At 44.0% G+C, this 72,089-nt stretch overlaps 1 protein-coding gene across 1 annotated transcript; it reads left to right on the top strand.

The window, feature by feature from the left end:
* The first annotated feature begins 15,475 nt into the window (after positions 1 to 15,475).
* On the top strand, positions 15,476 to 61,169 carry LOC144798739 (uncharacterized). The gene is made up of 3 exons (XM_078669762.1): positions 15,476 to 15,612; positions 40,363 to 40,523; positions 52,854 to 61,169. Exons 2-3 carry the CDS (start codon positions 40,386 to 40,388, stop codon positions 60,495 to 60,497), a joined length of 7,782 nt encoding a protein of 2,593 aa, XP_078525888.1. The 5' UTR covers positions 15,476 to 15,612; positions 40,363 to 40,385; the 3' UTR covers positions 60,498 to 61,169.
* Positions 61,170 to 72,089: the final 10,920 nt, after the last annotated feature.

Below are 72,089 nucleotides of genomic sequence, written 5' to 3'. Positions count from 1 at the left end.
GACTTCTTTTATAGACGCTCTCATAGCATTTCAAATAGGACTCAGCCTTCTGCCTGTGGTGGGCCCACTGGGTGGGCTTCATGCACCTTTAAGCCGTTATGCCCCTCTGGCGATCCTAATGATCTGGATTGACTCTCAGAGAGTGACAACAGAAGCACACCTCAGCTGTAGATATCGAGGTTTCGCCCCTTTTAATCTCAGAGCACTAATTTAGCATGGGTTACAGACCCTTCTGAAGGCTCTATAATCCCCTTTTTAAGCCACAACCAAGGTACTGGGAAAGACTTAAGCTTTGTCTCATGGAACGTGGCAGGCCTATCAGCAAAGATATGAAATGAAAGGTGGATTTCGTTTATTAAGTCCTTTAATATTGTTTTCAGGAAACGTGGGCAGTTGAGAACAATGTCTTTCTCCAGGGATTTAAAACCTTTTCCTGCCCAGCCGTAGGTTCTAGACCAGGAAGAATGAGCGGGGGATCAATTATTTTTGTAGCCCTCAAGCACTGGGGGTCCGCGAAGACAATAAAGTGGGACTCCAAAGTGTTTCAAGTCATTAAACTGGTAGTTGGGAGATCTCTTCGCTTGGCATTTAATTTATTCATTTTTAAAATGCAGAAAGGGGGCAGCAAGGGCCCTCAAACCTCTCAGTCACAAGTAGCGCTATTGATTCATTAAGACGAGAGGGCCTTACCCTAGAGAATCTTATCCTGGCAGGGGACTCTAATGGCCATTTGTGCCCAAACTCATTACACTCTTTGCATAGCTATCAAACCTGCATGATCAACGAGGTCACGCATATGGAGCACTCCTTAGAATGTGCTGAACTGAACAGTTTTTACATACTTATAATCTTGTATTCACCATAGATAAGATGCCTAACTCTTTTAAGCCTCATATTCCCCCAACCTATAAAGGAATGGGGAACCCCAAGGATTGTTAACATTATTTTTGTTTCGGCCTCTTTGGGATGGCCTTCATTTATTTTGTATATTCTACATATCCTTTTCTGCGACCACAACCCCTTGTCCTAGTGCTTGAAGGGGGTGGGGAACCAGGCGTAGCATCCTCGCATGCCACCAGGCACATTATCTTTAACCGACATGGGGAAGCGTCTATGCTGGTCACAGATAGACGCAAAAAACACAGTTGATGGACAGAATGTAGAACAATGTCATACATTCACCCCAGTACAAGGATCTGGGCCTAAATCCATCGTTTTTTTGCACTCCACACCACCCTGGGTTAGACACTGGCTATATGCAAATCAGCTCTGACCCTGCGCCTCATGGGAACAGTCCAGTCCGAACTACCAAGCCATGTCTTTCCCAGACCGGAATCAAGCATCCAAGGACCGGTTTCTGGCTATCAGCCTTCATCAGCCTGGATAGCATGACTCCAGTGGTGTGGAGAGCCTGGGACTCACGTCTGAGCATACCCATCCCACTCGGGGTGAAAATTACAAAAAACACAGTTGATGGACAGAATGTAGAACAATGTCATACATTCACCCCAGTACAAGGATCTGGGCCTAAACCCATCGTTTTTTTGCACTCCACACCACCCTGGGTTAGGCACTGGCTATATGCAAATCAGCTCTGACCCTGCGCCTCATGGGAACAGTCCAGTCCGAACTACCAAGCCATGTCTTTCCAAGACCGGAATCAAGCATCCAAGGACCGGTTTCTGGCTATCAGTGGTGTGGAGTCCCAGGCACTCCACACCACTGGAGTCAAGCTAGCCGGGCTGATGAGAGGTGTTACCTCGAAACCGGGCCGGTCCTCGGATGCTTGATTCCGTTCTGGGAAGGACATGGCTTCTGTAGTTCGGACTGGACTGTTCCCATGGGGCACAGGGTCAGCGCTGATTTGCATATCGCCATTGTCTAACCCAGGGTGGTGTGGAGTGGAAAAACGATGGATTTGGGCCCAGATCTTTGGACTGGGGTGAATGTGTGACATTGATCCACATTCTGTCCATCACTGTTGTGTTTGCAATGGTCACAGATAGACGTCATGGTTTTTAATCACACCCTATTTAAAGGTCGACAGCAGGAGATTCTACCCTCCTGAAGAAAGCCCTTAAGCAGTCCCCTTGGGACAGAGCATGGGTGGCAAATTGCTGTAATAATTACAAGGGGGCACCGAAAGAACAGAGGCATCTGCTACAAAGACAGGCGTGGGACGAGCTAGCCTAAGCGAGTGAGCAGCGGGATAGTACACTTTTCTGGCAGGCCATAAATAGGGCTTGTTTTGCAGAACCATTAAGGCCATCATATTACAGCGGAACAATGAATTGATCACTTTGAAAGAGTGTACAACTTCGGACATAGTGAAGGGCACCCCAATGAGATAGAACCCTGCCCGGGTGATACACCAGTTACTTTCTCCCTGGAGAAAGTAGTCCTTATCATGGAGGGATTGTCCCGGAATAAGACGCCAGGACCTGATGGGAACAAATTCAACTATGCTCACAGATTAGGTTCTTAGTCCCCCGGGGTGATTTTAAAGTTATACCAGCCTATATGTATCTCCAAGGTCCTGTACGATAACGAGGCTTGGGGGTATGCAGCAGCCAATGAGCTACAGCTCGTTCAAATCAAGTTTTTTATTTGAATTTTGAAAGTCCCACAGAGCACCCCCTCGTTTGCCAAACACGAAGAACTAGGTGTCAATTACATAGCCGATTTGGTCGCAGTGAAGCCCTTGTGTTGGGTGAAGATATGGTCTAGGGATGAGGCCGAGTTTAACTGCTCGATTATTTTAGACTGTCACTAGAGCATGCACTTAAAATCCCCTGGCCACAGTATGTAAAGGAGTGCTTTCTTAAACATGCACAGTGAGGTCTCAGGATCTGAGAACAGTTAAGGAGCTATTCTTTAAACATGCTGCTGCTCACTGCAAAAATATTGAGCTCATGAAACCAGCTGTGCGAGGCATGTCTTGCTAAAATCAGTGCAGGGCATGGAGAAATACCTATCTACTCTTACAAGCGCTTTAGATTTAGATTCAATCAGCTCCACTTTCTCCTGGCGTACCTGTCTGGTTTCCTACCTGTAAACATGAGAGGGGCCTGTGCCTGCAAAGCTATGTCTCCGCAGGATACCTTACACATTGTCCTCTTATGTACATATTTTAGCTACCTCAGTAAATTGTTTCTTAGGTCCCTTTAAAAAGCTATGAAATTTAAGCAAGCGCATGTTGCAATTATAGGAAACATCCTTTACAACGCAACTTTTACCACGCAGTGCCTTTACAACGCTTTGCGCTGGGGGGGGCGCTCTAGGATAGGGAATAGGTTTAATGTACTATCCAACACCTTACCTACTATCCACGGGGACTGGAGTTGGAATAGTAAATTAAACTATTCACTATCCAGTGCCCCAAAGCACTATGCGTTGTAATGGTATGCGTTGTAAAACTTGCGAGGTAAAAGCATGCGTGGTAAATGTCGTACATCCTGCAATTATATATTGTCAGCTTTTGCCCTTATTGTTGTCACGAATTGCCGGAGGGCTGCTTTTAGATCAAGAAGCTCAAGATGCAACTGACGGCAACCTGGACCTTTTTTTTTAAACTACTTAATTGCCATTTTAGGTTTCATCATGACATGAGCGCAAGAGCTGGTACACTTTCATTTTACATATTTTAAAACATCTGGGTCAACGAAGCCCCAGTCTACATGCTGACGATATTATGCCATAACAAACAATAAACCCCTTCAGAGCCGGACTGGCTATAGCGGGCACTGGGCAATCCCCCGGTGCGCCGCACAGGTGGGAGACGGTTTTGGGGCCCTGGGGGCCGTTTTTGTTACAGGGCCGTTTTTGCAGCATAGCTGCAAAGTCGGCCCTGTACCAAAATCGGCCGAAAACCGGCCCCGGCAAAGAGCTCGGCGGCACCTCGACCCCCCCCCCCGAGTGGGGAGGGGGGCCGCCCGAGCACTTTGCCAGGGCCAGATGTGGTTCCCAGTCCGGCCCTGAACCCCTTCCACCCCTCTCCGTGTTGTGTGTTAAAATGCATAGTAAAGTCACATTGTACTAGTTCACATTAACTTTTGGATGACACGTAGTATTACCCATCTATACTCTCCTTGTGGTCCTAGTGGGGTCTAGGTGACTCAGGATCAGCCCCCCATCACCGGAGGCATTCAAAATGTTCATGGTCTGTTCCTCCTTTACCTCTGCTATCATATGAGACTATGGGCCAGATGTACGACCTGACAAATAGCGCCTCGCAAATTGTATCATATTTGCGACTCGCAATTTGCGAGGCGCTATTTGTCATGTACAACAGTATGTTTAACACTGTTTATGATTCCCAATGGGGTCGCAAATTGCGAGGCTCATGAATATTAATGAGCCTGTCACAATTTGCGACCCCATTGGGAATGGCTGGCCCTCCCAGGGATGGTGGCCTGCTGGGCTCCGCAGACCTCCATGTCTGGGATTACCTTTCAATAAAGTATATATTTTTTTTAATGCAGTCCGTTTTTCTTGAAGGAAAACGGGATGCATTTAAAAAGTAGAAATGAAACGTGTTCGTTTCATTTTTTAAGGGCAGGTAGTGGTCCCAGGGACCACTGCCTGCCCTTAAAAAATATTATTAGAGACAGTCACAAAGTGGAAGGGGACCCCTGGGGACCCCTTCCAACTTGCGACTGCATTACCACCCTCTTGAAGAAGGTGGTAATTTGTGAGTGTTTTGTGACTGCAATTGCGGTCACAAAACATTCAGACATGGGGTTTGCGGTCGCTATTAGGAAGGGAATGCCCCTTCCTAATAGCGACTCACAATTCCTAAATAGCGAGTCGTAAATAAATTGTGAATCGCTATTTAGGAATTGTACATAGCCCTTTCACATTTTGCATGCGCGAACGGATCGCAAACCCGTTTGCGCATGCAAAATGGGGTTGTACACCTGGCCCTATGCCTGTAGATCATCTTCAAGTTTTTCGTCCCTTCTTACAAATCTCATTCGAACCCTTCCTGCTGTGGCCCATTCGCGCTTATCTCTCATCCAACTTTCACTCCGCGGGGGTCTAGGACAGAGCCATGCTATAGCAATCTGTCTTTTTGCGAACACCAGACCCACCTTAGCAAACCGTCTGCTGAGTTTCTTGCCCATAGGTGATTGTATTAGACCTAATAATACTTGTCGGATCTCCCTGGGTATTATCCACCCTGTGGCTCTATGAAGGCAAGTGAGCACACCACTCCAGTAGGAACGAAGCGCTCGAAAGGCCCAAATCATATGTAGAAAATCTGCTGCGCTCTCCTCACATCTTGGGCATTCGGCATTGCGAGCAGGGTATATGATATGCAGAGTGCGGGGGCTGAGATATGTCTGGTGTACCACGTTGAATTGCAGGAGTTTGAAACGCGAGTTAGAACTCACTGTTTGCACCCCCTTGTGCACTTTTTCCCATTTTTTGTCTGTCAAAGGTTCCTCTCGTATCCTTGCCCATTTTTTTGGATCTAAAGCTCGCTTCTCGGCAGATCCTCTCTTATAGCCCTGTAAAGGGGCAAAATCAGCCATCTGTCCCGTGGCATATATAGTATCACTTCCAACGTATTAGTGCTAGGGGGTTCATTGGGAAATGTTGTCCAGATTTCCCTTGTCACATTCGAGATTTTCTCATATTGTAAGAATTGACCGGTCCCTAAGTTAAAGCCAGCCTCTGTCTCTGTGCATGAAATAAATCTACCCTCTACATATAGATCGCCTAGTGTAAGACAACTCCCTTCCTTCCACCGGCTCACAGACATAGAGTCATCTATGCAGGTGAAGGGATGCAATGCCCATACAGGCATATCCTGTGTGAAAGGTGCCCTTTTTACCACTCGTCGTACCACGGTATCCCATACCATGGCCACATGACACACAATATATGGGGCTGAGGGAGCACGCCCCTCCCAAGCATTAATAGCTCTGGAAGCGGGCAGTTTTGGTGTGTGACCAGCAATAGATGTCGTTCCCAATCATCATTGCTATCCAACCAAAAAATTGCATGTCATAGATGGGAAGCCATATAGTATAACTCCAGGCAAGTTACCTCCAACACCCCAGTCCATGTTATTTGCAGTGCCGTTAGTTTCACTCTTCTATGTCTAGCGTCCCATAGGAGGTCCGTCACAACTGCATCTAATGTTTTAAAGTGATGTCGTGGTATCATATATATCGAGTGTTGCGGTGTATTAAGGTATCAGGGTAGGATGATCATTTTCACTAGTGCAATTCAGCCCATTAAGGAGAGAGGTAATTCCTTCCAAAATCATACAGAGCCTCTAATACCCTTAATCACTCTCCCAATGTTGAGAGCTAGATATTCAAGGGCAGTATTTGCCAGTCTTATCGCCAGGTATCGTGTTCCCTCTCCTACCCACGGCAGCTCTACCTGTGGTAGTTCCGTGTGTTCCAAGTGTGCCAGGTGTCCAATAGATATCAGTTTAGCTTTCCAAGTGTTTATATGGAGACCAGAGATCTCTCCAAACAGGTGCATCTCTTTATGGAGGACCGGAACCGAGTGTGCTGGCCGTCGTAAATAGATCAATGTGTCATCGGCATGGAGGGAAACAACGTGATTAGTCTCTCCCAGCCGGATTCCCCATGGTTCCATTGCTTTCCGGAGGGTGACTGCCAAAGGCTCCATATCCATTGCTAACAACAATGGAGATAACGGACATCCCTGATGGGTGCCTTGACACAGGACAAGCCTTTTGGCTACCATCCTGCCGATTTTTATTCTTGCCATTGAGGCTGTATAGAGCAGCTGAACCCACTGAAGGAACTTCGCACCCACTCCAACCTTCTCCAGAAGCTGCCACATATTGTGCCAGTCTACGTAATTAAAGGCCTGTTCAATATCTAACAGTGCAAGTGTGCAGTCATCCTCTGTCAGGCATGGGGCATACCATACATACACCAATTTTCTCAGATTAAGAGTAGCCTTCATCCTGGGATAAACCCTGCCTGGTCTGTATGAATGAGGTTGGACATGCTGTGAAGGAGCCATGCTGCCAGTATTCCGCAAATAATTTTGACGTCTAAATTGAGTAATGAGATCGGTCTATATGATTTAGAAAGTAAGGAATCTCTATCGGTTTCAGTATCATGGCAACTAGCGCCTCATGCATAGATGGGGTAAGACGCCCACCTGGATTGCCTCATTATAAACCTCTAATAGTTGTTCAACCAGCAGATGGGCAAATTTCTGATAAAATTCTGCTAGTCGTCCGTCGTTACCCAGACTCTTAGATGACTTAAGTGTCTGAATCGCCAGTACCAGCTCCTCCTTTGTTATCGGAGCCTCCAGGGCTTTGGCTGCTTCCAGGTCCAATCGGGGGAGTCTAATTAAATCTAAAAAGTGTTGAATCTCTTCCTGGCTGGGTGACAATCTACTGCTATACACCTCCTCAAGATGTCCCACCAAGACCTCAGCAATCGCATTTTGGGATTACACCATCCTCCGGTTACTGTCTGACAGCTGTAGAATTGGTACCATGGGGGACTTCCGGCATACTATGCACGCCAATAGAGCTCCCGTTTTATCAACTTCTATGTGTAGTGTTTGACGATAGGCTGTATACACATTTCTCTAGTCTACATAGATCTGTTAAGAAAGCCTCCTTTGTTGTGCACCATTCTGTCATCCTATGGGAAGTCATAGGAACCTCCCTCTCCAACTTACTTAATTTCACTTCTTGAGAAGCTACATCTTTTTCTAGTTGCTGGTGCACACCATACAACGTTTTAAGACATATCCCCCGAAGTACTACTTTAGTGGCTTCCCATTCAAGCGCTCGGGTTGGAGCTGTGCCCCAGTGTTCCTCAAAGGATCTTTAGAGAGCTTCTGTTACCTCAGCTTCGTATGGGGGGGTTTGTTAATGACACCGTGTTCAGCCGCCCCATGGGAATCCGGGAACGAGCTCTGGATCCCCCAAAGCTAGGTAGTACCGGTGAGTGATCAGAAAGGTAGCTAGGTAGATATCTTATCCCCTTTACCTCTGTCCAAGTTCAGCCGATAAATACCAGTAGTCTAAGCGGCTAAATGTTCCAGAGGCTGGAGTGTGACAAGAGAATTTACGAATATTCAGGTTATACTTATGCCAGATATCGCACAGGTGTAAACCCTCAAGCACATCCCACAGCACCTTTGTCATTTGGGGCTTGGTATTCTGTTGTGGGAGTTCACTGTCTAATAGGTCATCCAGTACACAATTGATATCCCCAGCCATTAGTAACGGGGCCCCCAAATATGGAGCTGCTGCTTCCATTAGATTGGGAAAAAACAGGGGGTAGTCATCACTGGGAGCATATACGTTGATAATGCAGAGTTCCCTGCCATCCACTTCACCACGTAAAATGATGTATCTCCCTTCCGGGTCAATGGCGTGATGAAGATGTTGGAATGGGACTCCAGGGGCTACCCAGATGAGAACCCCCCTCGTGAAACAGGAATATGAGGTGGTGTATATCTCACCTCTCCAACATTTCCGCAGACATGGAATTGAATCCCTCCATTTGTGCGTCTCCTGTAAGCAAGCCATAGCAATATTGAACCTTTTCAGATAGGCGACCATTCTCCTATGCTTTTCAAAAGCTGCCATAGCACGGACATTCCATGTAATCATTTTAGTCATGGTGGCTGCCATAACGCTCTGTCTCCACGCACACCGCCAATCTTTGGCGTCATTATCTCCTAGAACACATGCACTAGTAAAACTTTTAGTTTCATTTCAAGCAATGCTTCACAACACACGTGTGGAGGTACCCACCCTACCCTCCCCCAAACCTGGGACAACACTCCCTCCCTCTGGGCAATGCTGACCCCACCTCCCACCTCAAAAGAGACAGGAAGAAGGGATACCAACTTCGCCCTATTCCCCAATAAATCCCATACCACAGAAGAACAAAGAAACAACCTTTCATATCTCGACAAATAGCGATTCTAGTGACCGGTTAGACAGCAGAGTGCGAGACCGTGCCCCAAGCTCCCTGGCCGGGTACCCGTCACCAGAGGCGCTGATCTCCCGTCAACAGATATCTGGAACGTAGAGATGCCCCCCTTCTTATTTCTCATCACACCTCCTATATGCATGGGAGAAGAGTCCCAAATCAGTCCATATCAATACCATTTTGACAATTCTAGATTCTAAGCCAAGCACTGAACCTGTATAGTCATTCGGTGCCCACTTTGCTTAAACATTAATGTCTTCTTTCGAAGCATTACTCGTAATGTGTGTCAGGGACGACTCTCTTGAGTCCCGGACGGCAGCAGAGATTTGTAGTGTTCCATCTGGGCAAACTTTGACCCAGCCAGTGCTGCGATTCCTACTGTCAGTAGGCCATGGGTCCTGTTTTTTCTGTGCTCTTGGCAGTATAGTCGGGCCCATCGACCCAGGCGAATCCGTCAGTGGCACCCACTTCACTCCGGGTTGTCCTCGAGAATACAGCCAGTCGCTTGCCCTTGCTGCAGAAAAGAAAAACTGTGTTTTCCCATTACTCTCTATCCGCAATTTGGCCGGGAAGATGAGGCTGTACTTTAAGTTTAAGTCTTGCAGACGCCATTTTATTGCCACAAACGTTTTTTTTGCTGGTCCTGTACTCGTTGTCTATAGTCTGGAAAAATGGAAATCTGATGTTCCTCAAATAGTAATTGGACTTTTGCACGTGTGTTTTGCAGGATGGCATCTCGATCATGGAAATTGAATAATCTGACTATAATTGCACTCAGGGGTACACCCGGTCACAGTGGGGGAACAAGAGCCCTGTGCGCCCTGTTGATGGTGAAAAACTTGGAAAGTTTCTTGGGGGCCAGGGCCATAGTCAGCCAATTTTCAAGGAACAATTCGGTGGATGGCCCTTTTGACTTGTCAGGAAAACCTAGGAAGCCTAAATTGTTCTTTCGTGACCTCCCCTCAGAATCTTCCACCCGCTCATCCAAGTGCACCACGCGCTTCTGAATAGTCGTGACCGTATTTCACAAGGCGCGTAACTCTGTTTGTAGAGTATTCTTCCTTTGCTCAGTGGTTGTCACTCTGTCTGAGACCTTACGTAAGTCACAGCGGAGCAGGTTGAGGTCAATAGCTATGGAGTCAACTTTAGGTATCATTTCATTCTTGGTAGTGTGGATCGCTACCAATACAATAGATGGTATTTAATCTATCTGTTATGGTGGCCCTTCTTCATGCTCACTGCACTCTCTTCTGCCAGGTTCTGGATCGTAGGCAGGGGCTTTGCATAGTTAAGTATTTTGTTGGCTTTGGCTGGAAGATTTCCTTTGTGCCTGTCTGTGTGAACTCCAGCAAAAACAAGGAGAGCAGCCCATACCACTTAGCACCCCTGACCAGACCCTCCACTGAAAATGCCTGATTCCAAGGTTGCTGTTGTCAAAGGCTGGCCCTAAACAGCAATCATCTCCGCCGTGCTATAGGTCTGAGTGGTGGCTCCTCACAGAATAGGAATGGGTGCCGTCTACAAAGCTGCTTCACTTCTAGAATTGAGTCTGGCGTTGTCTTGTCTATTTTACTTGTGTTACACACTCCGGGTGCCCAGCTATTCAGACTACTTAGAACCCAGGCCTTGAGCTTTCTTGCATGAGTTTCTCCTTCTAAGCTTTGACAGGAGCAATCCCCTCCTCCCCGCAGATATGAATGACCAGTTTATGGGTTCCTTCCCTTTTATCTTCGGCGCTATTACTGATTAGGCCTTCAGTTCTGGCCTCCCCAACAGCGCTCAAGCCAATACTTTACTGTTTGTCCTGCTGCCGCCACTAGCCACGTTGCAGCGCCATGACCGCTCTATGTACCAGGCCGATACGCGCTGCTCCAGCCTGGTCATTCACCACCTTTGCCTCTGCTGGCTCAATCCTGGTCGCGGCAGGTCCTGCTCCACTGAAGAACAGACACAGGCGGAGTTTGTCTCCCCTGAAGTGGGGGTGCAGATTATGCCATATTGCGATAGTTGAGGGGAGCATCAGTAAACAAACGTCTATTTGGCCATTTTGTCAGGCCACGCCCTCCATTTTGACCTTGCGACTTTGCACAATATTTTTTATGAATTATAACTGTAATGATGTTCTTTTTCTGGTATGTTTTTATATTTTATGGTTGTGACTACTTCCGAGTAAAGATTTATTTATAAAGATTTATTTCTAAGTATGGTACCCAATCTTAGTGTTCTCTGATGAAGACAGCTCTCTATGTTTGTGCAGTTTGTTGTTCCCTTCCAGCTTTTTGTGTCTTGGAACTCTTGAGGTTTACATTTCTTAGTGCGCAATTAGATTTCATATGTATATCATTACTGTAACTGTTTCCTACACTTTTGCTGATATTTTTTGTCTGTTTCATGTTCATTATTTATAGAACTCAATAAAATATTTTGAACTAAAAAAAAGAACACTTTGGGTTTGCAGCCTCTCCTGTGGCCAGCGGTGGCTCCTTTGTTATGCCGTAGGAGCATCGCCCCTCCTGCTGCGAGTGCAGCAGACACACACATTAATGAAATGGTAATAAATACATTTCATAAATACCATTTTATTAATGTGTCCCAGGCTTACGCTGTTACAGCACGAGGGCATGGGGTGGGGCTGTTGAGTGCAATAGCACTATTAATGCAACCCCCGGCCAGTGCGCATGTCAGATTGATCGGTTGCCTATAGCCTACCAATCTGACCTGCGTACTTTAGAGCTTGCAATTCCAAGGCTGATAAATACCAGAGGGATTGCGGCTGCAGGCCCTCAGCCTCAAAATGAGCGTTGGGTAAGCCTGTTCCAACCAATCATGGAGCTGCGGTGTAGCTCCAGGATTGGTTGGTTTTGGATTGCGAAGCAGAGCCGAGGAGGAAAGCGCCAGGATGGAAACCATATTCAGACCCTGCGGCTGGCATATATGGTGAGTGCTTTGGGCATCACGTCTCACCACATTGTAATGTTGCCGTCCGCGGGTGCCTGTGGCTCATGCCCTGTTGCCGACATATTTGAGACTATACACACAAAATGTCCCTTATGTTTAATGAACAGCCTTTGATTGTTGCAGACTGTTTCTGTTGCTGCCACTTGAAAGCTAAGAGGTTATATTGGTGAGAGCCCATATCTCCCTCCTTCTACAACCTGCAGATCTTACCTATTATCTTTTTACTGAATTCAGGTTATATTTGTGATATTTGCGTCTTTGAAAAGATTCACTTTTCTATTTAGGGCCTCATTTGACACACACAAGGGCTGTCACTTGAATTCAAGGTTAATTAGAAGGTGCATCCTAACCAATGTGATGTGGTAATCAAGTTATGACGTCACACAAACAGCAAAGTACTGTCACATAGGCAGCCACATATACCAATCATAAAGGTCTGAATTTAATGTGCTAACATATGCAGTGTAGGCACATTAAAGTGCCTGGTTCATCCTTACTCCCCCCACCGTCCATCACCCATTTTCCCGCCGCTGCGTCCCTGCAGGTCCACCCCCCTGCCCTCCCATTAGTCACCCCTCTCCCGCCTCCCAGCTACCCCTCCCTCCCACCTCCCCTCATACGGAGGCCGCGCAACAGCCGTGCATGTCACGACCACCAAACTCCTCAGGAGCAAGGCGAGGCTCAAAAGGGGTCCACCTCCTGACTTTCCCACACACTAACTAAACAAATGCACAGAGTATAGAGGCGATCAAGCGAGGGATAGGGTAGGTGCAGCGTTGGAAAAGGGAAACCTGAAGCAAAATAAGCATACCATTATACAGTACATATAATCTAACTACTCTCATTATTTTCTTACTAGAGCCATATCTATATCTTGATATGTTCCACCCTGAAGTGATCCTTCCTTAACAACCTCGTAAGATACCTCTCTTACTGCAAGGAAAGTATTCCACCTAGAAATCAAATTCCTTCCATTAATACAATGCAACATAACCATACTATATATATATATATGGCACCACTGATACACATACATACTCACTTCCACACGCCCTTGTATCCCAAGCAAAAAAAGAACCAGGAATAATATGTTTGAGAGCAAAGTAACAATTCCGTAGTTCTGCCAGAGAAACACAGCAAAGTATATGGAAACACCTATCCTGGTATCTATCCTGGTATTTCCTCAAAGTTTAAAAAAATAGCAAATGAACTCCAAAGTATTCCTCTTGGTAATTGACAAAGTTAGAACACTCCAAAGGTTCGAAAGAGCCAGAGAACAAATAGAATAAAGAAAAGTCTTCTTTTACCAGCGGTAGAATTAGGCTTCCACCTACTTTTGAATCAAGCCGAGTTCTCGGTTTTCAGACTGCAGCCGCAGGAAACCAAGCGGAGAATACGGGCTCCGACAGGAGGTGCTCCCTCCACATCCACGAACGGGTTAACCTTCTAACACAAGGCGTACTCGCTCAGCCGAGCGGAACGCAGACAAACCCCGCCCCCCCCCGCGCAGCCGCGAACGGGTAAATCCAAGGGAAACAAGCACGTCTTCACTCCGCCGAGCGGGACGCAGGCAACCGGCTCTGTTTGAGCCGAAAGAACGGGATCAAGTCTCTCCCTCTGAGAATGGAGAGCGTGGAATCAATGGTATAGCAGGGAAGAAGCAGAGCAGCTGTTCTACTCACAGGAAAACGAACAATTCCAAGACCACGTACAATGTGAAAGAGACTCAGCCGGCCTCGCTCTCGCCACAGTCCCTCGCATCCGAAGAGCGACCTCCGGCAGCAGATCTTTCTCCCACCTTGCTGCCAAGACCTGGAACACCCTCCCCACCCACCTACAGCAGACCCAAGTTCTGCTGACCTTCAGAAGACTCCTCAAGACCTGGCTCTTTGAGCAGTAGCAGCATTCCCCACCCCCAGTGCCTTGAGACTCTCACGGGTAAGTAGTGCGCTTTACAAATGATATGATTGATTAAAGTCAGCTGTAGTGGAAAGGGAGGGCTATGGTTGTAAAGCAGTCCCCTTTGCTGTTCATTGCTAGTTATCAAGGAGAGGATGTAACCTTACGGCTAGAGCGGTTGACCTTGAAGCTGGGGAACTGGGTTCGAGTCTCTGCAACAACGCTCATCATCCTGTGATTCTGGGCAAATCACTCAATCTCCCTGTGCCTAACAAAAATTAATGTGTCCTTCTGTAACGAAACTGGTGCTCATGTAAAGCGCTGAGACCCGATGTCTTGGGTCTAGTTTGCGCTATATAAAACGGACCAGGCTAGGAGGCAGAGCTTTTAGCGTGGCCAGCGCGCGGCTGTGGAATGGACTCCCCCAGAGCCTTAGACAGATCAGCACCCTGCTAGAGTTTCGCAGGAACCTGAAAACCTGGCTTTTTCCCAAGGCCTTGCCTGAGTCTCTTAGGCTCGGGCAGGTGTGACCTATTCAATCGTGGTTCAGTTTACAGTCTGAAGCACCAGGATACCCGTGGGGTGACAGTAAGCGCTATACAAGTTTTAAAATCAATCAATCCATCAATCAACTAAGCCTCACTGATTGCATACAATGACACCAAACCACCATGAGTACACACATGCAGAAGTCCTAGGAGGAAGTTCTAAAAGGTCATACAACAGGCAGACGTGCCATGTACAATCCCAGCTCCGTGCTCTTAAATGCAGAACTGGGGTACGGACTTACAGCCAACCAGAGATGGTTGATCGTCGCTATGGGAGCGCATATATACACCCACAAACATATTGCACCCACCACATCGCCTACTTTAGTGGCCGGCATTTTTTTAATAAATGTGGTAATGAGAAATTCTGTCCTCACTGGATCCATAGCTGTTGGCCTTACAGTCCCCCAAACCTGCCAATGACACCCGCAGCTGATTGGAGGGTGGATCGGTGGAGAAGTGTGGCTCAATGGTTAGAGCGGCAGACCCTGATGCAGAGGTCTAGCCCGGAACCAGGGTTCAATTCCCGCCTCGGCAGGTCTTGAGCTCAAAAATTCCACGGACCTGCTAATTATCGCCTCGGTGCCTATTCCAATCATGGAGTCCCACTCTGCAACTCTGGACAATAGCTTGCTTAATCTCCACAACGGCCCCCCCAACGCTAAGGATGCCTGGCCTCCACCTTGGGGGTGCCCAGGAGTGGACACCTCACAGGGAAAGCCAGGATGGGTTCCACAGCGGTATTTGTACAAGCGCCTTGAGACCCTTGCGGGTGAGTAGTGCACTATACAAGTATCAATTTACATTTACATTTACCATCCATCCCATGGTGGTCTTAGCGAATTTTGCATTAAATTAAAAAATTGGCAATACCAAGTGTCGCAGGTTTGCACAACCAGCTCATGCACACCTTGTTCCTTCTCACTCTGCAAAATCTCTGTGCATCTGGGTCACCAGCTGTATGGAGTATTTTTTTTTTTTTTTTGCTCTTGGAAACCTTTTTGTTGCTCTCACCTGGAGGGTGTGGCCAGCAGGTTTAAGAGCTTTGCAAATAGGAGCCAAGACAGCTAGGGAGGTACCCTGCGCAGCGAGGATAAGAAAACCAAGCAGGGTGGTGTCCAGGCGGCTCTGGGTTGCAATCTGCCCGGATCCGCGGAGGGAGGCGCCCACCTTGAAGCCAGAGCATAGGGCGCTATAAAGGCTCAGGCACCCTCCGCCCTTCATTCCGGTCTCCCCGCCGCTGGCTGAACAAGGTGAGTGCAGAGCAAAGGCGTATGCAAGGGTGGCAGCGTGGCGTGTGCAGGGGTTTGGGCGCACCCCATTAATAAGGTGGCAGAGTGTGAGAGCACGTTAAGGATTGGCATTACTATTTGTGCACAGCTGAAGCAGCAGTCACCATATGTCACATTCATGCATCGTCCTTAAGGCACTTCTATTTTTTTCAGTTTTTATATAGCGCGAACTGGACGCCAAGGTATTTGGGCGCTTTACATGAGCACCCGTTTCGTTACACAAGGAAACATTCATTTTTGTTAGGCACGGGGAGATTAAGTGATTTGCCCAGAATCACAGGATGCTGAGCCGATGCCGAGACTCGAACCTGGTTCCCCAGCTTCAAAGTCAGCAGCTCTGGCCGTTAAGGGCTACCTGAGAACGACTGCTCTTAACGGTTGATTGATTAGACTGCGTGCGTTTGCACCTCGCAAATTGCAATCCCAGATGAAAGCCTTAGAGCACAATTATATAAATTGTACTGTGGTTATACAATTTTGCACCAACGTATCTGATAAACATTATTCTCAGGCTTCAATTGTGGACGAAGATTGCAGGATTACTTACATTTTACCACTATAATTGAAATTTTGCAAAAAATATTTATGGATGACATACATTGTACGGTGCCACTGTAATAATGCACCACGTTTTCCGGCTTGCGTAGATTGTGCCTGTGCATTGCAATTGTGCTCTAAATGATACAGATTACAGAGATTGCACCTGCGCCGGTGCAATTTTACACTGACATTTCCGGAATAAATAGGTTGAACCAGAGCCATTGCACATTTCGTTCCGAATGGGTCGGACTGGTGCCAATTAAAAGGTTTACTGGCATTTGCAAAGCATAGAAACAAAACTGACAGTTCCGCAGAATGACTAGTGGAAAAATGTGCGTGAATCCTGCACAAGTACAATCTGTACAATCTGCATAACCCTTAAATATTAGTGTAAAATAATTAAATTCTTGATCTGTGCTTTTCCACATTTGTTCCCCAAAAAGTAGATGTGATGGATCATCGACAGGTGGATTTATTGCATGTGTGTACAAATTTAGAATCTGGAGTTTTGTTAAATTGGAATTAATTTGGCACAAGTCCGTATGTGTGTTCAAATTCGACACAGAAATAATAATTTTCTGCCCTGGACCCTAAGAACTCCCTGGTAGCATATTAAGACTCGTCAACTGCACTCAGGATTACTGCTACCTGGCCAATGCTACCAGTCTCTACATTGTGGTGACGCCCCCCTTATCTGGGGTGTCGCCTGATCCCCTACTGTTCTATATTATAACATTATGATTATTGCTAGCTTGTTACGTTATTGTTTTTTCAGATCTAGCTGTATTAACATTATGGTGTCACCACCCTCATCTGGGGTGTTGTCTTAACCTGTACTGTGCTAGTTGTTTTTGTAATTATTATGATTTGCTCACGTGTCATGATATTGTCTTTTTGACCTCCCTTTCTTAACGCTGAAGGGTCAACACCCTCTTCTAGGGTGTTGCCTTATCATCTTCCTGTTTATGAAACTTTGGGTTCTCTACGTCTCTGTTCCCAATCATTTTAAAGTGCTCTGATACCCGCCAGGGTCTTGTTCGTGCTATATGAAACTTTTCAAATTAATAAATAGAGTTTGTGGGCACCTCTGAGCGAAACGTATCCCAGTGGCCTTCGTGGCACACTCAGGTGGTGATCTCAGGTCAATTCTACGTCTCATAGCATCATGCCCACACTTATGAGTATCGGTGGTGCAAACGGTCACTCTACGGTCTTGGGTTGGCCACAGAGACCGGGTTAAGAGCACCCAAGATTTAACTCTTTTGTCGACTCTACAGACAAATCTCAATGAGAGAATGGGTGTGGGAACCTGGTCATCAAGAAAGAAACAATGGTGCAGCCAAGAAGGATACTCCTCCCTCCTTGTGCAGTGTTGAAACATTTAGACCAGGGTGTTGGGACAAGGGTGTAGCTGTGTGAGGAATCTGTGCCCTGCCCCACCGGTCTTGGGAAATGTTGGTTGGTGTTGTGTCGTACTGTGGTGTTGTTATTTGTATAGCAAGCAATGCAACTCTACGGTGGCTCCAAAGTTCCTGATATGCTGACAGGAGCTATCGAAAAGAAGGACCAGGAGAAAGGAGGGGGATAATAGGGAGTCACCCGTGTGAGTGGAGAGTGTCTTACACAATACCTTAGAGTCACACAGGTTAGAAAACTAATGCGCAGTGGGTAGCAAGCCTGAGGCATTTGGCTGGCGAGGTTGACAGCCAGGGAGGTTGAGAGCAGGAGAGGCACTGGAAATCTGGGCAAGGAAGTCCAATATCAAGGTATACTGTACCAGCAGGCAAGAGAGAAACCCTATGAGGCAAATGATGCCCCCTAGCTACAGTATATGCATGATATTACCTATTACTCAAAATTCATCAAAGCCATACCCTTTCAAATGTGGCCACAGATAAAGATGGAGTTGTGGGAAGAGGTATGGAGGCTACTGATTTCTAAACTAACTTATGCTTTCGGAAAGACAGGCGGCTCAGGGCTAAGGTGCTGAAATCTTGACCCTAGAACTGGCCTGGCCAATCATTGCTCATATAGGGCCTTCAGTGCTCAACACTCCGCCCTCGGTTCAAAAGAAGAGGGACGGTGCACCAGGATGAAGTCAAAACATTCCGTGTGTATTGCAAAATATTCTCTTTATTAGATTTTTAATTAAAAGCATGGACATCAGCCAACGCGTTTCGTTCCAGATGGAACTTGGACAGGGCAAAAATGTCTTTGTCTCGGTCCGACAATCAAGTGGTTTCACAATTGAAATATATTTCATAAAGGACAGGGTTCTAAACAAGATTTGTAAGCACGTTCAGCATTCCACAGTTTTCCAAGTTGATCAGTTCGTCTGGACAGACCCCAAAATTGTCCTTGCGTAATAACTTTGGCTTTATACTTCAAGATATAAAAAGGAGAAAAGAAGAATCCAAGGGCCAAAGTAACAGCTAATGTTCCTTATCCGTATTGAAAATCGCGGTCTCAGTACCAGTTCCTCGTTCGGGCTCCCAACCCCGCCCTTGGTTGCTCACTCGGGTGTCTCTTTGAGTCCTGCCCATGTGCTCTTAATTTTAGGACTGGAGCAGAAATTCAGGGTTCTCCCTACTAGGAGTATCTTGTGTGCTAAGCATGGCTGCGGCGGCTGGAAGGCAGGAAATGGCCAATTGATGATTTCCTGTTCCTCCCATATGAACGCTTCAGCCCATCAAAGCTGACCTAGAAGGCAGGCAAGGTAGGGCTTCAGCTATGTTTTCTTGGAGGGGGGCTGGTTGATAGCTGGAGCTGGCAGGTGGGTGGGTGGTAGTGATAGAGATCATGACCATCATCAAGACAGTTTCCTGCTCCAATTTACTTCACATGCATGAAACATGCAAAGTGGGAAATGTTGGCGACCCCCATCATTGAGGCAGCCTGGAAGAGCTAGTGATCAGAACCTTGCCCATTTCACTCTAGAACTTCAGGAGAATTTCTGAAGCAATGGCAGAGGGCAGATCCACAGATGTGCAGGTTCTGCCCTGTGACTATCTCGCTGCTTCCTACTAGAGTAGCAATGGCTAAGCTTTAAACCACAATGCTATGGAAAATGCGCAGTATCGTAGTAAGTAAGGGGTCGACAATGTGGGTCATGGGGTACCTGAAATGTCCAAGCCTGATGGTTTTGTGCTTTTGATTTCCTGACTATTATATGCAAAATCTTCTTTTTTTCAATTGGTAACCGGTTGAGTTGGCGTGCACAAACTGGCAATGCTGCCGAGCTCTAAAACACATATGTTGCACATGTCCAACATGGCCGCCTTTCCACAGCACATATGCACTCACAGCCCTGTACAGATAGCGTCCCACACCCACATTTTCTTTCTCTCAGAGGTCAAAACTCCTGGTTCCTGAGAGTCTTCACCTCACTTTCCCATGCTTTGCCATCTTTGGCCACCAAGCACCTGTGCCAATCTCCCAGTGGTGTCTCTTAACCTGTCGGCATTGGAGGGGTTGAAGTGCAGATGCCGAGAACACAACAAGATGTCCGAGAGGGGCAGCGGGTGGTTTCCAGTGTACATTAATGGACAGCTTTGTATAGTGGCTTGGGCTACTCCCTGTGTTTTCTGTCAGATGAGTGCTCCATAGGAATGGTGTAAAACTATAGAATGGCAGGGGTTGAGGGAGAGGCCTCACTTGGTATGGGGAGTTGTCATCGTGAGACGAAAAGGAGGCCAGAGGAATATGACAGAACTAAAGGCAGATCAGTATAGGGAAGGCTCACAACACTAACTGGCCAGTCTATAGACACACCCATGCACCTACACATAACTAACATTCATCTAAAAACACTTCTTCAGGGCATGCTGGACCTAGTGAAAGGTCATAGTCAGACACAAGGAGGTTTCTACTTATGCTAGAAAAAATATATATACTACAGGACACCAAGGCAGTTCTGAGAGGTCAGAAGGCAGTGGCGGCTCGCAGAGGGAGTGATGCGGGGCTATGAGGCGGGGGAGGGGCAGGGTGGGGGAGTAGTGGAGTCGGACATACGACGGGAAGGAGTAAAGTAAGTAAATAAACAAATAAAACTATTTATCTTGCGCTCGCTGCATCGCCGAGTTGGCGATGCAGCAAGCTGAAGTTAAATAGTTTTTTTTAACCTACTTTACTCCTTGCCGTTGTAAGTCTGACTCCACTACCCCCCACCCTGCCCCGCCCCAGCACCCCACAGCACTCCCTCTGCGAGACGCCACTGTCAGAAGGACTGACACATGTTCAACAAACGTGTGGTTAGAAAGAAATGAAGACATATCAAGCCAAGATTGGTCTTCCGAAAGGGTTAGAAGGCTGGGTCAGCATCAAGCACAATAGGAATAGCAGTGATTTTAGAACATGGCATGTCTACTGTATGTTGGTAGGTCTGGGGCGGGAAACATCGTTTACAACGCATGAGATACATTGCTTGCCATTACAACGCAAGTTGTTACTACAACAACGCGTTGTTACATCGCATGCCATTACAACACAAGTTTTTACAACGACTCGCTGTAGGGGGCAGAAAGTGTTGGATTTGTTAGATTTTCAATCCAGCATCTTCCCTACTGTTGCACACACTGGAGTTGGAATAGTAAATTATACAATTCCAAACTCCTACACCCCCCCACAGCAAGTTGTTGTAACGCCTTGCGTTGTAATGTTATGCGATGTAAGAACGCATCGTTGTAACGACTTGCTCTGTAATGGAATGCCTAAAAAACGCATGCATTGTGATGAGTGCTATTCATCTAGAGCAGAGTCAGACACAGTGGGGCCTATTCACAAACTGCACTTTGTGGTAAGTTTAGTAGTACTGCTGTGGTAGTGCTCACATACTATAAAATGCTATTCACAAACTAACATGAGGGGATCTCTGTCGTCGCCTCTCCTATCTTTTTTATGTGCAGGTCTCTGCACATCTAGCTTTATGTTTTAGTAGCAAATGTAGGCGGAACTGGGGGAAGACTGAAAAATAGAGAATACTCACTACCAGATGGGGGGGGGGGGTACTAGTAAGGTGTAAGGAGTGGATAAGAAATGTGTAATGAGTTGCTTATGGAGGAGCAGGTCAATACAAACATCCAAACACAAGGAGATGATGGACGGAGCGTTGAAACTTTTCAGACATTCACCCCCAGTCACAGATCTGGGTTGAATCCATCGTTCTTTAGCTCACTTCGCCACCTCCGTCCAGAGCCAGCATATGTAGGTCAGTCTTGGCCCTGTGCCTCATGGGAAGAGTGCAGCCCGAACTGCCAAGCCAGGTCTTCCCTTAGAAACATGCACCCACAAAAGAGTAAGCCAATTGATATTCACAAACTGCACTTTGTAAAATGACTTCAGCCAAAAAAGGAACCATAAAAATAGTTGTAAATGTACTCCTGCCCAGCCTTGGAGTTAGGCCAGCACCATACATGGCTACTCACGGGTACTGCAAACTATTTCTATAGAAAACAAGGGAGGCAGGCACTAAAAGAATACCCTGTTGAAAATAATGTTAATTAAAATGATTGATTTCAAGTTTTATTTTACATGTAGATAGATAGACAGACAGGCAGACGGAGGGACGGGCGAGTGGATGGATAGATAGATAGATAGATAGATAGATAGATAGATAGATAGATAGATAGATAGATATGTTGACATTAAAATTATTTTATGTAAAATTAAATACATTAATATGCAATTAAAATATTAAATGCAAATTTTAAACTACAAGTAAAAAGGTTAAAATACTATACAATTAAACAAATATGTTTTAAAAATAATTAAATATAAAATGATAGAGTAGGATTATTGTATTCATTTAATAAATTATTACAAATTGAATTAATAAGTTTTATTCATTTAATTGTTATAAACAATCAATTGAATAATTTAATGTGTTGTAGCCATTTTATTTTTTCTAAAATAATAGTTAGTTTATGTTATTTTAAATGTTTATGTTGCATTAATAGAATTTAATATTCTTTTAATAAAAAGTTTGAAATCTAATGTATTCTAAATTTCACCTGGTGCTTGATTGGCAGCCATTTTAGAGACTTCAGATGCTGGCAAACTGGTCAGATTTATGCACAGCTGCCAATAGATGGACAGCCGCATTCTAGACTAGTATGGCGCTGTTAAGGGCTTATGGGTCCAGATGAATGGCAGATGAATTTATTGAAAGTTGAAATATAACATCAATCCCTTCCCGAGCTGCCAGGGAGAAATCCTTTGATGATCTTAACTTCAAATGAGGGGATGATACTAATTTCTTCTTCCTCTTGACAGAAGGATGAATGCTCAATTTGACATCCTAATTCCTTTTAATCAAATGTGTTTCAAATTTGAGAAGGTCGCCATAAGGCAGAGATCCAGGTGTTCTTAGCAATCCCTCTTAGTTCAATCTTATCGGCGATCAATTGACATGTCTGCCCGTTCTCAGCCTGGAATGCAATCAACACTGTCTGAGTTTCACAGTGGAAACGCCAAGTCCGCTTCCAAATCTGAGGTAGACCTGACCATGATGGGTGAATATGTAGGAAAAATGACCATGGGAGCAGGGGAGACATGTCAAAGGCTGGACATAAACACTGAAGAAGATGGGTGACACCAAGGAGCCATGTGGTACCCAACAAGTTATAGAGTAGGCATGTAAGAAACATCTATATCACAAGAAAGCTACAGGAATCTTGTGTGATTTCACAACTAAGACCTCCTTTGGCCAATGGTGGCCCATGAAGGGTGGATCACAGGTTATTTTTAAGCAGATCCAAATTGGATGTATTTCCCAACAACCCAAGTGGGAACTTTTGCCAGTCATGTTATTCAGGATGTGTGGCGTGAATATGAACATATTTTGGGCATTGCTGCTTCAATCAGTAGAGAGTTTACCAGTTATTATAGAGAAACCCAGCAGCTGTGGCAGGCTCAAGGTTTGTGAATGAGAGTGAACTTGTCCAGTGTCATCAAGGAGGTGAAATGAGTGACGTAGAAAGGTAGCTGTGATCAGTGGGTGTCGCTGCAGGTTCAGGATTCTTGGTAATTAGTGATTACTGTGCCTTTGATGTGAACACACCTTATATTTTGGAAACACGAAATAGTGCTTTGGCAGTGAATTGGTATTCAGTCAGGGCTTAATTTGAGCCGGTGGTGTCCGGTGCTCGGGACTTAATTGTCAGCGCCTGGACTAATGGCAGTCTGCCACATGGTGGCACTGTTTGTCTAATTTAGGAATGAGCACATTTGCAGTTGTTTATTTACTCAACCTAAATTCAAAATGACTATACCCTGCTGCCCAAGCCATTGTTATCGCTTTGGGTGCATGGGATAGTATAAATTGTCACTCTTGTAGGAGTGTGACGGTTAATAGTTGTGTTGGTACAGACATTATCATTGCTGAATATGGAGAGATCGCTGCAGCAAATACTGCAAGGATGCCACAGAATCAGTGGAGGCTGGCTTGTACCGAAGGTGGTAGCCCATGGGTGTGGGCACAAAAAATTAATTCACTACTCCGTGGCGCTATGTCCTCCGCCCCGGATGTCTTCCAGGCAGCTCCTGGTGCAGGAATCTGCACCACCCAATCCTGGCACTGCTTTCACAGCATGAAAGTAGCTCAGGACTGGGTAGAGCAGACCTTACGAGCGCTCTCCTAAGTGAACTGGAGGCTTTAGGTTTCTGCAACCCAGCTGTCTAATACAGCTAGGTTAGAGAACTTTATAATGTTCATGTCTGGCCGGCCAAACAGACATGCGCATTTTAAAGCACACAGCTCCGTGCTGCTGCCTCTCGGCAGCACTGGCCCCGCCCCGTCCTGACACACACTTATGGGCCGATTAGGATGGCGGACGGACTTGCGTCCGTCCGCCACCCCTGAGTAGGAGGGACCGTCCGCATGGGCAGCGGCGGTCCCTCCATGGCAATTAGGATGTGACCGCCAGGGTGGCGGTCACATCCTCTATTTTTAACATTGCGGCGGGTGCAGCTTCAAGCTGCACCCGCCGCAATGTTAAAAATGCATGTGTTGCATTTACATGCACAAAGCGACAGGCACCGCACGGTGCCTGCTGCTTTGTGTACGCAAATGCAGGGGGGTACCATAGGTACCCCCCATGTGCACCCCCCACCCCCCATTCACCCAGGGGGCCGCAACGGGCCCCCAAGGTGAATGTCCGTATGCTTTTTCCATGGCGGAAAAGCCGCCGTGGAAAAGCACATTTACACCAACATCATAATATGGCGGACGGTGTCTCATAGACACCGCCTGCCATGTTATAGCTTTTCCGCCGCGGTCGGAAGCCGACCGCGGCGGAAAAGCGGCGGACGGAATTCCAGACCCACCAGCCACCCTAATTTGGCGGTGGGTCTTTGGAGTCTCCGCCGCGGTTTTTCCGCATCCTCCAGGCCGGCGGACACTTCCGCCGGCCCGGAGGATGCGGAAAAACCGCCATCCTAATCGGCCCCTTAGTTCGGGACGGGGTGATGAAAAATAAAATGGTAATAAATAAACTTTATTACCATTTTATTTTCCAGCTCTGGGGCTTATGGAGCCACCCCTGCACAGAATATATTCCTATGGAGCACAAAATAACAGTATTTAACGTCATTTATAAGAGCTCTCATTGTTTGAAACATAGTTAAACTGGGAGTTTGAGATACAGCGATTGTAAGGACAGTAATTTGACCACAGTACTTTATATCTCCATAAACATTAAATAAGGGAACTCTGCAGCTCAGATGTATGACAGGAAGTGACGCAAAGTCTTGCAAAGGTATCGAGTGCAAAAGAAGTTTTGTGCTGGAATGGTGCCGTCTTCTGAAAGCTAAAAAACCCTTTGTGCTGCTTTGCTCCGCAGGAGCGTTACTGAGACAGGTCAGCTGAATACCCAACGTTTTTGAGGCAATGCCCAATCTATTAAATTAACCAGCCTACAACTCCTTCAAGGAGGCTTCAACAAGAGGAAAAGTGTTTTATTCCTCAGAGGAGCCACACTACAACACTCAGCCAATGTATGGGGGTGTTTTGAATGTATCTAGGCATAATTTGCACTGAATGGGTATGCTTTCAGTACAAATCCTGCCCTATACAGCGTACACTCACCTGTGCACCATGATGCGAAACTGTGCATCGCACAAGGCAGTCTGTGCACCAGCAGAGGGAATGCCACCTGCAGCAGCCCAAGTTTAGTGCATTGCATGAAAGTTTAGTAAATCTGACCCCGCGAGTTGTACTCTGTGGGGATTCGCTTTCTGATGTGGAGACATCATCTCGTGGTTAGGGTGATGAATTTTTAAACTGAAAGACCTAAACAATAATCAATAATTTGCTAACATTTAGTTATGCATGTTGAATTTCCTTATCTCCCTGCAGCTCAGTTTATTCGTCTGCAAAAAGGGGCAGGTTATTCCTCTGCAAAAAAGGGCATGTTTTAGGGACCTGGGCTCTTGAAACGAACCCTGGGCAAAGCACTATGCTACGCTTGCGTAGTTTGCGAAGTTTGCGCTACTTCGCACTAGGCGAACTGCATGTAGCACAGTGCAAACACGCGTAGCGTAGTGCAGCGGTCATTTTTTGCTTGCTCGTGGTCCTCAACGTCAAGTTGGCTACCGCGAGCAAGCAAAATGACATTCCGGCGAGACTTTTTCCTCGTTCGCGATCAGCAACATCAAGGCAATTCAAAACATATGTGGTGATGTTTTAATAGTAAAAAAGGACAGCGACTTTCAGGAAATATCAGTGGTGTCAGAGATGCAGGTTGACGTTTCCAGGAAAAGCTTGGCAGCTTTTAGGAATAAGGAGGAGTTAGTGGAAACCCAGAGAGCATGGTAAATATACAGGCCAGATCATGTACTTTCATTTGAGTTGAGTGCAAGTGTGTGTCATGCCGATTCAGTTTAAAAAACGTTATTCGGCACAAGGCCATAAAAGGATTAACATCATGCATACATGTAGTTAAAATGCATAGAACATCTCAGGGGAATCTCATGCCACTCACAATACCGTTATCAAATTCCATCAACAATACAAAGTGTGTCCTGCCTGCCCCTCCTAAATATTAAACCCTAGCTACAGATACCTTCATTCTTTGGCACAAGACAAATTGGGACAATTGTTTGCATGGATAATCAGAGGCGTATTTCCTAATCCCAGTAAAAACGGTGTGGTCTGGTTTGGTGCCAAAAGCAGATGGAGGTCTGAAAGTGTTGATACTTGTTCTTCGTCTATGACCTCCCTGCCCCCAGGCATCTGACTTCGTCACACGTGATTGCTAGGGTTGCCAATCAGATGTCACAGAAACTTTAAGCACGGAGCCGAGAAGTGTAAATTGTCTGAAAGCCCTTGAAGCGATCAAAAGTTCAGAATTTAACTCAACCTGGCCATCGTTCATGAGTCGGAAGGACAACATTGAAGGCTGACTTTGACCGGGTTCGAGTCTCGGCAACGACGCTCAAACATCCTGTGATTCTGGGCAAATCACTTAGGCCCAGATGCATCAAGCTAAAATCCGCTCGCAAAGGTGCAGAATCTCAGAATCTGCCCCTTTGCGACCGGTATTTTTGCATTTGGGATGCATCATCCCAAATGCAAAAATCGCAATTCAAGAAATCGCAAAATTGCGATTACTTAAATTGCTATTGCATTTAAGGAATCGCAAATTGAGATTCCTTAAATGCAATGCATTAAAGTTAAAAAATTAGCGATTTCGCTAATAGGGGGGGGGGCAAATTACCATGAAGTTGAACTTCATGGTAATTTGCAAAAACTTTGAAAAATGCACTAAAGTGCATTTTTCAAAGTTCCATTTTACACACAAACATGCCCTTAGGGCATGTGTGTGTGCAAGATGTACCCATATGCAGATTTCAGGGGTGCAACAGGGTGTCCTTTCGACACCCTGAACCCTTGAAATTGCAATCTCAATTTGCGATTCTCTAATTGAGAATCGCAAATTGAGATTCTTGATGCATCTAGGGGTTAATCTCCCTGTGCCTGAAAAATGAATGTGTCTGTCCGTTGTGCAATTGGTGCTCGTAAAGCGCTTTCATACCTTCGGGTCGAGTTCACGCTATATAAAACTACAAAAAATATAGATATATATATATTGAATATTTGACATGGATGTGGCCACACACTTAACGTACGCTTTAAACTTACTCAGAGAATTTATTTAGAAGTAGGATATTCAATTCAAGACCTCAGCACTGGATATTCAACTTGTAACATTATTGCAAGCTTGTCTGTCACAAAATGGACGGTGTTGGGCCATTATTTTTTTTTAAAACAAATGCCTCATATCCTGTGGCAAATGGCTTAATGGTGATTTGTTGACAATTATGTAGGCTTCAGACAATGCCAAGGCAGTTGATTTTATTTACTGCTTGCTTTGTGGTAGTGATTGAAGGTGGTGGGCCCCGGCACTCATTGTTGAAGACTCAAACGTTTTTTTCATCGTCAAATTTTGACCCCGAGCAAGAGGGAGAAAGGGAGAAAAGAGGAAGAGGAAACAATTACGAGAAGAGTGACTGACAACGGGAGAAAGCAGGAACACAAATAATCTGCAAAGGTGACATAAAGAGAAGTGAAGTTTAGGGTGGTGGCAGGCAGGGGCAAGTTGTGCTTAATCTGAACCAGTGGGTAGAATTGAGGCCCACTCACAATCGTTTTTGGGGACTGGCACATATTTCTCCTTATTACACTTTCGCCCAGAGCAAGACAGAGGAAAACACAAAAGGGTGAAAGAATTAGGAAGAGCAGGATGGTAAAACAATGACAATGGGAGAGGAGAGCATTGACGAAAAACCTGCGAGAGTGAAATAAAGGGGGAGGGAGTGCCTGGTGATGCATGAAAAAGGCATGTGGTGGAATCAAGACTAGCCAGCTAAAGTATTTGGCACCCGAAATTCCTTAGTGCCAGCAGAGAGCATCTGAGAAAATCTTTGGGTCACTGCACTAAACAGCTCTCTTCATGGACACCTCACGTCCTCGGCGGTATTACAGGGGACGTCAGATATAGAGAACACCTCCCCAGCCCCCTCCAGAGTACTACAGTCTGGGAAGGCAGGTGGGTGGGCGGGGCGGGGGGTATCTCCTCAAAATAGTTGTACACCCATCCAAACTGCTTGAAATGGTTTGAATTTGTGCTGCAAAATGGTATCTTGCGTTGTGGGCACAGCCAGAGGAGCAACGAGTCAAATTTCGGGGAGGGGGGGGTAAGAAAAAATTTCAGGGGGGCTGCTTATTCAAACAAAAGGCAGAGTGGAACCCCAGCGGCTCTAAGAAGGGGTGAAAAACATCAAAGCTTCATTAACAAGTAAAAGGTCTTTTAAAGACCTGTGAAGTACTCGGGTGCTGCTGTGTGTGTGCCCGGGAAGCTGTCTCATCCCGGGCTGCCACACACGACAGGGGGGCTGAATACCTTTGAGTCCAATGGACGTTGCTCGCCTGGGCACAGCTGAGTTCTAACAATTTAACCCCGTCTCGTTGCCCGTCCTGGAAGAACAGTGTTCCTTGTCACGCCCCAGTGTCTCGTTGCTATTTCATCCTTGGCAACGGCGGAGGCTTGCTCTTGACAGGAGCTCTTCTGCACTCCCCTCGCGCGCATACATCTTAAAGACCGTTGAGAACCCGGTGCTGAGAAACTTAAAGCTTGACGTCTTTCTCATTTTAGCATGGTTGGCTTGTTAAGCTTAATCATTAAATATTTTTCAAGCTAATTTGGCAGCTCCTGTACAACTCTGTAACAGAAAGGGTCATATCGTCTCACATAGAACAGATTAAAAAAACTCTTTCACTTGGACTTCATCCATCCATTCATTAAAATGATTTATTTCTGTATTTTCAAACAGTATCGATGGGAACAGAGGTCAGATTTTAAAGTCTTACAAAGAGGTCCTAACAATTGCCTATTTACACGAACGTGTTTTATTGTTACAAAATAATTTACAGCTTTAAAAAAACTGCTTGCTGGCGCTTCATTGGGAGTGGCCACGCATTGATTTCGTAATAGGCTGCACGAAATACATCCAGATTAACCACAAAGAAGGTCCACACCCGTCCTGCATCAAAAATTTAATGCAGGGGGAGGAGCTACGCTAGCAACCGAGATGGCCGCGTAAGCTCCCGGCTCCGCCGACCTCCGCCAGCAGCTCGAATATCCTGCCTTCAATCCTGACTTCACACCTGATCCCCTTGTTTATGAAGTTTTGCTGCCTCTACCGGTGCAATCCCGAGTTTTCTACCTCATCGGTCGGTGAAGATATGCCGTGTCTCCATTTTCGGCCTAACATCGTGTGGAAGCCGGGACCTCGATTTCTAACCTATCCGGTCTGGAAGTGATCAACAACGGCCGTGATGACCTGGACTGAGCCCGGTCTCCCGAAGTGTGCCGTGAATTGCTGCTTTTAGAAGACGGTCCTGTGATCGATCTACACCGAGGACACACCAACGTGTTCCACCGGATGCCGTGGTGGGGGTCTGGTGCCCGAAGACCTTGCTGACCTCCCGGGGCCGACGGGACGGGGCCCTCGCTGACGGCAATGGTGTGTTCTGCTATACGAGGAGCGCCCACTGTTTGACATTTGACTTGCGTGGCCTGTTACCCCGGAGTAGCCGGCCTCCGGGGTTCAAATCCGGCTCTGCCGCCTACTGAGAGGGGACGGAGCGGATGGAAGGCACGCCATCGCTGCGGGCCGTCATGGCCGCCATTGAGGCGCTCCATTTACGTACTAGCGCTGTGTTCCGGACACTGATCGTGAAAGTGGACGGTATCCCGGAACCGGAGGTCGACCCTCTGCTGAGTTCTCCGCGGGCTGTAGTGCCAGTGGGGCATCGAATGTCTGGACTCGAGGTCCCTGCGCCGATACCGGCTTTCCTGAGCCCTGGCGGTTCCGAATCACCAACCCTCAAGCCTGTGTTTAATGCCAGCATCTCCTGTTTGATTCTGTTTCCTCATGCTACATCTATGGACGCTCTCCAGTGTGATAACAAGTTCCTCAGTGACTTTTTGGGACATGTGCTGTTCCTGGAGGCATTTCATTGTCTTATTCGTGAACATTTATCCTGTACTCGACTACTGCATTGCCGAGAACTCTCGTGGACGCTTTGCCTTTTTTCTCAAGATGGCGGCTCGAGGGAAGGGGACTCTTAAGGAAGATCGTACTGGCCAGGGCTAAATTTTACTGCTTCGATCCGATATTATAGTTTTCAGCAATGCCGGGGTTGTGCCTATAGTGTAACGGGAGTTGGGTGGCCATTGACTATACTCCCCCGACTGGTTTGAATATTTTGCTGAAATGTTGGCTTTATTGCGTTTGGGGTGGTCGCTGTTGGCGGGGGGCACGGGAGACCGGGAGTGTGTTTGGTTTCTCCTCCTCCACTTTTTCTCTCTTTCCCTTCTTTTAGGGTAGCTCTTGGGCGACAGACACGCTGCTAGTGGGTTAGGCCGTAGCCATTGCAGGGGTGTAGGGTGGGGGGTTAGGGGAGGGTTTTTTTGTTTTTCCTTTGTTTTGTTCTATGGCCCTTTTGTCTTTCCTTTTTTCCTTTTACGAGAAGTGGGCTGTTTATTCTTCACGGATCCTTTCTTGCCCGGGTGTCTATACTAGCCTTAATTATCCTGTATCGTTGCGTATGGGGAAGGATATGGCGGGGTTGTTTTCGATCGTATCTTAGACTGTTTATTTCTCCTAATTGTTGTGTATAGTCGTGATTCAACGTGGGTTCCTTATGATGATTCCTGTATGCATAATCCCCCGCCTGTCTCTTTCCCGCATTGTATTGTTTGACGCCTGCTGTTTGTAATGCCTACTCTTGTCTTACTGTTAAAATAAAAATATATATAAAAAAAAAAATTTAATGCAACAAATCTTCAACTGCAAAGTGACGGAAGCTGTCTTGCCTCACCTTTCAGATAATACAGAATCTTCCACACAGTGGCTCAAACCATAACAGAGCAACACCTTTAGAAAAATGGTTTTATTTTACAAAATGCAAAGACTCTCTTTAGAATAAGGCTTGGGGTTTTTATTTTACACAATGCTCTCTAACAGAAAATGTTTTCCCAGATGCCAAAGTGAATCACATTGAAAATATATATATATATATATATATATATATATATATATATATATAAGTCAGTTGCAGAGCCCGTTTCCGGAAGGAACCACATCGGACATCAAATAAGGCTCTATTCATTTAATAGCAGCTTGCCAGCAGAGGGTATTTCAGGCGAGTAGTATAGCACATCTTGCCAGACGCGTTTCAGGAAAATTACATCCTTTCTTCAGTGGCTTGGGATGGCGGAGGAAAGCGTTTACAGCACATGACTATCTTATATACATCACTCCCGCCCCGATGGGCGTGGCCTCACGGCATCCTGGGAGATGTAGTCAGCGCATATTATTACCTCAGTGGGTGCATTTCCCAGAGTCTCAATGTCCATGATTGTTCATGCGCTCATCTTGCCAATAACGGACAAGACTGGCGTCTATGCAGGAAGAAGTCAGTCAAGCTCTGATGGCAGCTACAAAGCGGGGCAGAGAGTTTTCAAGTTTGAGCGCATGAACAATCATGGACATTGAGACTCTGGGAAATGCACCCACTGAGGTAATAAAAATGCGCTGACTACATCTCCCAGGATGCCGTGAGGCCACGCCCATCGGGGCGGGAGTGATGTATATAAGATAGGCATGTGCTGTAAACGCTTTCCCTCAGCCATCCCAAGCCACTGAAGAAAGGATGTAATTTTCCTGAAACATGGCAAGATGTGCTATACTACTCGCCTGAAATACCCTCTGCTGGCAAGCTGCTATTAAATGAATAGAGCCTTATTTGATGTCCGATGTGGTTCCTTCCGGAAACGGGCTCTGCAACTGATATATATATATATATATATATATATATATATATATATATATATATATATATATATATATATATATATATATATATAAATAAAAGCCAAGTCCTTGGAAATACGAATTAGGGCAAACTCCACCCAGCGATTCTTCAACAGGAATGGGCCACACAGAAGGTAAAGTTTCTAAAGTGCAAATGTATTTTCTTCCAACATGACGCGTTTGGAACAGGTTGCTCCGGCCTTGATCACATGACATGCTCAAAGAACCCGTGCCCTTAAATACCACATGGCTCTACTCAAGTCACTCCCATATATTTCATAGAGGTAAACAACAGACTTCATTAGTAAAATGCAAAGTGTACTTCTCCAATAAAATCTCGGAAAAAACAAACAATATTTACATTAATGTTATGAAAAAATCCAGGGCAAGTGCCTAAATTTTCACTTAATGAAGCAAGATGACATATCATTTTTCTTGAAGGGAAAAGAGCCAACAATAAGGTGCACCCAAGTGCAAAGACAAAGTATTGATTACTTGCTCCAATACATGTCTAAAATCAAATTAACATAATGTTGACGGATGCGAAACAATATCAATTTATAATAGAAACAGAAAAAAGGATGTCACAAAGCTTACATAACTAAACTATTAGGAATTTCTCATTTTCTTATAGACCAAACTAACACATCAATGTTAAGTATTAGAAGGAGTCAAGATACAAGTGATGAATAATTCATAGGTACATCAATCATAAAGAAAGGCACCAGGCACAACGATTTCATTGTAATTGGAAAATTAACTACACCCCTGCCAGAAAAAACTAGTAAAACTAGGAACCCAGTTCAACCAATAAAATTCTGCAGTATTAAATGCAATTCATAAAACCAATTCTAATACAATAAATACATTAACCTAGTCCTAAAATTCATCACCGATATGTGTACATAAAAATCTTCAAAACCTCATATACAAACATCCATTCTAATTTCATATTATTTACAGCAGAAAAATTAGCAGCATATCAAATAAATATGCACAAGAAATGTACTAGATCCTCCCCTGTGTTAAGCCCATTCGGTATTTTGGTATTCAAACGTACAATATATTGACTTTCAAGTTGGCGCAATTTTTATATATATATATATATATATATATATATATATATATATATATATATATGTGTTTATGTTTTATATAACACATTTGGTAAATGCATCAATTATACCATGAATAAACAAGCAGCAAATAATATGAGATAAGATTCAAGCAAATATAATATGCTGGACGTCCTGCAGGAGAGCAGAAAGACATGTATATACACAGGATACTACAAATCATTACTTTGGATGTGCACCTCACTCAGGCACAAATCCCAAAGAAAACACCTCAAATTATCAAAGTCTCTGGCCACACATCACAATGGCAATAATCAAAACTCAAACACCTCAAATGATCAAAGCAACAGGCCAAACATCACAATGGCAATAATCAAAACTCAACACTTCACCTGGTACAAACATTGCATCTTAGCCCACTCCTGACCGGGGAATTAACAGCCGTGGATAAGAGCCTCAGCAACCGGGGTTCCGCTGTACCAAAGTAGACGCGTCCGTCCCCAGTCTGATTCAACAATCCTGGTTTCTAAATCAACAACCCTCAGCTTCATAATCTCAAAACACACTAGAAGGTTTGAGAAACCTTCCCCCCTGAGCCAAAGGAATCTTACTGAAACTGGCCAGCTTCCAGGCAAGCATTCCATGGCAGGAAGGAGTCCCTATGTTCCCTCTCCAGTCTTTCAAGTTCCAGTCTTTATGGTGATGAAGCCCACAAAAGCATTTCAGGGTATATTAAACAATCGCTCGCAAAAACAATCTTTGAACGTGATTAACCCATACAACTTGCAAGCGTGGCTGTGCGCGCAGATAAAGCTCAAGCGAGGCAGAGTCAGAAAATAGGATGACATGAGGCCATGTCAAAGCCAATAGTAAGAACTTCATTATACTTCCAATCTACAACACAATGCACATTTGTGCACCATTGCTTATGGCATCACAAACTTCATCTCTCAATGTACAACACAGTGCACATTTGGGCACCACTGTCCACAACACTGCACTTTGAGACCAAAAAGTACATTCCACACCTCTCTCTGTCATGCTTTCAAATGCACATCCCATACATTCTGTTCTTGGCAAGGCTGTTCTACTCCGTGACAGCTCCCACTGAAAGATAGCAAGATTACAAGAAAGAGACTTTTAAGAGAAGCAAGGCATATGCAGGACGTCGTACATTCAGGCTAGGGTAAAATAACACACCAAAGTCAATTAAAATAATGGTAGTCAAAGGTCATCACAGGGTGTCAGTAAAGAAGAGTGCCTCTAGCACTATAGAAGGCCAAACCGGAAAAGTCAATCAGGATGCTAGGCACACCTCGTAGGTTGGTGCGAACTGGGCCGCTGGATGACAGGGGTTTTAATCCCACACATAACGCAACCATGAGGGTCTTACATTTACACACGGGCTGCCCAGAGACAGTGCTATAAAATGTCATGTCTCAGGAACTTGTTTACCTTCAGAATTGATAAATGTTTACATTTTTAATGTATTTATTTACTGGTGTGGGTACCTATATTTATTTCCTCCAACCCCAAAAGACATTGTCATTTACAAAGCCACTAACTCTAACTCTAGCAAATGCTATACCTAGTGCATTGCAAAGGCTTATTTGAAACTTTGCGTCCGTCCTCTTCTATAGAAAGAGGGGGTAGAATGAGACCCATTCCCCCTTTTTCACTTCATTCCACCTCTTCACCTTTGTACCGGCAAATATAGGCCGAAGCAGGGTCTGCCATGCCTAATGTGTAAAATCCTCCATAGCCCACAAAGTCTCTTCCAAGACTCGCAGGTAGGCTACCCAAACTACTGCGGTTTCCACATTTCTTCATGTGTGGTCCTTTCCGTTGAGGACCACAGGAGGGGTCCCCAGGATCCAACACTCCAGGATGCTCCTGCACTACCATCTCTGCTCCATCTATGGTCCGAGGCAGGATAAGTGCCGTGAATTTGGGTTGCGGTGCACAAGGGTAGCAACTCTCGCGCCGGGATGCCTCTGGGTAACTGAGCGCGCTATAAATGTTATATATAAAAAACTCTAGGACAGGCCTGTCTACGTGGAGCCTACCCTTCAACACAGGCATAGTGTTGACTCTGACAAAAGACCCAACAACTGGCAAAACAAGCCCAACTGAAACCATGCCCTCACATTGGCAGGCACAAAGAAGTTTGAAAATGCTACAGTCACACTCAGACAGCAGTTAGCACCTGGAATTTGTCTACCAAAAATGCAGCGATCGTGTTGTTTTGGAGACATCTGTTTGTTGTGAACATCATCACGTAATAGGGCGTCCAATTTTGCTACTGACAAAATTAGGCCTTCTGTGCCAGCATGGCATCTATCAAAGTTTACTGCTACACTTGCCTGGTTATTTAATGTTGTGTTGATTGAAGTATAATTAAAGCACACAGTCAGCACTTTATGATACTTCTTCCGCACATACTGCTACTGGCTCATGTGAACTGTTGCGGGGAAACCCTTTCAACCAACACTATTATTGTAAGGTGAAGCATTTTCCCCTTGCAAGCCATCGTGTCATTACACTTGGGTGACCATGTTAGGCGAGGGAACACTACTCATGAATTTATAAGAATGTAGCAAGCACTTTTTTTCAGAGTAAGCACACAATATTCCCCAATCAAATGCTGTACTGAAGCTAAGCAACATGAGGGTGGAGTTAAAGCCCCTCTTAGTAAAGCTTCTTAAAACTCTTTTTAAATTGATCACTTATGGTCTGACGATAGCTGCCTTCACAAGTGAGACATACAAATTATTGCTTTCTAAATATAATGCATCTATGAGATAAGGAATTTAATATGTCATGTTTCAGTGTACCTTTCAGATGTAAAATAGTGCTTCCTGCACTACAGTGAAAGTACTCAAAAGGAGGTGAAATGATACACCATCAATAGTATAAAGTGAGAAAGAAATATCCTTCTTTTGGAGCCAAAGCCTACCAGGTGCATATTTTAAATAATTGGCAACAATAGGTATTGCAAATAGCTATACTGCCAGCCAAACTGAACCAAATCAGCTCTGCCCATAACTTGGGGTGGGTTGTGAACTCTGCTTCGCCGGCGGGGTTCACAGAGTGTTGGGTACTCTGTGCTCTGCTTGAAGTGCGCAGTTTGACAAAAACTCCACTACTGCCACGTAGCAGAGTTTACCTGCACCGATCCCCTAATACTAAAGCTGTCTTGTTAACCAGCATGTCACCCAGCGCAGGCACAGTCACTTTGGGCCATATGTATCATTGAAATTCGCATTCGCAAAATGACATGTATGAAGGAAATCCCGATGCAAAATAGGGATTGCAAAATTTGTGATTCCTTATTTTGCGATTGATTTAAGGAATCGCTAAATTTGCGATTCCTTAAATGCAATGTAAGAAGGCAAAAGAATTTGCTAAATGGCCTTAAGGAATCGCAAATTACCACCAATGGTAAGTTGCGAATTCCTTGAAAAATTCACATTTTTGAATTTTTCAAAGTGCCATGTGACGCACATAAATGCCCTTAGGGCATGTATGTGCACCACATGTGCACCTATGCTTATTTCAGGGGTGCAACAGGGTGTCCTTTGGACACCCCTGCACCCTTGAAATTATTTTCAATTTGCGATTAGGAAATTGCGAATCGCAAATTGAGAGAAAATTCCCATTCCTTCCTATGGGCCTCCTGGCCCATAGAAATGAATGAGAAAGTATTCCTTAATTGCGAATTCGCAATTTGCGAATTCGCAATTAAGGAATATCAAGAAATCGCTAAACAATTGCATTTTTCTTGATACATACCATTTTGCGATTCTGAAATAGCGATTTCTTAAAAATCGCTATTACAGAATCGCAAAATGGTTCCTTGATACATATGGCCCTTGATGTGTTAGCGCTCTGGCTCTTATTAGCGCTTTTGACCATCACATGTTTGTTTTGTGACGCCCTTAAGACCTCCCTGCCTCCAAGAATGCATAGCATCACAGGGTAAAGGATCAGGCTGCTGGAGCTTGTAAGGTGTGGGAATGCAATTGAGGTGAGTAGCGCATAACACAAGTGCTAAGGCTTTCTGTTTCTTTCGACTGGGTGGTACAGTTAAGTGTTGCAAAAGGCAATTCTTGCACCTTGCAGCCATGTACGACAAACAACGCAAACACCAGCGACCCACAGCACCAGGTCTTTGCTTTAGGTTTGAGGAACTTGGCAGGTTTTGTGTTTTTATTTTATCGCATGCTGGCAGGTGAATTTTATGTTAAATGTTACAGTGGAAGTTTTTTTTTAACCAATCATCTCAGTACTTTGCAGTGTAGCGCATACTTATCAACCCACCCTCATTTGGAGATTGTCGCTATTTAGCTCCACGTCAAAAGCCAAACAGCAAAATGTCTGTCATGGATTTCAGTTACTAAAAAACCTCTTACCCTACAAAATGTTTATTACTTGTTTATTACTTTCCTAAGCAATCACGCCCCAAAAAATTCATTGTTATGTGTTGCTTGTATTTCATTCTCACTTCCTTGAACACTTTGAGAAGTATGATAGCATTGAGGAGGAATGAGAACAAGATATGCTTGAGAGTTGGGGTGCTCTGGCCAGCGTACACCGTGTTACTCAGGAGAGCTCCTTCTTGAGCATGGGCGAAGTTGGACAAATGTTTGTTTGTTGTGTTGTTGTAGGGTAATACCACCATTTCCTTGGTAGTAGTTGAGCCACAGAAGGTGACACCAGACCACTGGCATGATTAATGGTCATTATACATCTTACATATGTCTATGACGAGCTCATTGTCTCTTAGCCGAAGAGCCGAAGTAATCAATGGCAGGATTAATGGGGTGACTGAAGATGATGGGTCCACTTATAGGAGGGAGGTACAGGCCCCGCCTCAGGGCTGTGGTGAGATACGCCTTCATTTCCTAATTTTGCCAATAGTCCAGAAGTGTCAGCCTTTTAAATCCCCTAAACCTCGGAGGAGGCCATAATCAGCCTGCTCTCAGTGATGAGGCTCGGAATCGCTTCAAAGCAGCGCACGTCTCCCTAAAACGAAAAACGTTTTCTGTGGAACGTGTTTTGCTGCCAGCCGTCCTCTCTGATTTGATAGAATCAAATTACTCCTTGTAAATTGGAAGATTTATATCCACTAAACATATGGCAAGAATTGCCACACAAAGCTGTTTAAGATCACTTTTCACAACCCAGTACTTAGGATGTTTGAGTGGAAAAGTGGGTAGCCTTGTTCCCTTTTCGAAAGTTGTGCACCCTCGTCGTTCAGCAGCACCTCACGCATTACTCCGCCCGCTCGCGGAACTCCGCGGAATTTGGCAGTGTTTTTCGGTAACTCAGCAGAAATCCGCGGAGTGAAACTCTTCGAGCGCTGCCCAGGCCTATCCATAACATAAACAAGTGCACAACTGACAGATCTATTGCCCAACCAATGTTTAGCCTATGGGTGTGAATCATTTTAAGTGTTTCTCTTGCAAACTTGAGTATAAATGGGTCATGCCTGTCTGGACTATGATGCACAGTAAGTCCTCTTCCGACCTCACAGTACTCAAATAGGAGGGAGACACCGAGATATGGAGGGCAGTTACAAAGAGGAATATCTGTTTTGAGGGCTGGAAGAGTGAAATGTCAGAGGGACCCGCTAGAAAGTATCAGGGAGCAACAGGAAAATTCTGCATGGAAAGAGGAACTGATTAATGAATTTTTGCGCAGTACAATTGAGGGGAGACAATATGTGAGAATAGAAATTCTAGTGATGTAACTTTTCTTAGTGAGACATATTGAGGAAGCAGTCTACAGAGACAGCAGGGTAATATCAGGAGCTGACACAAGTCCAGATTGACTTGAGTTGCTTCTGTAGACTCTTTTCTGTCATAACTGCTGGCTAATTCCAGTCAGTGCTACTAGGGAGAAACATAGTCCAGTGATATAGTTAAGCTATTGTCTCGTAGTTTAGTAGGGTTCAGTTAATTATTTAATTGCGATGTGGATGAATGGTGTGGCTGAGAAGCCGCCTTGTAGTTGGATTTAGATGTGTTTGAGTAGCGTAGTTCAGATGCAATCCTGTGGTTTGGATGAGATGTGGTCTTGTGTTTTAGTGCAGCTGTGGTCTGATGGTTTAGTTGAGATATGGTGTAAAGATATAGTTCAGGGGAGGGCAGCCACGGCCCGTAAAGGGCGTGCCCCGGGCGGTGATGTTGGGCGGGGGGTGGGGCAGGGTGGGGGGTTGTAAAATACGGCAAACGGACGATTTCAGGTAAGTAACGAAAAAAATAAATGTAACGAAATTTTGCTGCGCGCGCTGAATCGGATTTGGCGATGCAGCGCACATTTGGTGAAGCAGCGCGCGCAACAAAATTCTCTTCTTTTTGTTACTTACCTGAAATTGTCCGTTTGCTGCATTTTACAATCCCCCCGCCCCACGTCACCGCCTGGTGGCACGCCCTGTACGGGCCATGGCTGGGTGAGGGCTTATGGTTCAGTTGAGAGGTGGTAGAATTGTTAGTGAGATGTGCCTCAGTTGACAAGTCCTCAACTGTGGATCTAGGAAATCTGACTCCTTATCCCAGTTTAACCTCTTTAGTAATTTTACACAAATCGAATGGCAGTAGCGATTCTCAAAGACCACACTGGTCTGTATTCCCAATTGTTGTACCTTTGTGCACACTCGCACAGTTTTGACTGCCAACAAAACTAAATCTATTTGTAAGACACTAACTGTACAACAGGGCAACACTTATCACATCATTTTTGCAAAACGTCCAAGGAGTCAAAGCTGCAATCACATGTGATCAGATGGTCAAAGGCTCAAGCCTATTTCTGTTGTAAATATTGTACTCCAAGCATTGGATTTTGCAAAGATTCTTTATTTTCAAACCAGTTTTCCAATTTTGGACAGCGCCAGCCAATGCATTTCATTCCAATGAAGGGACTTCACCAGGGCAAAGTGTTATTACATATACAATTCCAGTAATTTGAATATCCTTAATTCCAAAATATGTATACTCACTCAGAGTTCTTCGTATGTTGGGCAAAGCAACAACCCCACTTCTTGTTGACATCTTATCGAATTAAGGATATGCAAATTAACAGAATTGTATATGAGATCCAAATTCAAATTAGTACATGGGAACAGAACCACTCATAAAAATGTGTCAATGGGAAATGAGACTGTGACCAGCCGTGCTGTGCATGAAAAATGGAAAATGATACAATGCTTCTGTTTCAGATCGGTAGCAGCAGACGAGAAAAATGGCGCGGTTGCTCCGGGCGGTTAAGCTCATCATTGACACCTACAGCAGCTACAGTGGCCAAGAAGGACACCAAGACAAGCTAAACAAGGACGAGTTCAATCTTCTGATCCAGAATGAGTTTGCTGATATTATCGAGGTATGTTTAGGACAAGACTTAGTTCCAAATTTGGCTCTGGCCTCAATCTGACGATCTGCTCCTAGCATAGTTAAGCAAACACAGTCATGAACATGGAAACAGAGACCCATCCCTACAGCTAGGCATGTGTATGCTGATGGTGCAGTGCAATGGTTCATTGAAAGAAGCATAGTACAGGACCAGCTGCTTTGAAGGTTGAAGCTGTGGTACAGTTACTGATGAGGAAACATGAGGAAAACCTATAAGGAAAAAAACTACTAAGATGAGGAAAAAACTACCATTTGAATCAAATGTTATACTTCCTTTAACTTTATAGCCTTGGATACTTGTTCATAGAGCTGCATTTAAATGGGAACTTCAGAGAGGTACCTATATTAGCACAAATCTATTGCACCCTTTTAAAATTCTTACAGGGCTCATATTCAAACACTGAACCACTTAAATGTTATTTTAGAGTAGCCAAAAGACCAAGCAAAAAAAAAAAATTCCTAGAGACTCCCATTGTGCTGCAGTACTACATGGTTTCAACCCACATTTTCCTTTGCTTTCACCCTGGCGTCTCACGACTCCCCTGCTGTCTCACCTCCTCCTACCCATGAAACACCTCTTACCCGTGCCCAAATAATCTCACCCTTGCCTTTTATCTGTCTAAAATGTTTACACCTTTCCTGTGTCAATTCCTCCTTCCTGTCACTAACATCTTGGACCTGTTTCCCTCCTTCCATATATTTGTCCCTTTTTCTCTCCTTTGCCTTGTCTGTGTTATCCCGAGTAGGGCTCTTCTCACATCTTACGCCCCAAAAGAACTCTAAGGTCATCTAATACTGGTCTTTTAAAGGTCCCTCACACTCAGAAGGCCAGATGGGGTGGAAAGTCATTTTCCTACATATCCCCCAGCCTGTGGAATTCAATGCCTATCGGCTTGAGAACTGAGCCCAATGAACTCAAACTTAGAAAGTTCCTCAAAACTGTCTCTACTCCAAATAACTTCTCTACCACATTGATAGATTAGAATAATGCTTACTCTCCTAGTGCTGGGAAGCCTTCGGGTAGCCATGCGCTCTACAAATCTTCATAAGATAAGTCTTACTCTCTCCTGTCCTGTCTCTTCTTCTCCTAGTTTTCACACATAGAAGTTGCAATCGTCATTTTTTAATTGATTGTTTATGTGCAGGAAGAGATACCTTCCTGCACATGAACAATCATTCATGGCGATTTGCTGTGTCTATGTGTGCTGTACAATGCAGCACACATAGCTAAATCAAAAACAAGGAGAAATGAAGCATTTTCCCTGGTCCTAATTTTGGCACTGCCTCCTACTTACATCACCCTTGTGAATAGGGGGAAGCGTAAAAATCAATGGGTGTTGCGGCGGAACGCCCACAACAACACCCATTACTTGCTACGTGCAGCGTTAAAGGGGGCCTTATTTACAAGGTGGCGTTAAGCCACTTTAAGTTGATGCCACCCACTGTCCATACTGTGGTGTGTTTGATGCACTTGCACTGCTCTCACCAATCACTCTGAAGATACCAACTTATGTTTAGCCTCCAATTTCAGATTCACATTTACAGAACATTTCGCCATTTTCAATTTTCAATTTTGCTTCTTTATCTATATACATACTATTAATCTGCTAATATTATTTAATTTTCAAAGCAGTCCCGGACACCCTGAGTATGGCTTAACACCCCTTGTAAATAAGAAGGGTTTTTTGCCACAGGAACGTCATAAAAAGTTACGTTCCTGTGGCGATAAGGGCTTGTAAATATGCATGGTAGAGTGTATAGCACGGAGATGCACAATGGTGGTTCACTGGCTCCTCCAAGTTTCAATGCAGGTGCTTCCCCAGCCTGAAAGGGGGCCTTGGTAGCAACCTGCAGGGCTCTTCTCAAGGAGCAAGGTGCTTCTGATCATGCCCTCACATAGCAAACCCTGCTCTACCCTAGGGCAGTGGTTCTAAACCTACAGTCATTGAACCCCAGAGGGTCCAAAAACCATACTCAGGGTGTCCAGGACTGCTTTGAAAATTAAATAATATTAGCAGATTCATAGTATGTATATAAATAAAGAAGCAAAATTGAAAATGGTGAAATGTTCTGTAAATGTGAATCTGAAATTGGAGGCTAAACATAAGTTGGTATCCTCAGACTGATTGGTGGGAGCATTGCAAGTGCATCAAACACACTACAGTATGGACAGTGGGTGGCATCAACTGAATTTAGAAACTCCAACCATCTCATTAAAATAAAAACTTTGATTTTTGTATCTTTGTGAATTAAATAAAATAAGTAATCATTTGTGTATTAGTCTGACAAATGCTTGTTTCTGTACTTTTGTGCACTGTTTTGCAGATCAAATTATCGAAGTTGCTTAGGCTGGGGTACCCCAGTTCTAAGTGGTGATTCAATAATGATTCCGTGGGGGTCCCCGGATTCCAGTAATGATTAAGTAGGTCCATGGAAGTCAAAGGGTTAAAATCACTGTTTTAAGGCCCTACATATCAGTTGTGTGGAGCGGTATCTCCAAGGGCGATATGGGCCTGCCAGATTCTGAGGATTACCCATTATTGGAACATACCTAGCCAAATCAAATGGGTTTTTGTCAACATTTTCTGACTTCTATCAGCAGACTGAAAATCTATGTAGAAACAGTCCCTGAATTAGGAATTGCATTCAGAATTGGCCCTGACAATTGAATTGCAGGTCCAGCACGTTAGTCCCAATTCTGGGCCCAACATTATATGTAATGACACTAACAAAGGGGACCGGATATGGAGTTACCTGTTCCAATCACCAAAAAAGTATGGCCCCATGCTGTGTAAATGGCTTGATGATGCAGCCTGGGGCGTCCTTCCATTGGCTTTTCATCCTTGGCAGGCTGGAGCAGATCACAAACGCTTGCTGATTTGCTCAGTGATCCATTTACCAGAACAGAAAAAAAATGGTTTCGCTCACCCCTACTACTGATTGTAGAATTCTGACTCCTTACGTTGCCATTGTCCAAACGCCCACCTGGATGCTTGCCCTGCAGGATCTGTAGCTCGGCCATCCAGAAAGGGCACGGCAACAACAGTATTTCCTTATTTGCATGGGCCATGCCCACGTTCAAATGAGGGCATCCTTCTGCCCATGCAAATGGTCTATTTTACTGATGCAAAGGAGTCCTCTGGCAGTGGCTTCACCCCGGAAGCAGTGACCGTGTACCATGCCCCCCACGTGCCGTTTGAGGGAGTCTCTGCAGATTTTATCCTCATTCGTCTTTGCGGGTGGACAAAACGCAGGCTTCCACCCTGGCCTGCACACATATTTCGGCCCAAGTCCTGACATGGCCGGTAACCGCAAGAGGAGATACCCAAGCCGGAGTTGGCACCTCTCGCGTTTTACTATTAGCCAAATGAAGCTTCAAAATGATTCAAAACAGGCTTGTGTAAACATTAATGAGATTATAAAACCGGATGTGCAAAGCATCCAGGGCCAGACTGGCCGTAGCGGGCACCGGGCGTTTCCCTGGTGGGCAGCAATACATGCCGTAAAACGCGAACTTGGTATTTTGATTCACTGAGTCCTAAATCGCAGCTTTTACCAATCATATTCTGTACGAGCAACACAAAGGAGATCAAAATTAAAGTGCAGGCAGGAATCACTGTTTTAACATGCAAAGGAAACTCCAATAAAACCAAACATGTCCATCTCACAGAGAAACATTTAGAGTCACAAATATCACTCCTTTCAACAAGTCAATAGAAGCACCTTCAGAGAAAAGGGGCAACATTAGCAAGCTGTTACAAGGAATATTTAATTAATATTCCTTCAAAAATGCAAAGCTGAGGTGATGAATGAATGTCAGGTGGTGGTGAAAATCTTCATAGCTTTGTCACCTCGGAATGTGTCCTAGCCGTCCCGCTAGATGACTGACTTTCAGTCAGAATTCAATCCTGTAATCCTGTTTGCCAGGGGAACCGGTTTCAAATGCATGCTGGGCTTGGTTGTGGCAGGCTTTCCACTTAAAGCCAGAATTGTTCAATGTGACAGTTATGTCACCCAGCCCTGTTATGGTATTCTTTTGACGCACAAGCTACACAGAATGGAAATGTGGTAGCTGTGACCTGTGAAGAAGTTACTTTGGCAAATTGAACTATGGACTGGGCTAGAAATTAAGCCAGCTACTGCCACAGTACCACTGCGTAAGGCCTTTGGGCAAGTCCTGTGCAAAGTACCCATTTGGCACAGTTGTGCCCTTCAGCTGTGTCCCACACCTGTTGACTAGTACTCCTGTATTTTTCCATTAATTTGTTTTGAAAATGTGTGAATTTAGATGCTAATTGGTGGATCCCGAAAACCTTTTGGGCACGAGAGTGCTATATCGGTGTCCACATAACTGCATACAGAAGCTCATTTCAATAGCCATGTGCCCACATTTTTACTTTTGTTGGTAGGGGCAGGAGGGCATTAAACCAGAGGCTTTCTAAACATCTTCCAATAATCAGATCCCTATTGGAAATCTAACGCACAGCCAGAGTTAGAACACACAACATTGGAGGAAAGGAGAGGTTCGAATCCCTCCCCCAATCAGTGCAACAAAGGATGCCACTCTGTCTGGAAGGTTTTGTGTCGATCCACCAGCATGGTCATGTGATCCTACAGCCTCTGGTGCCATTCTGCTGTAGAATTAGGGCTCTTCTTTGTCCACTCTGGTGCAGGTGTTATATTCAGAGCCGGCTTTAGCGTTGGTGGAGCTCAGTGCGATAATCTTTTTTGGTGCCCACCTATGACTTCTTACTCAGATTCCCTCACTACAACCAAGGCAAAAGTGCCACACATCTCTCCATAGCCCCGCTTTGCAATATCGTTAATTTGTTTTAAAGCGCTTGTAAAGACAGTCTTTTTATTCCACTCAGATATCCACATAAAATACAGCTCTGTTCTCTGCTTCAGACATATTAACCCCCTGCACTAATTTATGGCGAGTCAAAACTGCCATTAGACACAACTCGATCTCTCTCGCTGGAAAGAACTTTAATCACAAGAGCCGTTATGACATTTTTTATTGCTGCCTGAAAGCTGAGCGCACAAGGAACTCTGCAGGAGGTGCTTTTAAATTGTACAATATTGAGGCACGCTGTGCCCCCCCGGAGGTCTGTGGCAGTGCCCCCCTTTCAGGTCAGCGCCCAGTGCAGCCACACCGGTCGCGCTGCCCTAAAGCCGGCCCTGATTATGTCTGCAACCTCTAGAGAGCTTTTCATAAGAAAGATAGGGGCCTGGGTGCGCCTAATCAAGTGTGGTGACTCGCCCTAAACGTCAAGGGGTTGGAGACACGTGGAAAGATGCAGGGCGTAAAACCTGCCCATTTCACTCTAAGATTTTAGGGGCATATTAACAAGGCCAGGCGATAATTATCGCTAAGTGCACTTATCGCTAGGATAATTATCGCCGGCCAACTTTGAATTTCATCGCGGAGATAGCGTGTTATCGGCAATGCTTATCTCCAAAGCGATAAAATTCAGAGCGCAAGCTGCCAATTGTGAGATTATCGCTGGAAATACAGCGATAATCCCACATGGTTTGGCGATAGCTTGCTGATAGGGATAGACACACTTAGCCATGATATCCACCTTACATAGGATATCATGGCTAAGTCAGAAAAATACTAGACGTAAAAAAGCAGCGTTAACCACGGTTAGCCCTGCTTTTTTTTATCGCTAACAGGGTTAGCGATATCCTTGATAATAGGAGAAATGTCGCTTAGCGACATTTCTCCTAATATTTTACTCTGGAACGCCCCCTTTGCATCTCATTAGAGATGCAAGGGGAAGCGTAGAGTAAAAGGGAGCTAACATGCGAATTTGCGTGTTAGCACCCTGTTGCTGATAGGGCGCTAGTTTTATCTCTGCTTTTTTGGCTTTGAAAGCCAAAAAAGCAGAGAGAAAGCCCTTGTTAATATGCCCCCAATGATCTTGGACTGTAATAGAAGAGCGACTAGGCAGGTAAGAGTGGGAGTGCAGTGCCATGCAGTGTAGTGCAGTGTGGATGTTTAGTATTCCCATCTATATTTATAGCCATATAATTTTAATGTTAATGTTTCCGGTGAAAACACTTTGAGGTTGCCAGCTATGGTACATCCAAACACAAACAAGGTGGCTCACACAGAGATCTCCTGCAAGCTAAGGTGTGGCCCTCCCGTTGGTCTCTCCCCTTCTTAATCACTGCTGACAGGAAAATAAAAAAAGGTCATTAAAAACACAGACGGAGAGGGTAGGGCTGGGCGATGCCCAGGAAAGGTTTTATAATTAATCCTGGACTGAAGCAGTTTTGGGAGGGGTGATTCCTGTGCAAGAGACACCGCTGTTTCAAAGTCAGAACATTTACCCGGACTAAATGCTCAGAATCACATACCGAAAGGGAGTATACTCGACTTGGAACATGCCAAATGATAGTACTGTGTAAAAAGCCGCCACAAGGAAGAACTAGGGCACGGCTTTGTCAAACGTTTATTACTTTGTACATGCACACAAAGAACTCTACAGAGGCTTGGATACTGGGGCACATTGCTTAGAGAACCAAATTAAATGTTTCTTGGCTACTACATTTGGAAAACACTCACTCTGATGTGCTAAACTCACTATGTAGACCGTTCATTGCAGTGCCTTGGTTCTCACACTGATGTTGACTCAGTCATACTTTGCACATTCAATAGGGCAGAGGGGCATATTATCAAGAACAACGTTAAAATTATTGCCGCTTTATCGGCAGGAAACTGCAGCTAAAGTGGCGATAATGGGCTTGATAATATGCTCTTGTGAATTCCAATAGAAGCCCAGGTTCACAACAGAACATGGGCTTCTATGGTAATTCTCCAGGGCATATTATCAAGCCCATTATCGCCGCTTTAGCGGCAGTTTTCTGCCGCTAAACCGGCAATAATTTTTTGTGCCGTTCTTGATAATATGCCCTAGAGTCATTCCCATTGCGTGTGGTACACACACACACACACACACACTCTCTCTCTCTCACACTCTCTCTCTTTCTCAAGAGGGGAGGGGTTTTAAAAAGGCTCCTCTCCTCAAACGAAATCCAAAAGTAGCTTTCGGCCCCTCCTTGTTGTGAGAACATGCCATATTGTCCAGGCTACCCACAGTCATAATCGCGAGGAAGGGTTTTGAGGTATAAACATATCATGGGAACTGTGGGGTGAGGTGCCCAAAATATAGCACAGGTTTTGGGACTCACAGCTCATGGGCAAACAAAAATGGACCATATTGATTTGGTAAACCTAGAATAATGGGGAGACTAGAGTATTAGCCATCTTATGACCCCCCCCCCCTCTATCCAGAAAGTAAGGTGGTGAATTTTGGCATGATGTATGGTGCATTGCGCATGGTGAATTTCATGAAGACCCATGTCAGGTTTGGGATTTTCAACCAGTCCTTGCTTAGCCTACTTTGCTTGAATTTCTGTTGTTGCAGTTATACAATTTCTGTAATTAGGGCAGGGTTGAAAGTACCACAATACAGTGGCCTAGTCGCAAATGTAAATTCGGTCGCAAAGCATGTATAAAACAAAATGTATCTTAATGACACCCAGGAGGACTTCACTAGTGATTCCTGGCAGATGGAAGGCCATTTATATGCTGGAGATATCCGCCAGGAGTGTGGAGCGCCTCACACACACCAGTATATACCTCTAAAGGGCTGGGGCAGTGGGCATTCCAAGGAAACGTTACCTTTGGAAGTGTGTGAATGTTGACTAATATGGACATTTGTCAGAATTCATTCACTGACTTCTTTCCTTACCTTTCCACCCTAGAAAGAGTTGGATTTTTACTCCCACCAAGTGCTTGCACATATTATTTTGATGGGTGAAAAGGCGAATGGATCACTCCCAGATTCAGTGTGGATGTAGGAAAATGTCCTTCTTCAGGCAGAAATTATTTTGCACATATAGAAAAAAAGGGGAAAAGTTTGAGTTTAAGCAAGGGATAATGGGCCAGAAGTACGGTCACTCGCAAATTGCGGTTTACAAACGGAATGTACTAATGTGTCTCAGACACATTTGACGATTCCCTATGGGGTTGTAAATGACCTGCCTCATCAATATTCATGAGGCAGATCGCAGTTTGCGAACCATTAGAAATGGGCTACAATCAAACAGATGGTGACCTCCTGGGGACAGCAAACCACCATGTTTGCATTTGCTTTTTGAATAAAGCAACATTTCTTTTCAAATCAGCCAGTTTTCCTTAAAGGTAAACGGGATACATTTAACGAAAAAAAAAGTTTTCAATTCATTTTGTTTCTCCTGCACAACACTTGTGCTTGTGAAATCTATTGTTTTTAATATAAACTTAAAAAGGGCTTACATTCACCTCTCTTTCCTGGCTTTTCATTATTTTCTGTGCTTGCCACTTACGTTTCCCCCTTTTCTATTGGCTGTAGCATATTTTCCTGCATTTACCAATGTGTGTTCTTCGTTGACTTCTCTTATCAATTTCCCATAGCCGAAATACTGTTAACATCCTCTTTGGTGGAGCTATTTTTTAAGAAAGCGTTGCCTCTTTGCTTTTCTATCTTGCAGCAGATTTATATAGCAATTTATGGAGAGAGTAAGTGATTTGTCCAGAATCACAGGATGTTGGGCCGTGGAGACTTGAACTGGGATCCCAGCTCTTGAGTCAGCAGCTCTGGCTGCTGCACCACATCCTCTCCACTCCAGCATTGCTTGTCAGGGTGCTCTTTACTTTGTACCAGATGATGATTGATAAAACCAATGTTTTATTCATCATATAGCAGAAACCGATGCATTACCAATGCTTGTTTGCAAATTTTTAAACACCGTTTTAAAAGTGTCTTTTCAGAATTGTGGTGTCATTTACAACCCACCCCACATTCAGCCTCACGGCGAATACCCTGACCCTCGGTGGTATTACAGACCATCGCTCTCTGTGCAAATAGAGCCACATCTCCTCATCTGATCTCTTCCTAGCATGGCTTGTGATAGCTGTTCCAGGAGAAAACCCTACTCATACCATGTGGGTGCCCTAACAGCTGCCAATAAATCAGGTATAAGTCCCCTTTGACAAGCTGAGATGAGAAACTGGACCTTTAAAGCCTGAGATCTTTCCTCATTAGATAGCTGCAGCATTAGTAATTTTTTTTTATTTTTCTTACAAAAATAAGAAACTTTTCTAGACATAGCTCAATTTGCTCTTCAAATGTGATTTGCAGCAGTGTGATTCGCTATGGCTCACACAAGATTCTTTTTTCACCTCTCTATTTGATAAAAAAGATACAATAAAGGGTGTTCTGATCCACCTCAATTAGATTATGTTTGTAGGGCTTCAGTTGAGCAGTGGTGGCTGCCTCGGAACAGGGGTGGTGAGGCGAGGGGTGGATTAAAAATAAACTTACCGTCTCCGCTGCTCCACCGCACCGCCACACGCCTATCTTGCCACAGGCCTCTTCTCCGTCTGTTTTGCTGGAAGCAGCCAGGATTCCGGACTCTCCCAGCCAATCACAACGCTGCAGGAGCTGCGTTGTGATTGGTCTTGGCGTCTTGATTGGAAGCTGAGGCAGTGCCTGGGGAGGCTGGGCCTATACTCCACTGGGCTGTGCAACATAACCCAATGGAGAACATGCCAAGTGCACATGACGGTTTGGCTGGCCCTAGAGGCCAGCCAAACCGTCATGTTCACTTAGAGGAGTGCAAACCACTCCTCCCGTGCTCTAGCATCACAGAGCCCACCCCGCACCAACTCCCGCAAAGACAAATAACTTATAATAACGTCCTGTTATTATAATTTTCTTTTTCTTTTTTGCACTGCAACTAGCAGTGGGGCAACGCTCCTCCGCCACTGCAGTTGAGGTCATTTATTCCTCTTACTCAACTTTCTGCTCTGCTTATATGTTACGGACAACGGCGTCACACGTGTACTTTACTCTTTGGGCACTATGCTTGTAGTATTTGAGCTCCAAGCATGGCCAGAGATGAGCTAATGCAGAGATGTCTGCAGGTATGTTATGGCAGCACTTCACTGCATTCCATGCTTTTGGCAGTGCGGTAACTAAGTGCACAGCCATATCGAGGGGGTGCTTGTACTTCAGTGACAGGTTTGTGACAGATTATGCATTAAAATAGAGGAATTTACTTTAATCCAAAGCCAACCCAAGGTGAGCGCTTATACTGCAAAGACATGATTATGCCAAGGTGCACCAATAAATACCAATATAATCTCACTACCAAGCATCTCCAGGTGCCAGAGTGTGCACTCTACACTCATTTGATGCAACAAGATACAGCTTGAACACAGCTAAGCCAGTCTTCAAGTGTGTAAAACAGACAGTTCTGGCTCAGGAGTGACAAGATGAGAATAACATCTCTCAATGCACAACCATCTGCAAAGGAGTCCATTTCCTCATTGTAAGACTCATGTCTTTGAGAGCTCAGATTTATTTAGCACAACTTTTCACCCGGAGAGATGAAGTGATTTGCCCAGAATCACAGGATGTTGCACCACAGAGACTCAAACCAGGATCACCAGCTCTAGAGTCAGCAGCTCTGGCCACTGCACCACTTCCTCTCCACTCCCATGATACTTGTCAGGGAGCTCTTTCCTTTGTCCCAGATGGTGATTGATTAAAACAGCTCATTATTCATTACAGGCAAAACCGATCCCTTACCAATGCTTGTTTTTCAAGGGCAGGCAGTGGTCCGTGGGACCACTGCCTGCTCTTAAAAATGCAATTTCGCTACCAAATACAAAAGGGAAGGAGTCCCCTGGGGACCCCTCTCCGTTCGCGACCACCAATTTGAAAGTGGAGGTAACTGCAATTGTTTTGCAACAGCATTTGGGGTCACAAAACAATAATACCTCCCCCTGAGACTCGCTATTAGGAATGGACACCCTTGGTACGGCCCTTACTAATAGCTACTCACCAACCCTATTTTGTGAGTCTGTAATTGGTTACTGACTCGCAAAATAGGGTTTGTACATGCTGCAACCATTTTAGCTGTGGCAAACGGCCTGATTTTGTGTCTGTGTCATACATCTGGTTCCTTATTCTCTGCCATGGACAAATCTGCTGATGGGACTGTCACATATCTTCACCACTAGTACTCCTGGAAACCTGTGCCTAGTGCAGCTTTCCGGGGTACTCTTGGGAATGTGTGAATTCCAGAAAGTATAAAAAGTACATGTAGGTGGCGATGTCTAACCGTACTTTCCCTACCATCATTGTGAATGAGGCCCACTGAGATTGTAAGTTAAAATGCGAGGACCGATATGGCTTCCCTTTCAAAGGGCACTTTGCGAATTAGCAGGGAGTCATGGGCCTGAAGGGGGGGCAGCAGGATAGCTCTTCATTTCCAGTATAACCCCTGAGTCAATTGGTTAGGTTAGGTTAGGAGTTCTTCTTTGACTGCGTACATCATATCATTGGAACATCTAGGTTATAAGGATCATGGGATCAAAGATTTAATGATATGTAGAATAACTGCCTGTCATCTTGCCAAAAGGTTAGTATAGAAGAGTGGGCAAGATTATATGTTATTCCCTTTTACGTAGGCCCCTGAGCATATCTCTTTGGCATCAATTATACAGGTGCACTTGATAAATATTGTTAGTTGGTAGCATTACCTTGAGATGCCATTATTTCAGAATGCTCCTGAGGATAAAGAAGGTCTCTATGGAGTGCACATCAGCCATATTATGTAGTAACACTTTCCTAAGTGTGGGACCTTTGAATAAGTAACTTATAGCAGATCATGTCATTTTGATAATCCCCAGAGAGCACTTGTGTGATAGTACCTTCCTGGCATTAATTCTATGAGTACAACCTCCACAAGCTTTACCCCCTACGATTGATGAATGAAACTGATTAACTAACAATGTTGGGAGAGGTGAGGACCACAGGACAGTTTCTAGGTGTTTAAGTCATGTAGAGAGTATATAGAAATGAAGACAGTTTGTTTGTAAGATAGTCCTCATATAGGATTCTATGACTGACAAGCCACAAATTGTAAAGCAAAATGTAAAAACTAGATATGCATCTACAAAACATACAGTATAAAAATTAATTATGGCACCAAACAGAAGATAGACAGAATGTATTATGATGTGTTTTACTAAATTGTTAGTGAAAAATAACCTATAACTATCCCCCAAAACATGCTTAGTAGAACATGTATTCTTACATAAGTTCCTTTTTCCAATGCCTTCTTCAAAATGTGTCTGTACATTAGCTATTACAATTCGATTACCGAGGTGTAAAGAACATTTCAGAAAATATGCAAAATAAAAGAAGGCAATCTAACAAAGATGTGATTTTTTTTACAGGATTCAGAAAATCCACAGACTATTGCAAAAATAATGAAAGCATTGGATGAAAATGATGATGGAGAAGTCGATTTCAAAGAGTTCATGGCTCTGCTGTTCAAAGTCGCCTTGGCGTACTATGAGGCAGTGCAGGCAGAACAACCACAAGGAGCACAAAAGCAGAAAAAAGAAGAGAAACAATACTCAGCGGAATCAGAGAAATCTCAAAAGGAAGATCTAACTAAAGTACATGAAAAAAAACCTGCGAAAGAAGACCCATCGCAAAAAAAGGAGGAGTTAAATGTGAAACAAACCGCACCACAAGAGCAAACATGTCTATCAAAAAAAAAGGATGAAGATAAACAGAGAGCTCTGATCTCCAAAACAGGCTCATTGCAAAAACAGACTCCTCTTGAAAAGGAACAGGAATCTCTGGCATTGGAGTCTCCTTGGAAGCAAGAGTTGCCTAAACAAGGAGAACCAATAAAGCAGTTAGAAAAGGGTGTGCCAAAGACACAAAAGGAAGAATCACTCCCAGAACTCAAAGAACAGTGTTCATCCCCCGAGCATAAACAAAAGCTACCAACAAAAATGGAAACCTCTAAAAAGTCAGATGAACCAAAGCAAGTTCCATCCAAAAAACATGATGATTCAACCCACAAGCAAGCATCATTCATTACCAAAAAGGATGAAATATCAAAAAAGGATGAGGTACAGTTGAAGCAAGAGCAAGTTACACTAAAAACCCAGGAACCTTTAAAACAGGACCCTTCTCAAAAAGAGCATGAGTCATTGCTGGAAGGCCAACCAAAACACGATGCATCGCAAAAGCTAACAGATCTGCCACACAAGGAGAAAAAGGTTCCCCCAAAAGAAAACTTTACAGACGATGTGTCCACCAAACAAGATTTACCAAAAAAGGATCTTACTCAAAAACCTGAGTTGCCAGGTGAGAAAAAAGACCTTCTTCAGAAAGGACTACAGAAACAAGATTCCACAAAGACCCAAGAGGTACAGAAAAAACAAAAAGATCTATTGGAACAGCAAGCACCTTGCCTAAAGGAAGATCCCTTGCAGAAGCAGCAAGTACTTTCACAAAAACAAGATCCATCCCAAACAACTGAATGTAAAGGCCTAGCAAAGGTGCAGGAAGCATTAAAACAACAGACATCTCAAAAGCAAAATGTTTTATCCGAGAAGGAAAATTCATCACAAAGCCTACAAGATAAACTGCAAATACAAGATCAAGAAAAGCACAAACCTTCCCAAAAGAAACAAGATGCACTCAAAAAGGACGATTCAATAAAGCTAGAGCAAAAAGATGATAAATCACTAAAGCAACAAGATTCAATACAAGCAGACAACAAGTTAAATAAAATAGAACAATTGGCACAAGGTCCTTTTGAAAAGTATGATTCGGCACAGTGGCAGCCATTATCTCTCCAAAGTGATCCTGTTTCCTCTTGTAAGCAAAAAGAGCCATCACCATCACAGGAGAAACCACAAAAACAAAAAACAGAACCTGAGAAACAATCAGAGTCAACCACTGAAAAGGGCAATGATTGGAAATCCCATGGTTTACAATCAAAACAAGGTGCACATGAAACAGCAACAGCACCTGAGCATTCATTACAAAAGCAAGATATTTTGCAGAAACAATTAGCATCACAAAAAGATCAGACAAAAAATCAAGCACTTTTAACAAAAACAGACGTATCAGAAAATGTGGCAAGCCAAAAAAAAATGGCAGAAATGTCACAGAAACAGCATGCTTTACCCCCAAAGAAAGGTTCTTCTGAGAAACTAGATGTATCAGAGAAAAAAGAACCTGCTAAAAAGGAGGACGAACTTAAAACACAAGGTCCAACTACAGTGCAAAAAAATGTAAGTCAAATGCAAGACTCCACAAAACAATTAAATCCATCACTAGAAGACAACCAATCACCAAAAGCAGGTTCATTACCTAAACAAGATCTGCATGATGTGCATGGCACTTCCCTGAAACAAGACAATAAACCAAAAAAACAAGATCCATCAGTAAAACAACATTCACCAGAGAAGGTTCCATCACCAAAAGTACTGCCAACTGAAAAACAACAAGACAAACATCATGTATTGCCAGATCCATTACAAAAGAGAGAGCAGTGGCAGAAAGCAGACCTTTCACAAAACAAGGACCTAAACCCACAAGAGTTCTCTCATAAACAAGATTTTCCAAAAGACAAAGAAACATTGCCTGCACAGAAAGGAGTACATAAAAAGCAAGGGTCTCTAAAGAAACATCGATCATCAGAAAAAGAAGACCCATCCACTAAACAGAAAGACCAGTCAGGAAAGAATGAGCCCTCACAGAAACATGAATTGTTGCAAACAAAGGAGCTGGGTCAAAAGCCTGAAGACCTATCAAAGTCCTTACACAGCCCAGACCAAAAGGCAGATCTACCGCAAAAGAAGGATTTACAACAGAAAACAGAAAGAAGTGATCTTTTCACAAAACAGGATCCATCAGAAAAACAAGATGCATCTCACAAACCTCAAGACTCATCCCCAAAACAACTGCCAGACAAAAAACTAGATACATTACTGAAGGTTCAGCCGTCTATAATAATGCCTCATACAGAATTAGAAAAACAAAATCAAACACCGAAGGATGACATACTTAAAACACAAGATTTATCTAAAAAACAAGGGCAACCTATCAAAATACAAGACCAAACAACAACAAAAGAAACACAAAAGCATACATTGGAACGTTCAACCTCAAAAGATGAACCCATCCAATTAGCAACTCCAATGCAAAAACAAGATCAATCCAGAAAGGCAGACCCACATCATACACCAAAGGAAACAAATAAGAAAGATGAGCTGCTAAAACAGGACACTGCCCAAAAGTTGGATCGATTACAAAATAAACCCTCATCCCCAAAACAAAAAGATTTTTGGGGGGAGAATTTTCTGAAAACTCAACAAGAACCCACTAAAATACAAGATGTATTAGAAAAGCAACAAGAGAAGTCATCTGCAGAAAAACATGTCCCCGAGGCACAACCATATCTTTCCATGAAACAAGATATACCAAACCCATATGGTATGTTCCAAAAACAGGACCCACAAGAGAAGAATCAAGACTCACTGAAGAAACAAGACACATTTCAAAAAGACGATCCAAATAAAAATCAAATTCCTGCAGAAAAGAAAGATTTGTCAAAAGAAGTATTGAAAGAAAGTCAATCTAAAAATACAGGTCCAGAAAAATGTCAGGATGTCATACCGAAATATGGACCAGGCATAGAAATAAGTCAATTTGAACAAGATCTATCTAAAAAGCAAGCTACGTCAGAAAAACAACTACCTTTATCCTCCGATCAATCCATCTCACGAAAAGAAGAGCAAATTAAAAATGAAAATGCAGTGAAGCATGGGTCTACACAAAAGCATGGTCTGTCTCAAAAACATGAAGCTGGACTTAAGCAGGAGTCAATCAATAAGCAAGACCCACTGTTGCCAGATCTCTCACAAAAAGATGATCTGCTGAAGAAAGTAACACAAGACCAGAAAATAGACTTCCCCCTGAAGCAGCAAGACCCATCTTCAAAACAAGAGGTATTCCCAAAAATGGATATGTCCTCAAAAAAAGAAGAAACGACTCAAAAACCATGTGATACATTGCACAAGTCAGGCAGCAAGCAAGAAGGTAAGGAAGATGATCTAACAAAACAATGTTTTTCTTTCCGTCAACCCTCTCCTCCACCTCCTTATCAGCAAGTTATGGCCTCTAAGGAGGATTCAACTAAAAAACAAGTTGAGTCAAAGAAATATGATTTGCCTGGGAGAAAAGGTGAATTATCTGAAATTCAAGAACCCTCAAAACAAGACAATGAGAAAAAACGTGATTTACAACAAAAGCAACAAGATCTATTACAAAAACAAGACTCAAACAAACAAGAAGTAGGAAAACAATCTTCTTTAGAAATAAAGAAGGAGCCAACAAGTCCACTTGCTTCCACACAAGTGGTATCTCCTAAACAAGACCCAATCAAGAAAAGGAAATCTTTCAAGAAAGCTCAGTCTGAAGATTATTCCCTATTTCAACGGCACGATACCATACAAAAGCAAGAACCATTAAAAGAAGATCTTTCGCCTGATCACGGTAATGCACCAAAAATAGACACATCTTTCAAGAACTTGGACCTCTCTAAAAAAGATGAAAAAGCAAAAGGAAACATATTAGAAACACTAGACCAACCTAAAAAAGTAGATTCAGTTGAAAAAAATGCAAACCAAAAGCAAGAGCAATCTCAGAAGGAGGATGAGTCCCAAAAAGGACAATTAAAACAAGGCCCAATTCAAACAACAAATTTGCAAGATGTATCTTCTGAAAAGCAAGATACAGTGAAACAAGATTCCTCACAAAAATTTGACCTATTTGAGAAACAGGATGTAACGAAAAGTGTGTTACAAAAAGATCAATCACGAAATCAGGGTCCATGGAAAGAGGATCCAAGTCAAAAGACTCCACAGAGAGAAAGCCCACATCCAAAACAAGACAAACATGAACAAGTTAAAATTGAAGATCTAGCTAAACAAGACACATTTAAAAAACAAGATCTAGTGAAAGATGACTCTGGCCAGAAGAAGGATTCAGGTAAAAAAACAGATCCATTTTGGAAAAAAGATCCTATAACAGAAGATTCATCTAAAAACAAAGAACCAGTTCAGAAATGGGATCAAGCTAACATAAAGGATCCTGTAAAGCAAGAAATACATACAAAATTAGATTCAAAGGAAAAGGATCTGAACAGTAAACCAGATGAAAAGAAACAAGGCCCAGACCAAAGTTCCGCTAAAGGAAAAGAAAATCAATCTAAAGAAATCGATAAAATGGAAAAAGATGTTTCACAGAAGCAAAGCTTTTCTCAAAAGCAAGATGCTCATGTAAAATCACAGCCATCTCAAACAAAGCATCCAGAAAAACAAGACCCATCACAGAAGTTAGAGTTAAGTACACAAGAACTGGCAAAAGAAGATCTATCTAAAAAGAAAAACCCACTCTCAGATCAGCATCAAACAAAAGATACACTGAAACAAGATCCATCTCAAATTAAAGATACACAGAAACAAGAGTTATCTCAAAAACAAGATAACTTAGAAAAGGAGCATTCTCAAACACATGATCTGGGAAAAGAAGACCCACATAAAAGAAATGATCAAATGAAGCAAGAGGCATCTCAAAAACAAACGATATCCCAAAAACAATCTACAGCCCCAAAACAGGGAGAAATTAAGCAAGAGACTTCTAAAAAAACAAATCAAATTAAACATGTTGTTCCTGAAAAACAAGATTCAACTACTGAATCGACAATTAAAAAAGAAGTGTCTGTGACACAGGACTCTGCAAAAATATCTGACTCAGCAAAAAAAGACTCTATTCAAATTAAGGATTCAGCTCAAATTCAAGATCCATTAACACATGACACTTCACCCAAGAAAGATGAAGCTAAAACACAACCTAAAAAGAAACCAGAGTCACCTATAAAACATGATCAAAAGCATGATCCATTCAAAACAGATTCATCACCAAAAAAGGAGCCACTACAACAAGATGCATCTAAAGAAAAAGATCAACACAAACAAGATTCATCTGAAAAGCCACATAATTTAAAACAAGATAAATCTCAAAAAGATCTAAAAGGTGACTCTGATCAAAAACATGATCAGAAACAAGATCGCTATGAACCACAATATCAATTAAAACAGGATTCATCTGAAAAACAAGATCCACTGAAACAAGATCCTTTACAGAAAAAAGATGAAATGAAACAACATCCATTGAAAAAGCAAGAACTTTTGAAGACAAGCTCCCAACAGACAAAAGATGATCTAAAACAAGGTCCATCAGAAGTAAAAGATGGAACAGAAAAAGGTGTGTCTCGAAAACATGATCTAGTGCAAGAAGATCCATCTCAAAAACACCTGCTAAAGCAAGATCAGTCTGTAAAACAAGAACCACTGACAAAAGATTCACTAAAAATAAAAGAGCCACTGAATCAAGATCCACTTCAGAAACAAAATGACAATCGGAAGCAGCAAGATGAAATAAAAAAACAGGATTCAATTGAAAAACCCGATCCATCCCAAAAAACTAGCATGACTTTTGATAAAGATCTTCAAAAGTCAGCTGCATTACTAAAACAAGATCCATCTAAGAAACAGCCAGACCCTTCCAAACAACCACAGGATGTATCAAAAATATTGCAGGATGCAGTCCAAAAGCAAAACACACAGCTCAAAGAATATCCATCCAAAACACAAGATGCCTCTGAACAAACACTGCAGAAAACATCATATGGGTATAAGGAAGGTTCATTTCCCAAACACGGCCAATCGCATGACTTTGGTGATACAAAGCAAATGCACCAGGAAAAGCCAGAACAGTCATATGGTTGGCGGTTGGAGCTTCTATACCCACCAGTAGATCCTGAAGGTAAACCAAAAGAACTTGATTCATCTCAAGCAAAAATGCACAAAACTATACCAGCCATGCATGAGAAGTCGCTCAATCCACCAACATATGAAGCAGAAATATCTAAACAATTTACACATCAGATTATCGGGCCCCAGCAAAATGATCAACCATTATATTCACTCTCACAGCAGCAAGTTCCATTGCCACAGCAAATACCATCCCCAAAATACCCTTTATCACCAGAACCAAAAGAACATCATCAAGAATTGCTAGGGAATCAACAGTCTTTAAATAAACTTGCACACCAAAACCCTTTAAACCAGCATGATACAGCAAAGCCACATTTACCTACATCTCCACATCTTGTGCTGCCCCAACAGCCACAACCACCCTTACCCTACCTTGGGCCACCTCAACACAAGCAACCACCATCTCCACACACAGGTTTACCACAACAGAAACAACCACCATCATCGCTGCTTGGGCCAACCCAAACAAAAGAAGCAGCTTCAGCAAATCATGGACTTGGACAAGTGAACAAGCCATCAATCATACATCCTGAGTCACCTCAGCAAAAGCAACCACCATCTCCAATTGTTGAGCCAGCCCAGGCCAATAAAATGCCATCTCAAAAGCTAGGCCTAGCCAAACAAACAGAAACATCATCTCTAAGTCTAGGGTCAACCCAAACAAAGGAAGCATCAATTTCAACTAGTGGATCAGCCCAACCTGCACAAACAGCATCTTCAGATCTTGCCCTCGCCCAACCAAAAGAAACACCATATCCAACTGCTGGGCCAGTCCAGTTGAAGGAAACATCAACATCAAGCCTTGTATCGGCACGACCTGTAGAAACACCACCGTCAACTCTTGGCCTAGCCCCACCAAAAGAAATGGCATCTTTAAACCTTGGGTCAGATCATCCTAACGAATCAGCATCTAAAGATCTTGGAAAATCCCAACCTAAGGAGCCACCAACTTCTCTAAATCTTGGGTTTAGCCAACCAAAGGAAACACTACCTTCAAATATTGTGCTGGTCCCATCAGTCGAAGCCACATCCCAAAATCCTGGGTCAACTTTGGCATGTGAACAGAAGCAAGCATCACCTCTGCAACCCCCTAAGTCACCACAAAGTCAGAATTTGCCCCAGCAACAGCAGGAAAAATCAAAGCTTTTTAGATGGCCATGGCAGTCATAAAATATATCCCACTGGGAAACAAAATGGGACAGCAGAGCAGGACTAACCAAAACCAATGGAATGGAACTTCAGTGATACTATAAATACACCAGTTGCTAATCACAATTATTATGCCAAGGTTTTAATCTGTCAATGTTAAATATTGCTATATACACATGCATAGAAAATATGTTATTGGTATTGAACATGTTATGTCTGTTTTATTTTTCACGATTAATTAAGAAGAGGAGTCTAGATCTCCACAAGATACGTTACATTTTGTATTATTGTGTACATTCTTTTCATTGCCAAGAAGATAATATCTCCGTCCCCTTTTAAGGAGCTTGAAGTTTAGGCATGCCAGGGTGGCATTCTTGTATTTACAGCTGTTGCCAAATGATTTTACCTTATGACCAGTGACAAGCTTTTTGCGGGCGGCCTATAGATCTAGACTTTCTAGACCTGATTGAATTTTGCTCGGTTTGTGCCTATGTAGTACGTTTTATATCTATAGTATGTACAGTTTATGAACCTGTGACGGTTTTCTTGATTTACTCTTCACTTTTTTACGGGTTGTGTAATAGTCTTTTCTATTATCTTAACTTATGTTGTGTCTTTTGAATGACTTTTGAATGTATGATTGTATCTTTTATGGTGGCATTTGCTTCCGAATAAAGAAAGAATTATTAAGAAGTGGACTCAACAATATATGAAAAATTCAACAATGTATGAGGTTTGTAGTGTATACTGCCAGATCAGCGGTTATAATGCTTTGGTCTTATTTTTGAAATGAATGTTTTGTAGCATCACTACAAAGGCAAAAACCCTCTGAGAAAATAAAATACTCCCAGAACATGTGTTCTACAACCCTCAGGTGACAGCTGCAAATGTTTCAAGTGGAAATGTGTGCTTTTTTGGACACAGAACCTTGCAGTCTGAATCACAAAAGACTGCCAGAGAGAATGAAGTGAAGTTCATGGATCTGTGCATGAATGAATCTAAACACAAACTTTTCGATGAATAACAGAGGGAATGTGCTAGGGTAGGACAAAGATCTACTAAAAAGTTGCCAATATTAAAACTAATTGAAAAGTTTAGCATCCCTGGGGCAGAGCACTGGTGCAAAGAAAGTAGGAGCTCAAAGTACGGGAGGAACAAATATGGTAATATTTGCTTATAGGGAGGACAATTTGTGGGAGAACGTCTCTAAAAAAACCTTTACATGAGGTGTGCTTTTATCCAATAGCAGGGTGTAGTAATACATAGGAATTAGATTTCGTGCTTAAAAACATAAACTTCTCCCATAAGAATAACAGAAATCATTTGGGCTATGCTATGTGTTTAATCATTTTGCTGCACACTGACTCTTGGTTGTTCCGAATTCTTGGGACGGAGGCGAGGGCGAGGCTGGCGGATCAGAGCTGGCGGGTGGGTGTGTAGAAAGTGAGGCGGCTGTTGAGGTACTTCGGGCCCAAGTCGTGGAGAGCCTTGTGTGCGTGGGTGAGGAGTCTGAACGTGATCCTCTTGTTGACGGGTAGCCAGTGCAGGTCTTTCAGGTGGGCGGAGATGTGGCTGGGGCGCGGGATGTCCAGGATGAGTCGTGCTGAGGCGTTCTGGATGCGCTGGAGTCTTTTCTGGAGTTTGCCTGTGGTTCCAGCATAGAGGGTGTTCCCATAGTCCAGACGGCTGGTGACAAGGGCCTAGGTGACCGTCTTCCTGGTTTCGATGGGGATCCATCGGAAGATCTTTCGGAGCATGCGCAGGGTGTTGAAGCAGGAAGATGAGACTGCGTTCACTTGCTTGGTCATCGTGAAGGTTGGAGCCCAGGATGACGCCCAGGTTGCGTGCATGGTCCGTTGGTTTGGGTGCGTTGCCCAGGGCAGCCGGTCACCAGGAGTCGTCCCAGGCGGAGGGCGATGATCCTAGGATGAGGACTTCCGTTTTGTCTGAGTTCAGTTTCAGGCGGCTGTTCTTCATCCACTCGGCGACGTCTTTCATCCCTTCATGCAGGCTGGTTCTGGTGGTGACGGGGTCGTTGGTGAGGGAGAGGATCAGCTGGGTGTCGTCGGCGTAGGAGATGATGTTGAGGTTGTGTTTGCATACGATGGCTGCGAGAGGGCCCATGTAGACGTTAAAGAGGGCTGGGCTGAGTGATGATCCTTGTGGTACGCCGCAGATGACTTCGGTGGCCTCGGATCTGAACGGGGGGAGGCAGACTCTCTGGGTTCTTCCGGCGAGGAACGAGGTGATCCACTCCAGTGCCTTCTCTTGGACTCCGATGTTGCTGAGGCGCTGCACTAGGGTGCGGTGGCAGACAGTGTCGAACGCTGCAGAGAGGTCCAGGAGGATGAGGGCCGCTGTTTCCCCGTTGTCGCGCAGGGATCTGATGTCGTCTGTGGCTGCGATGAGGGCGGTCTCGGTGCTGTGGTTGGCTCAGAAACCGGACTGCGAGGGGTCGAGGGATCCGTTCGTCTCGAGGAAGGCGGCAAGCTGTCTGTTGACGGTCTTCTCAATGACTTTGGCGGGAAAGGGGAGGAGCGAGAAGGGGCGGTAGTTCTTGAGGTCGGTGGAGTCTGCTGTTGGTTTCTTCAGGAGGGCTCTGAGCTCAGCGTGCTTCCAGATCTCCGGGAAGGTGGCGGTGTTGAAGGAGGTGTTGATGATGTCCCGGAGTTGGGGTGCGATGATGGAGTCGGCCTTGTTGAAGACGTGGTGGGGGCAGGGGTCGGTTGGTGATGTGGAAGGACACATTGCAGGAGTTGTGTCTGTTTTCAGACACACCCCAGCAAGGCGTCACTTTTGCGTGACATATACGTCAGTAATACTGACATATGTCATTCCTTGCAACATGATGCGTCGTACATTAAATACAGAGAATCCATTGTGTCGCAATGAGGGCGCAGTGAAAAATGTTGCATCGCTGTTTCACCCCAGCGATGCAACAGTTTTCATAAATGAGGCCCTCAGATTCTTAACATGCACTGCTGTGCGCCCCCTCTGAAGCCTTTGCTGTGCCTGACGGGGCCCGTCTGGTCCACTAGACTCACCTTGTGTAACCAAATGCAGTGAATAAGGATGCTCAGTGCATCACAGCCCCTTGTTCCTCCAGTCTCTTTTTCAGAAAAGATATTTAGGCACTTACAAAGCGGCAGAATAATGGACTGGTTAGTAGACGTGCTATTCTCATTGACAACTAGGGAGGCACAGTTTGCACACGGACTGGTTTGCGATTGCGATTGGGAATGCAATTTGTGATATGACGTGTATCGTAAAACAACCTGGCTTATGTCAGAGGGGCGTAATGCAAGCCCATGCAGAACAGGGGGTCCTTAACCCTTCAGGGGGGCCCATTCAGCCCAAGTTTGAATAAATATTTGTAAGATAGGGGAGGCCCAGGGGCCACCATCGCATTCTGCATGGGGCCCATCATTTTGTGTTAAACCACTGCCTCATGAAAATTATTTAGGGAGGGCGCAATTTGCGACGCCCGCTGTGATTGGCGTTTTTAAAGCAGCCGATGTCCGTTAAAGAGACATGTGCTTCCTTAAATAATGCTTCTCATTAGGGGATACATCAGCAGTCGTAAGCCGCGGTCTTGTGGATCACTGCCTGATCGTTTTCCACCCCAACTTGGGGGACCCTAACTGATCAATTTGTAGGAGCACAACCGCACTGACTAACCATTGATGTATTCATTTCAAATCCCACGTCGGAGGAGAATGCCTATTTCATGTTCCCTCCTGTTTGCGATTTTTAATAGATCCCAAAAGCTCTTTTACAAGACGTGCAAAGGACCTGGATACCTTTTAAATAGGTATTTTGCAGTCATAAACTTGGGGGCAGATTTACAAGCCCCTTGCGCCACTTTTGTGTCACTTTTCCCATGTTAAAAGTGACGCAAAAGTGGCACAAGGGGTTTGTAAATCTACCCCTTGGTGTCTTTGTGAATCACAGGCTTTGCGACCACAAAACATCAGCTTAGGTAAGGTCCTCTGTGCTTTATATAAGCCATGTACCTCGATAGAGGGCTGACATACTTTAAGAGATGAGCTTCTTTTAGTCTAAATCTGGGTGCTCGATCCATCTCATGCTGTAAGGCTTCTGCGCAAAACACGGGAAACTGTAGTGCTGGGTATGTATTAGCCTGTTGCTCTTCTGGGTACTAACACACATATCCCTGTGTATGTCATGTGATCCCAGCAAGGGATGGCTGCCCCCCACTCCCTGCAAGATGTAAAGATGCACTGCGTGACCTGACTGAATCTTGAATAAGTGAACACCCCTGAACACCCCTGAAAGACACCTGCCTCTGTTTTGTATATAATGATGTAGCTCAAAATATTAACTTGCTAGCCAGTCCAACGTACTTTGGGTCACATGTACGTAGGTTTGGATTTACGATTTCCTAATAGCACCTTTTTGCAATTTGCTATTAGAAAATCGCAAACAGCTATGCACTACAGTGTGTTTAACACTGTTTGTGATTCCCAATGGGTCACAAATGACCAACCTCATTAATATTCAAGAGGTAGTTTTCAATTTGCGACACCTTGGGATTAGCAAAAAAACAGAGGGATGGTGGCCTGCTGGGCACAGCAGACCACCATGTCTGCATATGCTTTTTAATAAAGCAAAGTTTTTTTTTCTAAATGCAGCCCGTTTTCCTTTAAGGAAAACGGGACACGTTTCAAAAATAAAAATTAAAAGCATTCTTTTCATTTTTTAAGAGTAGACAGTGGTCCCAAATTCCAAATCACTACCCATTTTGCGATTCGGTGATAGGTTATCGAATCGCAACGTAGGGTTTTGTACATTGGAAAATGCTTTTTTTGGTCTAACAGGCCCAATTCTGTGAATCGGGCTTCTTGCAAAGAAAGATACGTAAATGTGGACTTTCATTTTTAAGAATGCCGCTTCACCTGTATTTTGCTTGCCTGTGCTGTGCAAGAGCATGACCAGGTCATGTATGACAAAGCTAGTGAATGGATCCCTCCCGCTGGTAGTATCCGGCAAGGAGAAAATGAGGAAAGAGAGCGGCGGCTCAAACCAGATCTCTAGCAGTTTTGCTGATTAGCCAAGCCCAACCACCTCTGAGGTGTCCAGGTGGTACTGTTTTGAGATACATATCACTAATATGTAAAACTATACAACCTGGATGATGTTATGGAACAGAGCAATGAAAGCATGAGTTTCAAACAAGGGCTGCCAGTGTCTCTAATACTGTTGTGAACATATATTTGCACACCTATCCTTTTAAAAATACAAACATTATCCGGTAATAAATGACAAATACCAAAGAACCCTTATTATGAAGTCCCAATGCTTGATGTCTATACAATGGCTACAGGTTGATTACTAGTCGCCCATTAAATTGCGATCCCTTTGTGAACACGTTTGCACAGTGATGACAATTAAAAGGGATGTGGGGCCTCATTTATGAAAAGTGACGCATCGCTGCGTGAAAACAGCGATGCGTCACTTTTCAATGCGTCCTCCTTGCGACACCAATGATGCGTCATATTTACAGTATGACGCATCATTGTGCAAGGAGTTACAGATACGTCAGTATTTCTGACGTATCTGTATGCCCCAAAAGTGACGCATTGCTGGAGTGTGTCACAAAAGTGACGCAACTCCAGCAATGTATCCTTTCACATGAGGCAAGCCCCATGTGAAAGGGCCTGCGTCAGTCTTACGCCTGCTGTGAGGCAGGCGTAAGAAATTGACGCATTTGTGTCCTAGAAGTGGCGCAGTGAAATCTCATAGATTTCACTGCGTCACTTCTACGACCCTTTCTTGCGTCAATACGCCCCCTTTGCACACATTATACCTGGCGGAACAGGCCCAGCATTTACCAAGACATGAATATCTTGATGTAGTAAGAAACAAAATCTGCATATTATTTCCCAAAAAGTCAGAATAATCGATAATTCCCTGCTGCAAATATATTGTGACACCCTCAAAGTCAGATTTTCATCACATTCAATGACCATTGCAATACCTGTAATCCGGTCCTTAATGTCTGTTCATTAAGCGACTCCAATTATTTAACGTGCAATTGTTTGTTTTTCTTTTCTGTATCATGAAGCTCTTTAGTAGTTTCTCAGGTATTTTTTGGGCAGTGCCTGAAGATAATCTTGAGGTTTGCTGCTTTCATAAAGGATTGTAATATCCGTCCCTGCGTATTCTAGGTTATAGTTACTATTTATAGCTCTTGGGGAAAACAGAAAAGTGGGACACTGGTCTCCTTGCCTATCTTCATCAGGAAGAGATTATCTCTATCTATTGAAATGAAAATGTGTTTCTACTGCACTAGAATATAGTTCAACCATAGCTACTTGAGCAAAACAAATACAGCACAACCATATATGAGGCACAAGATATTCCTTTCTCTGTAGAGTTCATTAACAGTTGCCATTTTTTGGGTTCGGGGTTAACTTGTGTTGTTTATCAGGAAAATCGGTATGTCCTAATGAAGACTTCCAAGCATAAGGCGAGGTCCCAATTCGGCCTTCTCATCCTATTATAACCTCGTACCACGATCTGTCTTTCTAAATTAGTTACGATGGGTTTCATCTAAAAGCGGACTGTAGCAGACCTTCTACCACGGGATGTATGACGGTACAATGCGTACCGTTTCAACGCGTGCCTTTACAACGCGTCTTTAACAACGCAAGTCGTTACAACGACTTGCGTTGTTGGGCGCGGATAGTGAATAGTATAATTTACTATTCTAACACCAGTCCCCGTGGATAGTAGGGAAGGTGTTGGAATAGTAAATATACTATTCTTTATCCTTTAGCGCCCTCCAACGCAAGTCGTGGTTACGACTTGCGTTGTAAAAGACACGTCGTAAAAGCACTGCGGGGTAACATCCGCGTTGAAAAGGATGTTCCCCTCTACCACGAATTTGAACAAGGTCCTTCCACTCACCTTTCACTTCTCCAGCTTAATGTAAAGTGGAAGAAACACCTTATTTCAGACGGAGGAGGCTTGGCCAGCTCAAAAATAAGAAACACCTTTATGTCGCGGCAGTCACTGTGGGTCTGCCTCTCCATGGTGTCTGAAGGTGTATCCAACTTAGGACGTGGCTTCAGCAGTGAGTTACCAGCTAAAAGATTGACCATGGTGACATGGAGAGAACTTTCAGAGCAACAGGGACATTGATTTTTTGTTTTTCAAAAGCAACCATTCTACTAAGGATTGGTCTTTCAAAAACAAAAAATTAAGACCTGACCTTCCTCCCATGCCACCAGAGCAAGAAGGGTTGGCCAGTGTTGAGTATCTTTGCCAGAAGTGCTCCTGCTTTCTTAGTTGAAGCACTTTTGATGCAAAAACCCAGAGTGATTTTTAAATATCACGGGCAGGTCACCGCAAGGATGGCAAAGGCCAATGCACTTGGCGCCCCATCCACTCCGAGCTAAATGATGACCCAAGTCACTTTATATATAGTCTTTGAGTTTGATAAAGGAAATCATATAGGCAACTTTAGAGATCCCTCCAGATAAATGAAAAATGGCACTAGCAAAAAGGATAAAAACACCACCAAGGAAATCACCTACAGCCAAATTCCTCTCAAATGCAGTTCCGAAGACACAGTCGCAGACCAGAAAAAATGGATTGATTAAGTCAAAGAGAGACCGCATGGCTATCAGTCAAGATCAGTGCTCTTGTTCTTCACCAAATGAAAGAAAGCCTGCAGAACCAGCATGATCAGTTATTGGTCCAATATGGTGGAATTAATTTTTGGATCAAAGGTCACTGATCAGGGAGAGGATGTGGGTTAACGGCTAGAGTAGCCGACTTTGAAGCTGGGACCAGGTTTGATTCTGGCGGGATGCTCAAACATCCTGTAATTCTGGACAGATCACTTCGTTTCCTTGTGCCTAAATATGAATGTGTCCATCTGTAATGCAACCGATGCTCATGTAAAGTGCTTCAATACCTTCGGATTGAGTTTGCGCTATGTAAAACTGCACAAAAAAAGGATCGAAAAATTCTCATGATTGGCATCCCACCTATTGCAGACAGTAGTGGTAATCAAAACCAGTTGCGCTCCTGCAGGTAACCATGGTGGGGCGTGGCAAGGAGGAGGAGTAGACAGAATAGGATATATTTATTTATTTTATTTTCCGTACTCCTTCGTCTGTCGACTCCCAACCGCGCCCTGCCTTGCCTTGCGCTGCAGGAGTCGCGGCTGATCAAAACACACAGCTGCAGCAGCTGTCAGACTGATCCTGTAACAGACCTCACTAGTGCAAGAAGTGCCACGGTTATAAGAGTAAAAACGAATCTACAAGGTTCAAAAGGCTAAGTGCCATCTGATAAAATGAGAGGACTGAATATCAAGGTCACACATACCTGACTGCTTTACTGATATTTAAAAGTGAGGGCTGGCACTAGTAGATGGATCTTTGTTTGGCAGAGGGCAATACCATGGCAGGAGGATCTAGGGGTGCACCAGAACTTTAGTAAGGTAGACTAAACTCAATTGTTCAAATAAATATTCACATGAACCCACAACCATCCCAGGGGTGCACGGCAGACATCACAGCAAACACTGATCAGTCTTGAACTTGTACTGAAATATAAAACAAGCTTAAACTAAAAATACTCCAAAGGTTCTAGGCATAAACTTTGCAGGCATGTAAATATGGGTATCCTTTAAAGTGAGTTCAAGCAAGCAGCCTCCAATTTTGCAGAGCTGGTAAGTTCCTTGTGAATCTTTCATTGTGTTATGGATGTACTGAAACCACATGCTCTTACCCAGATTGCTCACTATGAATCTTTCCATTTTCATTCATGTGTTTCGATTCTACAAACCTAATCTGGATAAGGGTTTCTGGATGTTTTTTGTTTTGGATCAGGAAGAACAATACCTTAACGAGGTTCCACTTGCACTATACCCACTCATGTACCGTGGAGGTGAAATTTGCAGACCAACTGGTTTGCAAATGCAATTTGCATTGTGATCTATGTACATTAAGGTTGCATCACAAAAACGCTGTATACATCCAAAATGTAACCTACTTTCAGCAAGATATTTTAGTATTTGGAGTGAGCAAGGATGAGCAAGACATAGCTCTAAACAAATTGTTAGTGATTTCAAAAGAGTGGGATGGCCCCAAGAAAAGCAGTAGGAGTTGATAATCTGGGACACTGATTGGTCAGAAGTGGGATTTCATCGAAACCAAACATGGTAAGGGCGACTCTATCACCCTAATGTAAGGACCAACTTTATTATTTTTGGGGTTGGCAGAGTACTATTCTCACTTTATTCCAAGCTGTGCTATCTAAACTTATACCAAGAGGAGATTAATGAAGAAAAATGAAAATCTAGCTCCTGTTCGGAGCAAGATGTTACCGAAAGGCATTGCCTCTACATCACGTTGAAGTCGCTTGACACTAGGGATGAGCATAGCAGAGATGCCAGCAGTATGCCTGGGCGGAATTTTAATTACACAGGAGCAATCGGAGTAATTTCAGTAATTTTGTCTCAAAAGTGATTAAGGGATTACGCCTATTCAAGTAATTATGAGCTATTTGGCACAAAAATCCTACTGTTCGAGCACAGGAACAACAATCTCAGCGAGCAACTGCTGCAGTTCATGTTATGTTGCATTTAGCACTATTTTCTTAGCAGATGATACATCCTTGGGCCCATAGCAGTAAATGCTGGGTTAAGCTCATTGCGTAATCTTGCATAATTTTGCATATTTACTCAAAAGCAAATTATGCAACTAATGCCCACACCGAGCCAGCCGTACGGATGCAGGGCGGTTCTGTTGCAGCACAGGGAAGGCAGCGAAGTCCCCACTTCCTATGCATCAAGACCAATGAGAGAAGTTGAGGTGGATAATTTATTGATAGAGTAGGAGGCATTGGCCTGTTGCTAAGGGTTGAAATATTTCATAAAGTATGATTGGGGAACGGAGTTTGTGGTGAGGATAGATTATCTTCCATTAGTAGATGTAGTCTCAACCCAGGGGGCCAGACAGGTTCTCTTAAGGATTTCTATATAGTGGCTGAGATTACAAGAGTACAGTTTTCATTTAGAGAACACACCCAGAGATTGCTCTTCAAGCTTGCTGGTTTCTAATGGGCCAGAATTGCTGCAAGAAATGAATAAAGGTTGTGTCTCTCATGAATCATTGTTGAATGCTGTCAGGCATGATTGTGTTTTAGAAGAGGTACAGGTATGTGTGGTGTGTGGGTATTAGAGCAAAGGGTGAATTTTGCTTAGAAACAAGTTGTTAGGGATACCAAAAGTGTTGAGTTCACCACAATATTCTTGGGGTCAAACCAGGTAGATCCACTTAGCCCTGAATGAAAATATATACTTTGTTGCAGGAAAGTGGAACTGGTAAGTGCCTCTGATTTCACCTCCAATGAGTTATGATCTGTTGGACAGGAAATGTTGGGAGTCAGAAAAATGTGTCAGAGGATTTCCGACGCGGAGTGCTGCCCTGGTACTCCTAGATCAGTATGCACACATAATGGTTGGCATTTTACAACTATATGGTAATCTATTTCATAACAATAGTGTACAACTTATGTGAACCAGAATGATTGTAATTATTACAAACAACTCAGCAGATGATATGCAAATCATGACAAATGTTAGATAGGCACTGAGATATGTCCCAGCAACACTTATCGGCAAGTAATGATAGGTGGTGTGCTGCCCAGGTACACCAACGTCAGTATGCACGCATACTCGGTATCATACAACTGTATGATTATTTATTTTATAATACCAGTCTCCAACACACGCGAACCAGAATGATTGTAATTCGTACAATCAACTCAGCAGATAATATGCAAATCATGACAAATGTTAGGTAGGCCCTGGTTGTAGTTCATCACACATCCCTAATCTAAAATAACTTTGAGTCTTTATTAGTTTACTAAACTTTAATTATGCCAAGCCATGCTTACTTTCACCATATATATGCTGGAATTCGATCAGCAGTCTGAATTCAGCCTTTCAGAAGCCAATTCATTTGTCTTACTCTGGCCTGGTACATTATATATCTTTAATACTAATGGTGTCTAACAGTGCACAGAGGGGTTCACTCGTGCTTAGCTCCTCTTTCGCTACACAAGGGGCATATTATCAAGGGCCATTTGGCCGCTTTTTTGGCTTTAAAAGCCAAAAAATCAGCTAAAATGACATCGCCCTATCTACAAGGGGATGCTAACATGCATTAGCGCATGTTAGCAACCGTTTTCCCGACGCCTCGCTTTGCATCTATAATGAGATGCAACGTGGGCGTCACTGGGAAGTACTCCTTGTAAATTATCGCTGATGTGCACATTGCGATATTTACAAGGAGGCCCATGCATTTTTGCAGGCATTAGTTTTTGGCGAAAACCACGGTTTACCAAAATGTCTGCAAAAATGCTGACTTAGGTATACTTACCGTTGAGGGTGGATTATGCTGATACGACCACAGGGTCGTATCAGCAAGGTTATCACCGTTTTCCATAGAACATTGCTGGAAAACCAGCGTTGTTCCATGGAAAACTGCGGTATTCCCGCTATCGCTGGAATTTTTATCGCCTCGGTGATACGCGTTGTTAATAACCCGCTAACCAGGCGATAAATTCCAGCAA

The sequence above is a fragment of the Lissotriton helveticus genome, chromosome 12, assembly GCF_964261635.1.
Source record: "Lissotriton helveticus chromosome 12, aLisHel1.1, whole genome shotgun sequence".
Lineage (NCBI taxonomy): Eukaryota > Metazoa > Chordata > Amphibia > Caudata > Salamandridae > Lissotriton > Lissotriton helveticus.
Note: the sequence above shows the minus strand (reverse complement) of the source record. Positions and strands in the feature narration are given on the sequence as shown.

What these genes read in the sequence shown, in the direction of transcription:
- LOC144798739 (XM_078669762.1), top strand. Translation starts at nt 40,386, where the DNA reads ATGGCGCGGTTGCTCCGGGCGGTTAAGCTCATCATTGACACCTACAGC. An exon ending in AGTTTGCTGATATTATCGAG is followed by an intron (nt 40,524 to 52,853) that starts GTATGTTTAGGA and finishes TTTTTTTTACAG; the next exon opens with GATTCAGAAAATCCACAGAC.